This window comes from Alosa pseudoharengus, unplaced genomic scaffold (assembly GCF_046254945.1).
Source record: "Alosa pseudoharengus isolate Yale_2024_CS ecotype anadromous, Long Island Sound unplaced genomic scaffold, YU_APseudo_1.1 YU_APseudo_1.1_scf_3, whole genome shotgun sequence".
Lineage (NCBI taxonomy): Eukaryota > Metazoa > Chordata > Actinopteri > Clupeiformes > Clupeidae > Alosa > Alosa pseudoharengus.
Window position 1 is genome coordinate 28,086,017 of NW_027468718.1, and position 70,000 is coordinate 28,156,016.

General features: G+C 39.5%; 8 protein-coding genes across 10 annotated transcripts; 7 read left to right on the plus strand and 1 right to left on the minus strand.

The window, feature by feature from the left end:
* Positions 1-1,520: 1,520 nt before the first annotated feature.
* evx2 (even-skipped homeobox 2) lies at positions 1,521-3,725 on the minus strand. Its single transcript, XM_076262636.1, has 3 exons — positions 3,323-3,725; positions 2,645-2,886; positions 1,521-2,135 (listed from the first exon to the last, which is right to left on the minus strand). Exons 1-3 carry the CDS (start codon positions 3,723-3,725, stop codon positions 1,521-1,523), a joined length of 1,260 nt encoding a protein of 419 aa, XP_076118751.1.
* A 5,366-nt stretch (positions 3,726-9,091) lies between these two features.
* Positions 9,092-10,398, plus strand: hoxd13a (homeobox D13a). The gene is made up of 2 exons (XM_076262814.1): positions 9,092-9,686; positions 10,136-10,398. Exons 1-2 carry the CDS (start codon positions 9,092-9,094, stop codon positions 10,396-10,398), a joined length of 858 nt encoding a protein of 285 aa, XP_076118929.1.
* A 3,042-nt stretch (positions 10,399-13,440) lies between these two features.
* hoxd12a (homeobox D12a) lies at positions 13,441-14,440 on the plus strand. The gene is made up of 2 exons (XM_076262638.1): positions 13,441-14,002; positions 14,202-14,440. Exons 1-2 carry the CDS (start codon positions 13,441-13,443, stop codon positions 14,438-14,440), a joined length of 801 nt encoding a protein of 266 aa, XP_076118753.1.
* Positions 14,441-18,486: 4,046 nt separating this feature from the next.
* Positions 18,487-20,274, plus strand: hoxd11a (homeobox D11a). Its single transcript, XM_076262639.1, has 2 exons — positions 18,487-19,283; positions 20,042-20,274. Exons 1-2 carry the CDS (start codon positions 18,674-18,676, stop codon positions 20,272-20,274), a joined length of 843 nt encoding a protein of 280 aa, XP_076118754.1. The 5' UTR covers positions 18,487-18,673.
* A 5,397-nt stretch (positions 20,275-25,671) lies between these two features.
* hoxd10a (homeobox D10a) lies at positions 25,672-27,428 on the plus strand. The gene is made up of 2 exons (XM_076262640.1): positions 25,672-26,398; positions 27,154-27,428. The coding sequence occupies exons 1-2, from the start codon at positions 25,672-25,674 to the stop codon at positions 27,426-27,428; spliced, it is 1,002 nt and encodes a 333-aa protein (XP_076118755.1).
* Positions 27,429-30,077: 2,649 nt separating this feature from the next.
* hoxd9a (homeobox D9a) lies at positions 30,078-31,379 on the plus strand. Its single transcript, XM_076262641.1, has 2 exons — positions 30,078-30,689; positions 31,048-31,379. Exons 1-2 carry the CDS (start codon positions 30,140-30,142, stop codon positions 31,290-31,292), a joined length of 795 nt encoding a protein of 264 aa, XP_076118756.1. The 5' UTR covers positions 30,078-30,139; the 3' UTR covers positions 31,293-31,379.
* An 8,551-nt stretch (positions 31,380-39,930) lies between these two features.
* hoxd3a (homeobox D3a) lies at positions 39,931-58,048 on the plus strand. Of its 3 annotated transcripts, none has more exons than XM_076263812.1 (4): positions 39,931-40,018; positions 52,681-52,743; positions 55,389-55,930; positions 56,355-58,048. In XM_076263812.1, exons 3-4 carry the CDS (start codon positions 55,489-55,491, stop codon positions 57,101-57,103), a joined length of 1,191 nt encoding a protein of 396 aa, XP_076119927.1. In that variant the 5' UTR covers positions 39,931-40,018; positions 52,681-52,743; positions 55,389-55,488; the 3' UTR covers positions 57,104-58,048. The 3 variants fall into 3 exon arrangements, with proteins under 3 accessions (XP_076119927.1, XP_076119924.1, XP_076119926.1); XM_076263809.1 differs by lacking the exon at positions 39,931-40,018 and adding an exon at positions 47,977-48,308; XM_076263811.1 differs by lacking the exon at positions 39,931-40,018 and adding an exon at positions 50,263-50,569.
* hoxd4a (homeobox D4a) lies at positions 43,776-46,772 on the plus strand. Its single transcript, XM_076263813.1, has 2 exons — positions 43,776-44,267; positions 44,623-46,772. Exons 1-2 carry the CDS (start codon positions 43,799-43,801, stop codon positions 44,922-44,924), a joined length of 771 nt encoding a protein of 256 aa, XP_076119928.1. The 5' UTR covers positions 43,776-43,798; the 3' UTR covers positions 44,925-46,772.
* Positions 58,049-70,000: the final 11,952 nt, after the last annotated feature.

Sequence of the window (70,000 nt, forward strand, 5' to 3'; positions counted from 1 at the left end):
AATTTACAGAGTCATGTTATCACGGCGACCCCGGGGACTAAGGGCAAACACACAAGTTGGCTATGCCATTTTTCTTCAGTTGTCTTGATAATTTCAACCAGCCCTTCCAATCCTTCCTCCCCGACGTATAAAATCTTTAAACATTTAATAGACGTGGTGGCAACAACGTAATATGGATTATATACAATGTGCATTAACCATGTAATTTGTGAAGTGTACCATTATTGTTCTGTGTTTTAGACTTATCTATTATTAGCAGGTTACTCAGACGGTGTTATTAGACGTTAAAACCCGATCATAGAAAAATAAAATAAGGTAAATAAATATTAAATCTTAACAAATATTCAGACAAATAAATGGTGTAGAATGTAATTTGTTATTTTTGGGGTGTGTGTGTGGGGGGGGGGGGGTTGCATTGTGGTCAATATATTGGTTTATGCTTTCTCAACGAGATCATAGGCCTAACACAATATCGCCTATCGTTTATAATTACCACAGTACCGGCGACCGAGGAAACAGAGAGAAGTCCTGACAAAGATACATGTATGCAGACCTAAATGCATGAGCAATTTTTCTGAAGTTTGGTCTTGTTCAGATAATCCCATTAATGCTGAGTGAGGGGGCTCTGTTGGGAGTATTATGGAAATATCGGTTTTGATTTAATGAGGTTGCTCGCATCAGCGGAACGTTGCAGGACAAAAGTCTACATCCGAGTTTCAAAAACGAAAACTGGAAATAGCACTCCACGGCAGGAGTCCCTTCCCCTATACCCAGGAAACGAATACCACATGTAATACTGTACAATCTATGTGCCGAGAACAATGTTTTTATGTTCAAGGTCTTTTATCTGTCTCGTCTAATGACTTCCCACAGCGGGTTGTTAGTATTTGACAGCGGGTCTCAGGACGGGGAACTTTCATACAATTTCACATTCAAAGGAGGTCCATCAAGGTATATGATTGGCAATTTTCGTCATAATCTTCACATTATTAACAGCAGAATTGACACTGTGGAAGAAGTGCAAATGGTATGCGCCATCCTGGTGGATCAGGGCAGTCCCATGAGCTGCACCAAATTTAGAACAAGATCATTATTCTGAGGTGACATTTTTGATGTTGCTTAAATGGCATATGCACCATACTTTCACTGGGCTATAGCTTACAAAGAAATGGTGTATTGAAATTATAAGGGATGAAAAGAAGCATTTTCCCTGAACCTTCAATAGGCCTAGACTGAGAACTAAACGACCACCAAGTGAAGAAATGACTAAACAATTAAAATCAGTAATGAAACTTATTAACACCATATGTTTCCTGGTTGTATTTGTGTCAATTGTGCGCTGCCGACCTCTATCGCCATTTTACAAGATTTCGCCCTGACCCAAATTGAGTGGTTACGAGATAATAAATAAATAATTAAATAAATAATAGGCAAAACAAGTAAAACGTACAACATAAAGAAAAATGAAGTAATAGTTCAGAGTTTTGTTCTCCTTGGGTTTGTTTTTCTCCGGTGGCGAGTTATCTATTAAGAGAGCTCTCTTCTCTCTGATCTGGCGATGGAACTGAGGTTTTGCTCAGCACCGCAGCAGAGTATGGCAGAAATCCGCTCTCGGACCTCTGGCCGGCCGCAGTGCAGGTGAAGTCAGAGCTGGCGCTTCTTGAGCCCAGGGCACTGGCCGCTTGACTGCTGTGGCAACTGAGACATGAGCAGGGCCCGGTGGCCGAGGGCGCGCTGACTGCCGCGGCCGCCGCCGCTGCTGCTGCCGCTGCTGATGCTGCCGCTGAGCTATTGAGGCCTGCAGGTGACTGGTACAGTCCTGGATGCCGGAAGCTACACAGCAGCTCTGGGCGCGAGTAAGGATGAGAGAGCGCACGGAAAGTATCTAGAGGGCGGATGGAGGTAGCAAAAGGTGACGAGGCGGCCCCACTGGCAGCGGCAGCCGCGGCTGCTGCTGTGACGCCAACATGCGGATAGTAGTGTAGAGGCATGTGGGAATGGAAAGGGTATGGCAAACTTCCGGTGGCTGCCGCGTGCGTCATCATATAGGTGTAGAAACTGGGATCTGCTGGATGTGGCCACGACATTGCCAGACGCTGCCTTTTATCTTTCATCCGCCTGTTCTGGAACCATACCTGCACAGAAAACCAACGCTCAGCTCAGGAGAAATACTAGGGAACTGAAATACAACTGTCCACCTGTCTACATGGAAGTGTTTTGTTGTTTAGAGTCATTTATGACTTGTAGCCTAAACAGTTAAATTATAGGGTACAGCATTGCTGTAGAAATTGTTTGGAAATTCATTCACATTAGCCTTGTGTAAAACATGTAACACAATGGAATTACAAAGAATCAGACATGCAGATGGTGGTTCGTCTTATCGAAAATAAAATCTAGACTGGAATGCAAAACAAATATTCTGCATGTGACAGACAAAAACTCCGCAGCAAATCTTGATAGCGCCTTTCGTTTTCTCTTTCTCATCTTATCTCGGTGTGTGTGTTGGGGGGTGGGGGGGGGATCTGTGTGTGTGTGTTAGTGTTTGGATATTGGCTATAGGCCTATGTATAAAATGGCTAATGTAACGAAACAAAATGATGGTTATTTTTTAATCAAATATGCCAAGATCATCATCAGTTCTTACCTTAATTGTAGTTTCGGGTAAATTCAAAGCTGCAGCCAATTCACATCTTCTGGGTCTTGAGACATAATTTTCTCTGTAAAACTCCTTCTCGAGTCTGCCGATCTGTTCCCTTGTAAATGCTGTGCGGTACCTTCTCACTTGGTCCGAGTTGGAACTGTTGGAGCTTCCCATTGAATTACCGTTCATGTTGGACATAGAGGAGGAACTTGTGTTGGAGGTCCCAGAATTACTGTCTGAAAACCCTAAAAATGATGCACAGTAGAAGAACTAATTTAAGTAATTGTGTGTGTATAAACATTAGCCAATTTGAGCTTTGCCATAATTTACAGGATGCATGACAGTTAAATTATATGAACATGTCATACAATTGAGTTTGTAATTGCTGCTGTACAATGCATTTATTTGAAATAATATATATATATATATATATATATATATATATATATATATATAATATATTATAGATACAAGTCAGAATTTTACATTGTAAATTGCTCTTTAGATTTCAGAAAAGAAAATGCAATTGTTTCTTTCAATTTTGGTAAATGTGAAGAAAAAGTATTCCTATTTTCACACTGCTGCTGCTAATATTATTATTCCGAATATTTCATTTTTAAGTTCCTTAAATGTAGGCAATAATACATTTCTGTACTTGAAGAAAATGCGAGAAAAAGCTACCTTTATTGTTTTCCTTGTGTTGGCTGCTCGGGGAGCGATGCGATGGACATCCTACTTCAACATCACTGTTAATATCGGAGTCTGGAGAAACGTCTGGATATAGGCTCATTTTCTTCCTGTTTTCTGAGGAAGAGATCTCCGCTGATGAGGTGTTGTCGTTGTGGTGTGGAGCGAACAAACTGTCGATTTCAAATTTTCCTTTGGTAGGGATATCCCCGAGACTCCCGTGCAGTGAGGCGGAGGTTAGTCTCGGGCTCAGGCGACCACTGTGCTGGGAATTTTCCAGGGCCTCTAGTACCGTGTTTCCAGCCGACTCCGACAGATTTGAGAGCCTCTTCCCGGCAACAGGACTGTGTAGCCCCCGTTCCATCAGAATCATCTCTTTTCTTATCCTCTCCATCATGAAGATTCGTAGAAAAAAGCAAAAGTTCCAAGTCGAGTGCTCCGTTGAGTTGTGGCGGGGCTGATCCGCATTCAGCTCTGCAACTGTCTCTAAATAATATAACACCTTTTTATGAGCGAGGCGAAAAAAAAGGAGTACAGAATGGCAAAGCGTGCAACGAATGACTGCTCAAAATGACCCGTGCATCCTCTATCCAGTCCAAAATGTCATTCATCAAAAAAGAGGTTTGCAGGCTCGTGGAGAAGGTGCGCGTGCAACCCTTGGAATGATCATTTATTGTAACAGGTTTATAAGCAAATAAATACACGCGGGTTGTCAGCTGATGATGGAGGCGGCCTGCGGTCAGACGCGCAGATCCAGGTGGAGAGGGAGAAGAGAAGTGAAGAGTGGAGCTTCTGTCCCTCGCTTCATCAGAGGCTGCTTTAGATCGCTCCTGGGTTTGGCCTCTGGGGTGAAATTGACAGTCTGATTAATAAAATGAGCGCGGCAACATTTCCCTCTTCATTTAGGAATATCATTACGCTTTGATTCTCTATTGTTCCTCCCTTCTGTTGTCGCCACCTCCCTCTGTTTTTTTCTTCCTTTTTTTCCACTCTGTCGATAATTTAACTCTGACTGTCTCGAATCATACATTAGTTAATATCCCGAGAACTCACTTTTATGCTACATATAAAGCATTCAAATACAAAGGAAGTATTTTATAATGTAGTTACAACTTTAAAAAACGAAAGCCTATAGTTTGTAATAACAGTGATGAGAATGCACTCGTTTTATTTCGATATATATATATATTGCCTGAAATGTTTTGTATTTTCTTTCCCAATTGGCTTAATTGTAATGTATAGATTACAATTCTAATGAGATGGGATGCTTTATTTCATTCAACAGACGAACGAAATGCATCAGGAAATTAAATCTGTTTTATTGTGACGGTGTGTATTATTCCTCTGATAAAACTACATCGTTTCTTTTGCATGTAGTGAGTGATTAGGATGAACAAAAAGCCCATTTTATTATTAAAGAGTGGATCTTCCGTTGCTATTTTGAAACGTTGTGAATAGCTGGAAACTTTCTTAGATTCAGAAGACAAGTAGTTATTCTCCATTATAAATTTAACGTTTCAGTCATACATTTTTTGATTTCACAGCCATGCACTCTGATGAAAATGGGGGAAACGCTGAAGTAATAGAATCAGGTCTACCTCCAGTCACAATGCAGAAGTGTCATCATGAATCATAATTATGATAAATTACACCACACGGCTTTTATAATGGGCTCGGGGGGGAATACACTTGTAATGCTGATATGTTTTCGTGTGGAGTTGGGTATATTCTGTATGTTGTTTCGCAATTTCTTGACGATTAAACCCTCCTTATTCCAAATGTGAAATTAATCACGGTAGAGATATTAACTGCCATAATATCGAGATAACATTGACCGAGTGTGGAATGTGGTGAGGGACTAGCTCGTAATGGCGAGGTTAACAGGGAATGCGAGATGTGTCCCTGCTGCGTACGGCAGGGGAGCCAAACAGATACAAAAGGGAAGAAGCATTCCTGTCCTCTGTCGCCCCCAACAGCTTTTCTTTAGCAGTACAACAGTTTATGCCTCTCCCAGACGTGTTGTTGTTTTAACGGTTAGTTAATTGTGTCTGAAGACCTGACGTTGGATGATTGTTGTTTTCCCCTAACCGTAGTTTGAACGGAGATTCTGAACCACTGTTGCAAAATGGTGTCTTAAGGACATTAACCGGTCATCATAACATCAATTTCTTATCAACAATCCATGCAAAACCAGTCGGTGTAATAGTCTATGGTATGATTTGGGTTTCTTTCTCGTTAGTCAGGCTCGCTGCCTTGTAGGCCTACAAACATTAACTATTACTCCATTTAGATCTGGCCTAGGCCTACAGCCTACAAACATGCTTGAAAAGGCCCAGTTGCACCCACCAGCAATGTTGGAAGAGATCCACAACTGACCCAAGAGCAGGCCATTAGGCCCTTTTAATTTCCATAGGCCTGTTTATTTTTTTTGGAGATGATTCATGAGCAAACTTGAGGCGGCCCAATTTCCAGTAGCGTGACTGTCCACTGCACATGGCATGAACCACTGTCATATGTTGCATTATGTTGTAATAGGTTGGTTGTAATGGGTCATAAGAAGAGCTTCAAGTTGTGCCACAATTTGCAATTAGGTAATCAATATAATTCAAAACCACATACGTGAAGCTATTTTGAGTGCACATGGCTTTCATTTTAGTCTGATTGACCCCCCAAACATCTCACATTAACTTTAAAATCAGCAAAACTCACACTAGCCTCTTTAAAATTCTTACATCATGGAGGTAAACCATTTCAGTTGTTTCTTAGTTATAATTGTTTACATTCACTATATATCATATAGGCTACACGTCCATGTGCGGAACTTTTCCACAGATGCGTGTGATTTGTTGAAACTGTTAACGACATAATCCTTTGGAATGCTGTATTCTGACGTGTCTTTGCATATCTTTGTTTGTATGACATCGGGTGACCAGCTTATATTAAATTCAAAAGAAAAAAAAACTTATGACGCAAGCCTACTTTAAGTAGGCCTCGCTGATTTAATGTGGATTATCTGTTAAATTACGCAGCTCGCTGCCTTGTACAGGTCTAAATAAATCATTGGGTTGCTGCGGATATGATCCTATAACATTTGGTCTCATTTACGATGCAAGCCGTCTAAAGTGGGGAAAATTACCATAAACAGTTCCAACCACCTTTATGATAAGACTTGCAATTTATCGTTGGAGCTATGGTTTCAAAAAACACCACTCATTTGTGACTTAGGAGGATAGTCAGCAAACGATGCTTTCGAGAAACATCCCCTATAGCGTTGTGGTAATATGTATATCAAAATTTCAACGCCAGCATTTTAATTGTATTATTTGTTAGTAGTATTATGTAGTGTGGTCATCGGACACTGAATTGATAAACCTTGGCTGTAAGGAGTAGGCCTATAATGTAACCCGAACAATGCACAGCCTTTTTGGCGCTCCATTGTCTATTCTTAGTTAGTTAGGCTACTATCTGTCTGGATCGAAAACTAAACCCACATAGCCTAGACTGCCTAGCCTACACCAGTGATTTCCCTCGAAACATACCCAGGAGGACTATTCCACTCCCCTTCACTGCATGTTGGGGTCTGTCAACAATTCACAAAAAACAATGTTGGTGTGACTCGCGGTCCAGGAGAAAACAACAGGTTACCACCTTTTCTTTAAGACAGTTGTCTGGTTTCGTTTCCGATTCTTCAAATGAGTCTCTTTAGGAAGTCGTTTAACTACACAGATGTTGCGCTCCCCGGCCAACTCGTGGCCGGGGTTGGGATGGGGGGTATTTTTGGATCTACAACACATCCCTTTATGGATTTTCTGTATATAAACTAATAGAGCCATCTAGCGATAACACCATATCATTGCAGTGTGTCTATTGCAGTGTTAATCTTAAAAGTTTAATGGAGACCCTCCGGCCGAAATCTACTCAGACGTCGTAACCTATAGGCTACAACTGTCTGTCTGAGGTATAGCTTTTTTTTTTACTCCGCTTTCCCATTGGCGTGTAATATTAATGCAAAACTGGATTGCACATACACAAGTTGCTGACTCTTCATCTTGCATGTTCTAGTTGTATAAAAGAAACCCCTGGTTGTCTTCGAAGCCATTTGGAATAGGTTACATTTTGCCAACAAAATTCGTCGAGTTAACTTAAACTTTGGGTTGTATAACTATTCCATCCAGGGCATGTCTGTGGCCTGCAAGTAGGCTAGCCTATAAGGAGCGTCATTCAACTACACCCTTCTATGGAGAGCTGAATTGTGTGCGACTTTCATGCTGCGACAAAACTTAAATTGACCTATAAACTGTAATTTTTGTGATTAGTCATTAAAGGTCTAATGACCGTAGCAGACGTGATATACGTTTTAAAAAACATGGCCTTTCTTTAGAGCTCCACCTTTGTCTGGTGTTCATGTTCAAGGTCAAAATGTGTTCCCAAAACACCGCTGGCTAGAACTAGGCCTACTCAGAAGTAAGTAGGCGAGGATGTTTAATTACATCGACGTTGTGAACAGTGTGTATGTCCTGTAAACTCAAAATAACGAAGCTGCGTCTTGCAAACAATCGAGTTTAATACATGCCTGCCTGGTATGGTGGTTGACGCCCCTTATTATGCCACAAACATGGCACGCTGACGTAATTGTTTGGTTTTGTTGTTTCCTCAAATAGGCTGAGCTGTTAGATAGGCCTACCACAAAAAAAGTAGGATGCAAAAATTTCTCGAAATTTAATCAGGACAATGCAGTTGGGCATCTATGCTCCAAGACCCACTTCGTTGACAGTAGAGATAACGATTATGTCGACTTAAAATTGCTATCCTGACTGATCATTCCTATCAGTAGCTACAAGGGTATGTTTTAATGGTTAAATCTTTGCGCCAAACTGACTATACAAAACTGTGTTGACTAATATGAAACAGCATTATATTGTTCAAATTTTAAGTGTAAAACTTACTAATTATGTTGTTCACAGTTGTGTTGGATAGCCTTGACATATTTGAACAAACAGCTACGATCAAGTAGAAAACAGCTGACCACTTAATAAACCACAAAAATAATAAATTCCTTATTTAGTGTTTTTTTTTAAATGTCTTCTTGAATAGCCTCATCTGGCGTCAGACCACGAAAGTTCAGTCATGGATCTAAATGCCTTTTCAGCCTACAGAATGAACTCTCAGAACTGAGTGAAAAGCACCGGTGAATAAAATGGTGGTAGTTTAAATATACATTTAGTTAGCATTGTATGATCTCATTAAATAAAATGTTTGAAAAGGCCTTTAGTACATGGTCAGGTTGGCAATCTTACAGGTTGGCAGCTGGTACTGTAATTTTTTTTAATGAGCTTAAAATCAACATGGCTTATTGGTGGCATTGATTTAGATCACATTGACTAGAATTCAGGTAAAAAAGTTCGAGGAAGCGTTCCAAATATAGGAATCTGTTCAGGTTGGGTCGAAGGTTATAATTAAAGAATAATTCATTAGTTTTAACAAAAATAACTTTTCTTCAACACAAATTGCTACAAGCCGAAGCATAGTGTAGTTCATGCGTCTGTATTATTTGCATGTCACGTGAGCACAACTGGCCAACCGTTTGTCTTGTTGTAGCAGTTGTGTAATTAGTTTGGAGAAAATATAAAAGGTTATCTGTCATCTGCTAAGGCTTGGCCATATGACCCGTGAAGTACGCGTTTAAGACCAGATCGGACTATAATATCAACATAGGGCAGATGAGAGGTTTTACGGTAAGAAGCGTGGAGTATTCCGTAAGAAATGGAGGGTTTGGGAGGGGATATACCGCCGATGCACAACAGAAGTTTTTATCCATCTGCATTCGGGGCACACACCAGCAGAGCTGCAACAGGAGCGACGGTCTATTCGGTCGGGGACAGAACAAACTCATTCACTCATGACTCTTTCAAGACATACGGGTCTTTGCCTACCACAGCCGCCTCAAATACGTCTGTCGCCTTCGGCTGTCAATTCGGCAACAGTTGTTATAGTTGCAAAATACCGCACAATTCCTGTTTCCAGCACAGCGTGTTGAAACAAACCGCATCTCTCGGTGGTCATTCAGACAAATCGGTGGACATGACAGGCTTCACCACTAACGTGCACTGCAGTGAACTTCCAGGGAGGGCGAAAGATTTTGGGGTTTATCAGGGCTTTCAAACTCACTATCCACGGATTCCAGGATACATTGATGTACCTGTTGTGCCTCGAAGTAGCGCTGGTGATCCGCGACATGGGACTGCCCTTCCAATGGAAAACTATCAGCCTTGGAACTGGTCAAGTAGTTGGGGTAGCCAACTTTACTGTGCAAAAGAGCAGAACCAAAGCACGCACATTTGGAAATCTTCTCTTGCAGGTATGAACAACGTTTTTTCTGTCCACTAACAAAAAGTAACATTTACCAAATGTAAGAACATCTTTTGAACTAGATTCCATGCAGATAAATGGCTCAAGTGGCTAGGCTAAGATGTTGGGCAGAATATAACAGGACATAGGCCTATATGTCCAAAGTATGCCCAAAGTCTCTCACTATCATACAAACATTCTCGAGCTTACTATTTGACCAATATTATATTGTATAGGCTTATGTTTAAACGCGTTGTATTTGTAAATTACCCTGCGTGCTATAGTCCTTGACTGTCAGTTGTTCCTCGATTAAGCACATTAACTCACATATTTAGTTAGTATTAATGTTTATTTGTCTGTCTACGGTGTAGCCTACAGAGTCGTAGAAACAAAGCAGCTTTGCCCTTAAGCAAAGTACTAAACTCTCACATCACACTTTCCCTGTTATTTTCCTTATAGAGGATACAGCACTAAACCGGCCAGACGTCAGCACCTTTTACCGGCGTGGGAGGAAGAAAAGGGTGCCATACTCCAAGCTCCAGCTCAGAGAACTGGAACGAGAGTACACAATCAACAAATTTATCACTAAAGAGAAAAGACGACGAATAGCCTCCTGTACCAATTTAACTGAAAGACAAGTGACCATATGGTTTCAGAATCGACGCGTCAAAGACAAGAAAATCGTGTCAAAAACGGCAAAAGACTTTGCGCCTTTTTCATGAAATCCTCAAGTCCTCCATGGTAAATGCAGGGTGATCTCAGGGAGTGAACTAAAAGAATATACGCGCGTGTTGCAGTGAACCACAATTTCAGACGCACTATATCACACTGGTCTAATTCCTTATTTGTATAAGTGTACAGGTTTTTGAGCTTTTCTTGCCTGTTTATTTGTGAAGAAATAGTTACAACTGTCATTCTTTCTGTAACATGCATATAAAACCACATTAGGCTATTTCAATTGTAGGCCTATTGTCAACAATATCTGGTTTGTTTTGTTCTGTTAGGCTACCTACCCCACTCTATTCCTGTTGTTTCAAAAATGTAAACATTGAGATTTCGCCAAATACAGATTATCTCCACGTGTGAATTAAAGAGAAAATTAGTTTGACACAATTACTATTTTTTTATTTATTTTTTTATTTATTATTTTAATTTCAACATGACTATGTGGGTGCTGGCTTAAGCATACAGCGAGTTGAATCAAATAGTAAATAGTAAAGTATATAGTAAATAGTCCTAGGCATATACGCTTTTTTATTGTGTAAATTTAAACTTTAAACAGTAAGGAGTGAAATTATCATCCCAGTAGCCATTTTGGCAAGACATCTCAATTTATTTTTTGAAGGATTCTCTCAAATAAATCCCCTTTAATGCCCCACTTTTACTTTAATAATGATAGGCCTTTGCCATTTTATATAAATAAAAGGCTATGTTGTCCTATAGTTATATAAGCAAATCACGTAATTTTAATTTAGTCTAGTGGTTAACCAGAGAGCTTTAAGTCTAGACTACAAACGTGTCCAGTTAAGGCAAGGGGTGGATTTCGGGCCACCAACAAATAAGATTTCCCCAAATTGTAAATGAAGATTATGCATGCAAATGCAATAACTGTAAAGAGTTGCCGAATTTACTCCTTACCATTGACCTTGACATATTTCCATGGTCTCCGAACTTGACTGGAATGCCGCTCATGAATAATCAGACGCTCTCCATTTATGGGCCTCTTTCGCCACCTGCTGGATCAAATTGACAATTACATTGACTCGGACTGATGGAGAAGCATTCCCTATTCTCAACAAATACTCAAATAAGTAACATTGCAATCGGGAAATGTTCCGTTTAAATGAACTAATTATCCTATCTTTGAAGGGTATATTCTACACATGGCCATGCCATTTCTAAAACCTATCAAGAGTGTAGAATAGCCCTTGTACAAATTGAGCCTTCAAAGTCCAAGACGGTAGTGTTTAAAATGTTTTCCTACAGATTGCCTTTATGCATTAGCTAGCCTATTTATTCATGCCACTAATGCAGACATTTGACATGGTTTTATTCTGTTTACACACGGAATTAAATCCACGGTTTTGCAGACTTTTCCAGACTTTGACCTTGAACTAACCCGTATGTCAGTTTAACACACTGTATATTTCTAGACAGCCATAGCCTATAGAGAGGGCAATTTAAGCCTTTTGTTTGTGCATACCATGAGTCAGACAAAAGAATCTCACCTTGGTGGTTTTCCTGAATTTACTAGACTCATAAAAAACGCACAGAGCGATCTGTCGCTCTGTCGTCTTTTTCCGGAGACGCCGGTTAACAGTTGTCATTTTAGCAACGCTTGCAGAGGGAACTCTTGTTATCTTTACTAAGGGACTTTGGAAAAGCATACAGAAGGTAAGAGATCAATACGGCCTACCTATAGGTTGATATGGCATGTGCAAAGACAGGTTAAAATATTGGATATGGTTAAAATAGTTTTTTGCCTGATAGCATTTGCAAAATACCACATAAAGACTCTCAATGGTTTAACAGAAGATGTGTCGTCACTAATTGTCTTCAAAAATGTGTACATTTAAATGTTCTTAGATCTGTGTGGTCAACCAACAAAATTAGGCTACTTTTAAATTATATGTGGAATCGTTTAATTTGTTCATTGGGTTAATGGAGATCCGTTTCCTTTCCAGTTTTTTACAGAATAGGCCAAAATCAGCACATTTGTGTAATGTTTTGTCATTTATAAACGTTGCCTTTGGTAGGTTTAGCCTTAAACGGCGCCCAACTATCAGTTGTAAGGCATCATAAGAATATTAGGCCTGCGGAAATCTATTTTGTTTTACTCTAACAAGACTGGGAAGAACATAAACTTCAATTGAATGTGTCATTTCAAAATGGAACCGAAATTAATAGCCTACTACTCTCGATTCCTACTTTATTATTTAGCTTAGCCTACCTCTTGAAATTTCATACGTGTGCAGTTCAAATTGGCTATGTGTGTGGGCCTCTGAAAGTTTGCTTCAGTGTGGTAAACAGTCTTTTATCTGCAAATTTGAGCATAAAAAACTTGCAGTTAAATAAAATTAAAAAAAATCTACGTTAGCCTATGCTTGAGCCGCATATGTGCTATGAGTTTGAATGCCCATGGAAATTTATGCGGAATGACATAATTAGGTTACTTTAACTGTAGGCTACCTGATATCTATCTTGTTCTTTAGCCTACTTTATTTTTTTTCTTTGGCTTTCTATTCAGTGTGTCTGTGGAGAGACTAGACAATATAACAATGGTAACAGCGAAATAACCGGACGTGTGTGGGTCATATGATTTTGTCCCTCTTAAAATGTAAAACTTCCAGCTATTAGGATAGCCTATATCGAGTTTATATTTTAAAAAGGGATCTTACGTTTTCATTTTTTTTTCTAAATTAGGCCTACTATTTGCCTGCTCTTTTTCTAGAGGCCAAAATGTTTACTTCATATCAATGGCACACAGTGTAAAACATCATATATTTTTTTCCTGAATTCAACTCAACTTTTAAACTAAATTTAATATAGAGAATATTTAAAAATTGTATTTGTAAAGTATGGTGGGCCTATCTTAGACTTTGAATCAGTTGGTCACTACTTTGTGTCAATGCAATGGGCGGAGCTGGACAACATACTTAGCATATCACGTGATGTTGTGTGGCCAAATCAACAATTACCCTGCTTTTATTCTCAAAGTGTAACTATAAGGTCTTGCAAGAAGCTTTTTAACGAACTCTTCGGAGATGTGCGAACGCAATCTTCTCAGTTCTGGCTATGTTGGTCCTCTGCTAAATTGTCCTTCTTCGGAATCATTATATTTCCCAAATTTACGGAGCAATGGAGCCCATCTTTCCGGACTTCCTCAGATTTCCTACAGCAGAAGAGAGGTGTGCTCGTTCCCGTGGACTTCCCCAAGTTCGTGCACGGCCCCACCACAGAGCCGCGCCTTCACTGGCTATTCTCAGCCGTTTCTGACAGACTCAGTGCCTCAAAATGCAAACCCAAACTACAATAAAGGATCATCAGAGGACATTATTGGGTATAATTTTCAGAATGCACATCCAAAAAGCGGGGAACCACATAGAGACGAGGCATCGTTCGTGGGCGAACATGGAATTGCACACTCTGTTAGTTCTAGCAAGTACGAGTTATCTAACTTGGACAGACGGTCACAGAACTCTGCTGCACACACCGAACTGACAAGTATGCAAGTAGCTAGCGATGGTGTGAAGCAATCGGTCAACTCACTTGTCCAAATGCAACCATCCTCAAGTAACACAGCACCTAGAGCATCATTCTCTGATGGTATGCAATTGTTTCATTTACTTCTCCACTCCCAGATTTATAAAGGAATATAAGTGATGCTCACACGCAATGATAAAACATAGTTTAATAATATGTTTGTACACAAACGTGAACCTTAGCTGAAGTCTTTGTAAGATTTGTCAACAAAAAAATAAATATGCAGCCACTAGTTACTAATAGTTGCCTATTAATTTTCCAGGTGTGCCTTGGTGTCCATCACAAGTGAGACAGAGGAAAAAAAGGAAACCCTATACAAAACCGCAGCTGGCTGAACTTGAGAGTGAATTTTTGTTACATGAATTCATAAACCGACAGAAACGAAAGGAACTCTCGGATAGGTTGGATTTGAGTGACCAACAAGTTAAAATCTGGTTCCAAAATCGTAGAATGAAAAAGAAGAGACTTTTGATGCGTGATCATGCCTTTGCAATATACTGACGGCAGCGGCCTGTAGGTAGACTTCCGACTGACGCAAAGGTCACGGGCAAGCGGATCAGACATCAACCATGCATGGAAGAAACCAACATTCTGAGATTATTTAATTCATGTATGATATTGACAATGTTGTATTTATTTTCCAGGATTGCTGTTTCTCAAACTCTGTTTGCAAACGTAAAGAAACATCTAATCTGTGATGCCAGGGAGTACTAATGGCAGTTTCAGTGTGCAATCCAGTATGCTCTCATCAAGTTATTAATCAAGTTATTGGCTAAATTTACGGCGGCTTTGTGTAAAATGTCCGGATTTCTTTTTCAACACCAGGGTATATTCTACGAGCATTCAGAGTTTGGGAAGAGAGTATGACGTTTGTAGTTACGGGAGGTGAAATGAAGACTAGTTATTAAAACTCAAAACAGTCCAATCTTATGTAACTTTGTAACAGTTTTGGTCATTTAAAACCTTTTTGAAGACATAATTCAAACCACTACACATACATGTAGCAATATGACATTTAGGACAGTCTGCAAAACATAATGTGCGCTACAGCTTAATAAATGTTCCTTTATCTTCCATTCAAAAACGTAACATGTTTTGGCACAGCATGCTATTTAATTACAATAGTTTGGCTATTTTGATTAAATGTGTTAATTTATGTTTACAAACGACCTGCTGGTGAAAATGAAATGTAACCACCTGAAGAAAGATACAAACACTGAATATATGGATTTTAGCCTGGGGTCTTTAGTCTAAATCGTGGAAAGTAGCTTAATTGTCCATTATCTGGTGTATACATGTAATTGAAGATTTTAATTCTGTATTAAATCATTGCCTTTAGTAGCCTATTAAGTGATCATGCTATGCTGCATGTGTGTAGTTGATTTGTTGTGCGTTTGTTGTTGTTTTTGTCTTTGTTTAATCAAGTCCAACTGGAGCTGTTGTGCGTAACGCGCGTCCAAGCTCAAGTTCGTTGGTCAAGTGAAATCAAACATTTGTCAGACTGAGAACGGAATGCAGATTTCAGATTTTTGCAAATAAGAAACTGCCTGTCTGATTTAATTTAAATAACTTCCCGACACAGGCTTCTTTTGAATGTGAATTGTTTGCGTTTTTCGAACCTTCATAGGCCATATCGGATTCACGACAAGATACCCAAGATACGTTCGATGTATTTGCATGGCTGTACCACCTCTCCACATTTTACATATTAATTACTCATGTAACACTATTTTATCACATCAAGGAATGGGTCCACGTGCAATTAAAAAGCAAACCAAGAAAACATTTTGGTGACATGTTATGGTAGCCAAAATATAAAGTGCCTTCTCCCATCACTGTATTAAACAATGGTGCGAGGCACAGATATTACTATAGTCAATAGTAAAGAGCTTTACCTGCTTGTAAACAGTCTTATAGCCTAAACATTGTAATGTAAAATAGCCTTGGCGTGAAAGCTAATAATTGTTTTGTATGGTTTGCCCTCTACGTTTGTCCATGCAACATAAACATTAGCCATAAACGTTTTAAAACCGGTAGCTCCGTGGACAACGTAGGCTACATCTAGTGTGTTGTTCTTAGAAAAAAAAGAGTAAAGAATAATTCCAACATCAGAAAAAAGCAATCCAAGCATTCCAAGAAGGGGGAAGACGAGAAAGGATGCATTTAATAGCCTTTATTGTAATGGGCAAAAAAGCCAACATATTTCGACCACGAGTAGGCCTAAATGTCTTCAAATTAAGCAAATGAGGACAGCGAGTAAAACGTTTGGCCAAAAACGTATGCATTCACTCCATGTGTTTCAAGCAACAGTACGCTACATTTGTTGTCATATTCAAATTTGTTTTCCATGAAACAGATGTATTATTATAGGCCAAGCCATGTGCCCATTTCGTTGACATGGATAGATACAACATATTTTGCATTTGTAACAGCTATTTGCCTACACGTATGCTGCTTTATTTGGAAATTACACAACAATTTAAAAGAAACTATGATGACCTACTTCCTTGCTTTTGGGATAACTAAGATATTAATCAAGTTAACATTACCATTGGAAACTATTTGCAACTCTAAAAACGGTGCATCCATGGAATAATTCTAACAATGTTCCCGAGACGCCCCTCTTCAGATCTGACCAGTCGAAAAGCCTGTGGATCGCCAAATGGGGTTGAGGTTGTTTTTCCATCTTTCAAGCTCCTTTAAGAAAACGCCGCCAGACACTGCCTGTTCATGCGCTCCAGATACTGGGGGCGCCAAAACAAAGTTAAGGTCAAGTTAGTGTATAATTTTGCATTTAGATTAAGCGCATACACTTTAACTTGAATTCAGTTAAATATCTAAAACTTTGAAATGTATGAGATGGGTAGCTTTATGGCAACCTATAGTGTGTTCCACCTTACATGGTTAAACCGCAGACAATTAGAGAAGGCCTCACTGTTTCCACTGACAAAAGAAACAGTGTTACAATGCGGCTATACGTAGGCTAGGCAACTAATTGCAACAATATTTTAAAACCATGTGTGAAGTGGAATTATCACATTAAATTACATTATCTGCCACTGAAATAACACTAACTGAATTTAAACTTTGCGTTCCTTGTATGAGTTTTCAAACAACATGCCAGTGAATAAATTCCTACAATATTTTAGTCTGCTGTTAAAAAGCGCCAGACGCATTATGTAAAGACAGAAAATGAAAGAAATACTTACAGGTGCAAATGTGGATTCAAATGTCTACATCGTTCCCAAATGTAGGCTAAACAAAATCAATTTAGCAGTTAATACCTTACATTTATTGATAAACACGTATTACGCACATGGCGTTTTAGCCTTGAATGCGTGTACAAATGCAATTTACATGTATACATATATTATTTATCATCAGAACAGAATATCGTAAGATTCCGCTGGATAATGCAATGGCAACAATGTGGCTCTGTGCGCGTTTCATGGTAAAGTGTCTTGGATACACTTAAACTAGAACGCATCCTTTTGTCTGTGCAATAAAATGATTTGACTGCTGACGGGTATTGGTGATGTCTGGGTGCACATCGTCTCAGACGGCAGACGTTCAAAGCCAGAAGAGTTGTTTTGGACTTGGCAGTGTGAATATCTAAATGTCTCCATCAATGCCGGCCTTCAACATTTTAATTGACCTGTTATTCCTGGGATAAAGTTTGAATATTAATCTTTGGATTTGGACAAAACAAACGTGCACTAAAGTAGCACATGGGTAAAGTAGTAAATCTATTATTTTGCTCAATTCTTTGCATGGTGTGTGTGTATGTGTGTGTATGTGTAGAATTCCTCAGCTAAAACCCTAATATGCACAGAAAGTTCCACATTTCAAAAATGACTTTCCCCTGATGTTCTATCCAATCCAAAAAGTCTTTAAATTCTTGAGAGAGGTTTTGACTTCCTCTTGGCTACTTTATTCCTCTTGGCTACTTTATTCTTCCTCAATTTTGTTGATCCTTTTCTCGGCTCTTTCTTTCATGCGTTATGTCGCCCTGATACCAAAGAAACATTAAAATATACTTGAAAAACCGGGCCTATATGTCAGGAATATAGTTCTTGAAATGCCTTGGCGTTTTCGAAAGTTGACTTCAGCTTTTCTTGTGCAATTGAATACAATATATTAGTATGCAACTTAAAATTGCGAATAATAATGGTGAAAACAATGCACTGGCTTAGTCTAGGGTATGATCTACAATGCTTCTCTGTAGTCAAAGACATTTCTGGCAGAAAAAAATGTTTGTTTAAAATTAAGTGACATGCTTGTTTTAAATACGAAATATTCAGACAAATGTACTGCATGAAACACATCGACACTGTTACACAACTGTTACTTCAATCTGCAATGTGTATAGGTAGACATATGCCTTGGATGGGATATGCAGTGATTGTTTACCAACCCCCTATTATTCATACGGGAGAAGCCAAAGATTAACAGGGGGGTTTCAGCAAAATGCCGGTAACCAATGACCTGCTGTGTGCGTTCACCTATGAGTTGCTTAAGACAGTTCTTAATGACTGATATTGATATATGGTAATTTCTTTACCGGATCACATGACACAATTACCTCAAGAATCGATCAAGATGAATTGCACGTCAGCCTACGTTTCCGATTTTTTCTCCCTCACGGATCCTGTCCACACGCCTATGGTGCAATAGATGGACAAAGTTTAACTCACTCAAGCTGCCTATTCCTTTTCTCTACCGCAAAAGGGAGATATGACGGAGTACGATGATCGCAGCAGCTGCGCGTCAAATATGTATTTGCCGAGTTGCACGTATTATGTATCAGCGCCCGATTTTTCGTCGGTCTCGTCGTTTTTACCGCAGACTACGTCGTGTCAAGTTAATTTTCCTTATTCTTCCAACATAGCTCAAGTCCAACCTGTTCGGGAAGTGTCTTTCAGGGACTATGGACTGGATCACCCGAGCAAATGGCATTACAGGAACAATTATGCTTCCTACTACTCGTCGGACGAGATAATGCACCGAGATCTAATCCAGTCATCAAACAGAGCGGAAATGCTATTTAAAAACGATTCGTTGTACAGCCACCACAGCGGCACCAACTCGTCCTGCAGTTTCTTCACGAATGTCGGCAGGAACGGTGTACTTCCTCAAGGATTTGACCAGTTTTTTGAGTCTGTTAACTCTGAGAAGCCCAGCCCTGAACACTCTAAACAAAAGACAGAGTCCAGTGTCCCCGGAGATGCCGCATGTAATAAACAGTCTTCAGATACCTCAGAGCAGTCGAAACAAGACCTAACCGAAAACACAGAGGAGGAATCTTCAATATCAAACTGTGGGGATGACAAGAACAACGGCTCAAGTAGGTACACGCATTATAGGGCATAGAGCTGGTCCACTACTTTGTCAGACCGGTTTTATGTGCCGATTTATAAGCATGCAAAGGTTTTTATATACCCAATAAGATTTACTTTGCTGTTGTAAAAACATTTACGATGGGAAAGCGCTTTAAGTGGGTGACTGCTATGGTAGCGATGTATACTATATATAGAAAATGCTTTGTGGCATGAATCGAATCAGTCGAGTTCAACTAAATTCTTCCGATGTGGGATAGCCTAAAATACGCTTTTATGTATATTTAGCCTACACGTAGATCATTGGCATAGACATGTTTTTGGACAAGAAAGGGTTTCTGTTTTAGAAAGTGCGTTTTTCACGAAACAATGTCACTTATATTGAACGCAAAGTCAGTCGCTGGTTGAATCATAGTATTGTTCTTGTGCGCGTGCGTGTGTGCGTGTGCGTGTGTGTGTGTGTGTGAGAGAGAGAGACTGAGTGTGTGTATATGTGTGTGTGCGCGTATTCCTGTGTGTGTGTTAATGAGCTAGTATTCCTTGTATACTTTATGTATTTAAAGTTTAGATTCTAAGTGTATGTTGCTCTGTGTGTGTGTGTGTGTGGGGTGGGGGGGCATATTTGTCATAGCCTAGGCTACATGTTTTTAAAGTAAACCTATATATTTAGAGACAGCGACCCAAATACACTCAAATTGTTGTCCTTCTTTCAGAAAGACTTTTGAGACACGAAGGTGTTATTAAAAAACGTTACATCTCTTTACAGGTGCATCTAAATCCAGGAAAAAGAGATGTCCCTATTCCAAGTACCAGATCCGAGAACTTGAACGAGAATTCTTTTTCAATGTGTACATCAACAAGGAGAAACGCCTGCAACTGTCGAGAATGCTTAACCTTACAGACCGGCAAGTGAAGATTTGGTTCCAGAATCGACGAATGAAGGAGAAAAAGCTCAACCGAGATCGGCTTCAGTATTTTACTGGAAACCCCTTGTTCTGAGTTAAAACTACTTCAGATGCAACAGCAGACTCGTGCTCATGACCTCCATTATAATACCACCAATATAGGTGTTGTTGGGAGGCTTCAGTCGTTTGAAAGGAAAGATAGCCTTTTGCAACCTTAAACCCAATGCTGTCAACAGGCCGGACTGATGTGTTTCTTGAAACTATGCAACGCCTTTGGTATCACAGTCGTGAATACAATACCTCAAACAAGGGAAATTATTTAAGACATTTGTAAAGTCGACGTATGCATTATCCAGTTGAGTGAAAGCATCCAGGGCATCTCGACAATCTTTTTTCGTACTTTCTCATTTAATGGTGAATGCCACTGAAATGTAACCCTCTTGTATCAATCGTATTTATTTATTTCATTTTAAATGGCTGTTTCATTGTGATACCAACCTCATGAGTATTGCAGTACGCAACAGATACTTTGATTACAGTAATCAACACGTAATTTCATAATAGTGGAATTATGTATGCATTAGTTAGACGCATGTGATGTATTAATGTATTAATAAACCAAAAACACTGCAAACAATTAGTTCGTTCTGTGCGTCCGTGTACCCCTCCAACTCATGGTTTTCCATCAAGACGGTTATCCTTTATTTATATTTAGATGGACACAAAATACCTTTCAGAGCTCTTATAGACTTTGGTCAGTGTGTGATGACCAATGGAAATGAGTCAGAACGAACATTTATAGACCTGCTTAGCAAAAATAACCGCTGGCTGATGCTAGGCCGTAGCTAAAAGGTATGCATTTCGGAGGGCTATACGCCAAACCATGAAGCTCTTCATCAGCTGTAGGCTGGCCAATAATAACTACACGAGTACTATAGTTCCTTTATTCCTTTTATGTTGTTTTACACTAAGGGTGTTTACTAAACCTTGAACCGTCTAGACAGACTAATAAAACCCCAGCTGTAAATGTCTAAATTGGGGGCTATTGGACCCTCTGGTGACTTCAAATGCGACTCTGTCCAGAAACGCCACAAAGCGATGTAGCTAGTTAATTTTATGAAACACACACACACACACTGCAAAATCTCAGAGGAAAAATAACGAAAAACTTATATTCAAATCAACTTTTTTTTACCGAGGGAGAGCGATTCCTGCGCCATTGAGCTGGAAGTTCAGTGTGGACTCCTCTTTATCTAAATTACAGGCCCAAATTTGGACATGGATAATTGAGTCTATTTTTAGAAATTATATCATTATTATTACCCATTGGCAATTCTAATGTATATGTATACATTAATGTAAAATCAAAATATTGCATTTGAACTTCCTTAATGTCAAGGTCGTCACCCTTAACCTTTTTGAATAAGTATAGCCGCTGCTTTGGGAAAGACGCCCTCTGATTATCTGCACTGCAGCAGGATCTCAACATGGCTGCCATTACTCCTTGCCTTAAAACTGCGTGTTCTTTTTTCATAGAAACAACTCCGCGTTAAGCTTCAAGACCTGCAATGACCCATTCTTATTGGAATAATGGCATTTGAGTGTACATGGTATTCGGAAGACTGTCCTAAAGTGTATAAGGACGAATAAGTAGCCATTTTACGCAGTTTGGTTTTGAAAAAATCAGAGGAATATCGTGATAATCAAGAAAGTAAGAGAAGTAAATACTGTTGAAATAGGCCTATTGATAGCAAATTAGACGACATTTTGGCAGAAAGGAATTATTTCGATATAGCATTGTGGCAACATGCAATCATGGTGTTTTTGTCCATCTGAAATCCAATGTTCACAATTAGGTTGAGGAAAAACAGCATAGGCCTCATTTTAATAGTTAGAAACTATAAACTCAAACATTTTTATGTTCTTGTATACACTTTGCTCGAAGCATTTGTCAGTCATTACTTAGTCGTGATGAATTACCAAACTAGGTTAACCCTACGTCTTAATTACCGGTCATGAACGGAATTGCACAATCTTAGCGCATCTTAATAAATGCATGCATGCGTTTGTGATTATAATAGCTGTAAAATGAAACAATTTCCAAATAGCCTAGATGTGATATTTAATTTTCAAGATACTTGTATAGCTATGAAATTATGCGGGTAAGCTATATTGGTCGGACCGCCTTTCCACAATTTTCAACATTTCTATTTCAGCATTGTTTTATAACCAGTCAGGGGTAATACCTGTTTTATCCTTATCTGAAAATGTTTTTGTATTTTTTATTTGAATAAGCATGCCCATTGTTATCCATGCACAACTGTCTCCTTTCTCCGTTTTGGCTATTTAAATATCAAACCTCTCTTAAGGTGCAAAGACAGTCGTGTTTAACACATAATGTTGATAATGTTGATTTTAAAACGGTACGTCCTTGGCCTCAACAAGTTGCAGCGGGTTATTTGCTATTTAAAAAACATGCATTGAACTTAAGCTTGGCCTATTGTGTTAATCTGCTGTTACATACTTTATCCACATGAGGGCAGGCGCACAGCAAGTTTTTAGGCTGAATATGAATCTCGGTTGTTGTCACACTGCACTTAACGCTGTTGTTGGTTTCAAAAAGGGAAGAAAAATAATTATACGAAAACTCCCACTGAACTGTTTACAAACGTTGCAGTGGATTCCTTTTCTAGTGTTTGTGTTTCTCTGTCTTCATTATTCAAAATAAAATGCAAGCAGGATATTATTGCGTCTGTGGCATTATTAGACTATGTTTGCTTATTTTGATAATCCCATTTTAAATGTGTTTAATTTGTTCTTGACATATATGACGTTTTCTTGAAAGCAGTATCATCTTGCGAAACTGTGTTGTAGGTTTGGATTGTAAATTATGTGGGCCCATGGTGTTGTAGACGGTGCACCTATGTGATAGAGGTACATTTAAATGGCCTATTTCTCTCAGATCAGATCAGGATACAATACAATTCATCTTTAGCCTGCATCTATGTTACAGTAAAATTTACATTTATACATAATATAGGCTTTAGCCTTTTTTTGAAAGGGTACTTGTTTTGTATCCTCTAAGATAAAGGAGCGCAAGCAGCATTTTCAAAATCGAAGTTTGCAACAAGCTACAAATCGTTCTGATACAACCTATAAAAATAATTTATCCTTTTTCCTAACTGTCGTTCGTCTATAATTATAAGGGCGGTATACTCAAATATATAACAGTATTTAGTTTAAGATGCTCTGTGGATTTTTTAAACGTTCAATATGACAAACAATTGTAAACAATTGAGAGGAATAAGCAAATAAATACAGATAGGCAAATATGAATCATGGGGTGCTTTTTATAAGAATAATGTTTTAGAACAGGACCTCTCCAAATAGCCGAAAAGGCTATTGCAGTATTTGGTGCTATTTATGTCATGTTTATTGCAATAATAGCTACTATTAGTGAATGTAGGCCATGCTAAATATAATTTGGGCAACACTGGTATACAGTATAGTCGTATCATGTGTCTTTGCATGGCATTAGTATCTTTTTCCTCTTGGGTAAGCCTAGTTTGTGAGCTTTTGTGGGAGTAGCGCATAACATAATAAACACGTGTTACTACAACCACGCCATATATTACAAGAGAAAGTGAGAGAGAATAGATCTGCACATCGTATAACTATGAAATATGTTGATAAGTAATTATGTTTGCGATTAGCGATGTAACATTCAGAGAAAACGCGCGCGCGCCACACGCACACGCACACGCACACACACACACACACACACACACACACACGAAGAGAATCGTAGACAGAGTGAGAGAGAGACTGTAAAAAAAATCTTTAATTGCAATAGTATCTATTTAAACCAGAATATTCGTGCACACAGAGGTAAGGGGTTGACTAGGAGCCAGAAGTTGAAATGTCCATTTGGTATTAAGAGGCATTGATGGGAAAAAAGCAAGATAAAACAGCCGTGTAATAGTTCAGATGCTTTTATTTAGAACATTAAGAGTATTTTCAAAAGTAGACTTCACTGTTTTTCCACAAACCAGCAACAGTTTTCTTTTACAGCAGAAAACTGTTTTTAAAAAACATGCATTTCTGTTATTATAGTGCAAACAATATGCTGGTCACCTAAGATGCATAATGGCTATGCAAAGTCAATCAAAATAATAAAAAAAGTGCATTTAAACTTGAACATGCTTTGGACCATACCCACAACATATCACACATGTTGTATGACCCTGTATACTTTCTGCTCATGTGTATTCTCTTGTCGTCTGCATAGACAGTGTACATTTTAAATTCACATTCAATGTTCCTATGCTGCAATCCTGCAGGCAATGCAGTATAATGTTTGTTGATCTGTTACAGTCACCTGACCTGCATGCAATGGGCCTGGTAAAAAGCAGTGTTTCAATGTTTATATACTGCATGTCAAACAATTTCCTCGTTTTTATTTAACTTCTCTTGGTAGCCCTCTAAATGGGCCTAATTGAAAATGTGTTATGTCGGTCAATTTCAACAGACAAGCTAAATGTTCAAGAGGAGCTGAAACTTACCTGCACTAGAAGCTGTCGAGTCAATAGTACACATCAACATTGTTTTTTTGTTTGTTTGTTTTATTTTGTGAGTGTTACATAGGCCTACTCAATTCTTCTTAAAGTATTTATTTTCTGAATCTTATTAATAGGCTACGCCCGGCTGTCGATAAATACAGTGACTAGACAAATGGCTTTCAATATCTTTAAAATATTTATTAAATTAAACTAGGCCTATCTATAATTCAAAGATGAAGGTAAAAACGCAGTTGCTCTCTATTGTAGAGTGTTAATTTTGTGCAAAATGAATCGATATGGAGAAATTAAAGCAAAATGTAATGAATGAATCCTATCACCCTTTCCACAATAGGGGCCTACTTCTTTAAATAAACATTTTCCACTGCAATTACGAATTCCCACACTGCCCTCTCTTTCAGCGAAAGCGATTCTAAGACACGTTATATTGATCTAAAGCTCAAGTCTGCATTTGGATACAGTACACAAATAGCTTAATACCAATCATTTCTTTCCATCTTGAACTTGGAATGGCCAAACATGCTTGAAAATATGGGCAGTTTCTACCGAAAATGTGTATATCCACTTGTTTTCGTGTATTTCAGGTTGTTGTGAGTCCCATAAGGATTTCCTTTTTATCTTGGTTTACGCGATAAACAGAACGAGAGTTAAATGCTGTCTTTTGTCCTGGCTTAGAATCAATTTCAAGTCCGTGTTCTAGATGTCGCTGTTGACCACGTCTGCAGATCTGAATCATGTGTCAAGGAGTCCACGTGATGGGAAAGGAGGCTGCGTCTCAAGGCCATTTTCAAATTTCATTGGTGAGATTGTCATGTGGTGGTGGAGAGGCACCCAGAGTTACGCGGGGGATTGTTTTGCTAGATATGTCAGCTTACAAAGGACACATCTCTGCTCTTTAAAAAATCCTCTCCAAAATGTCATTTCCCAATAGCTCTCCCGTTGCCAATACGTTTTTGGTTGATTCGTTGATCGGGGCTTGCAGAACAGACAGTTTTTATTCTAGCAGCAACATGTACATGCCATCCAGTGCTGAGATGGGAACTTACGGAATGCAAACCTGTGGACTCATGCCGTCTCTCGGCAAAAGAGGGGAAGTTAACCACCAAAATATGGGCATGAATGTCCATTCCTACATACCTCAAATTGATAACTGGGCAGATCCGAATAGGTCTTGCAGAATAGAGCAACCATCCAGCCAGATTCCCACTTGCACATTTTCACAAAATATAAAAGAAGAAAGCAACTGCTGTATGTACGACAAAAGAGCAAAGGACAGTTCGTCTGAGATTCCCGGGTATTCGAATATGATTCCAGAATCCTGCTCCGTTGAAGGTCCAGAAATCCCTGTCCCTGGCTATTTTAGACTGAGCCAAACTTACGCGACTGGAAAAAGACCGGAATACTGCCATGAGTCAACGAGTCCGAACGCTACACTGGTGCAATTAAACAGAGTGATTCCAAAATCGCAAGCAACGTCTTTTGTAGACATCGAGAAGAAAATCCCTGAAACTCCACATAACCGGGAGACGAGACGGACACCTACCCCAGTGGAGAGCCCCGATCCAAAGTCACAGGAGGAGAAGAATTGTTCTACTGAAACGTCTGCCTCCAGCCCAGAATTGCCACAGAAGGAAACGAAAGGTGGGTACAATAAAAGGATTAATCGCGTCGCGCTGTAATACGAACGCTCCAGCATCATAAAACCCAATATAAAACACAAACAACCCGAAAGTCGTAATGTTTAATGAGAGCCTTACTCAGGTTGCAGTAAAACGCTTTACAGGAAACAGTTTTCCACCGGACCGTGTTAGCATAAATATATTTTGTTGCCACTATCTTTCAGATATGTTTCTTCTTCTTTTATTTACAGTATACAAATACTAATAATACGAGATTTTCCTGAAGCAAACCTTTTCTTTGCTAGGTTTTATAGTATATGTAGGACCACTGAAGCTAATTAAAAATGTAGGCTATATATTGTCTTGATTCGTGGTTTTGTTGTAGGCTAGTGAGACCCTTCTAATGAACAAAATTCCACAACATTTTGCAGCTCATGTGCGGTTCTACATTGGGAGCCTTAAAATACTACGTTAGGTAATAATCATGCAATGCAATTGTGATGTTCCCTACAGTGGTGTCATAGGCAAAGACGATCTAATGATTTTCGTGTTGGTGTAGACACCAGTAAACAGTGATTACATGCATTGTTTTTATTTTCGAACTTAACTCATAAATATCAAATAAGTCAGGAAACTGCACGGGTCTGCTTTTAGGAACATACATGCACAGTAGTGCAGCAATATGGGACATTTCCATTGCAGCAGTGTTTATTGTTTGCTATGCTCATCCGACTGCCCCTCGTTTGAATTTAATATATTCTGTTTTTACCATTTCAGACTGCAAAACTGACACACCAACGAGCAATTGGCTGACAGCAAAAAGTGGACGGAAAAAGAGATGTCCTTACACGAAGCATCAAACCCTGGAATTAGAAAAGGAGTTTTTATTCAACATGTACCTGACTCGGGAGCGCCGCCTAGAGATCAGTAAAAGTGTCAACCTTACTGATAGACAAGTCAAGATTTGGTTCCAGAACCGCAGGATGAAGCTGAAGAAGATGAGCAGGGAAAACCGAATTCGAGAACTTACCTCAAACCTAACTTTCTCTTGAGCATGTAAACGAATGTATATTTCAGAAACCTCTTGGTCCTTTCAAAAAAAGGATTATCTGGAGACCATTGGACATTGTTTCTAGTTTTATTTTCCACTTTGCGATACTGTGATTGTTGCTACTTCATTTTAATTGTATTTTGGTGGTATTTTAAACGTAAAGCATTGTGTAATTTAAAATATATTTCACAGGGTAACATTAATGTGGTTTAGGTCTTAAATTATAGAAAATGACAGAAATTCATCTGCGGAGTGTATGTTTTGATATGGTCACATCGCCGCATGTAACCTTTGCTTTTGAACCCCATCTACATTGGTTTTGAACATGAAAGCACATCTACTGTTTGTAGCCTATATAGTAACTAAGTCATTACGTCTTAATAAAGTAAGTCATTTCTCGACAAATTGAATATATATAGGCCTACATTTCTTTTTACCACAACACTGTAAAAGTTCCTGTATAAAATGTGGTAGCCTATCCAATGTTAAAATGTGCGTGTAACTCCCAATGCATGTTTGTGGCATGTTTCTAGTAATAAATTGATTCTGTCAAAATAGGCTATTTCTCATTTGTTGTAGTTTCAAATATGTAGGCTAGCTGTTCTTATCAGCACTATAGGCTACACATTGTCATCACTAGTATCCCTAAAGAGCTCAGAGCCCTTGTAGCCTACACAAAATATATCCAGTAACTAGCCTCGGCCAAATCAATTCTTTCAAAAACACATGCGCTCAAATATTCAGCTGACACACATGAATCACAATAAACACCGGGGCCCGTATTAGGCCTACTGTATTATTAAAGACAATTGCGAAAAGTTTGTCTACAGGTGACCGTTAAGGTTATCATGTTAGGATCGTATGCTATCAACAGTCTAACCTCCTTGGCTCTGTAGGCGAAATGTACCATTCAGGTAATTCGGTATGTAAGATACTGTCAGCTCGTTGTTTTTTGCGGTTAGCTGGCCCATGTAGGCCTGTGATCAGGCTACAGGAGTATTTTCAAAACATCTCAAACCCATATGTAGCCTTTACGTCTGCATCTCTTTATCTTCTTTTTTTGCTAAGTCTGACATTTCTGATTATTAGTAGGCTAATGCTGAAGATAACCTAACTGCATATCAAACATGTTAATTAGACCTTAGCCTGTGTGCGCACAACAATGTGGTTATAGAAAACTAATGCTATTATTGAGATATTTCGACATGGACAGATACGAATGATTTAAATGGACTATAGCCTATGTTTATGTTTACTTATAAACATACAAAAGTCTAAAAAAAGTGAATCTTTGTGAAGTTTCATATATGTACATTTCTTCCACTTCTCTTCAATACATCTAATTGACCTGGCGTGGGTAGACACACAACTCTGTCTTTCCTTCAGACACACACACACACACACACACACACACACACACACACACACACACACACACACACACACACACAAAGAGGTGTTAGGCTTTGTAATGAATTTGAAGTTGGTTACAACGACGGACAATGGAACGTTTGAAGAGAGCATAATAATAATAATAATAATAATAATAATAATAAAGAAAATCAAATATAGTACTTAAAGTGCCATACTTTCATTATAGGGCTATATTTCTTTCACGGTATTTCAGTTTTATTCAGTTTTATTTCTTCTGTCTTCTAAGAGAAAAATATTGTTCGACAATTAGCTACTAATTGTCAACCAGCCCATTTGCCTATAGCTTATTTAATATTGACATCTATGGAGTAGCTTTGGCCTACCAAGGGTGACATGTACCGAATGCGCAATTTGACTTCCGTCAATTAAAATTGGGATATATCCAATTTAGACATCGAATATAAAAGGGCCTGCGTGTCATAAGAGCTGTCTATGAGACCATATCGCACGCCAGGTCAAAACAAGAAAAAAGAAGTGTGTGTGTGTGTGTGTGTCGTGATCTATCCCGGCACACATATTCACTTTTTTACGCTAGGAGTCCGTTTTATTAAGGACACATTAATGTATAATCAAATGCACCTCATAAAAGTTTTATTGATGGACATAAAAAACATTATGACCAGCTTCTTAATAAATACAATCAGTACACAAATAGTACATCCTGTGTCAAACTTACAAGACCATGTTCACAAATGAACGTTCCTTCTCATTGAAGGATTGTTCGAGGAATGTATAATGTAAGATTCGGCATTGAAACGTTGGTGGGTTCGTTATTTTACAGCATGTTATTAGATTTATTTTACGAGGACTTACAAGTCAGTAGTCTATAAAATACTTTACAAGGGTCGAGTATATGACATAGCCTACCTCCTGACGATATCTTGTAAGATTTTACACTTGGTTGGAATTATTTGCAGAGACATCAACGATGAGTGTCAGTTATGAAATAAAAGGGTGTATTAATCTATGTGGGGAAAAAATAGTCCGTCACACTCTAAAAGCACCAACACATTTTAAACATCAAATTCCACTGAATAGCTTTGTAATTAAAGTTTAACAACCATTATAATTTAAGCACTCATCATATGTTTACTAAAACTACGAAATCGAACAGATCTGCAGGTCAGCGGATTGATTTACTCACTGTATTGGTAAATATGATCACGTGATTCATGTAACCAATCGCTGAAGATGAAGCCAGCAAAAATACTATGATTGTTGAGAGAGAAGGTTTCCGTAACAGTGTAACCTTTTATATGACTGCGAAGGGATCCAAATATGTCGTCGAGCACAGCTCTTAGTAACTATTATGTGGACTCTATTATGGGACATGAAGCTGAGGATGTTTACGGCGCGCGATATGTCCAGAGCTCCCACAGTAGCTCCTCCAGGCCGTCAGGTGTCGGCGGAGAAAACGCTGAATTTTCCTCCTGCAGCTTTGCACCCAAGTCAGCCGTGTTCTCTGCGTCCTGGTCCTCGGTTCACCCCCAGTCGACCGCTGCAGTGTCTGGGATTTACCACCCTTACGTTCACCAGCCTCATATCACAGGCACAGACAACAGATATGTGCGCTCCTGGATAGACCCAATCTCAAACCATGTCTCTTTTTCCGGTTTCCATGCGAGCAGTCGACAGTATGGTGCTAAGCCTGAAACTGCATCGAAAAGGACCGAGTGCTCCACGTTTGAAGCCGAGAGCCCGGACGCTCCTGAATTCACATGTGGAACAGTGTCAGAATGCGCGGATAAAGCCACCAAAGATCCCGCTGGCAGTGATGTTTCCAGTCCTAGCGAGCCCAAAGACGAGAAGCAACAACAACTTGACCCAAGTAAGTAAAAGAAATTGCCCAGTGATTTACAGCCCTCAGAACTGTACGAGCAGGGTGTGTAAAACTGGAGTTTTACTAACCTATAAAAGTGTCTGGGCTCTTTCCATGGGCTGAGAAAGTGTCCCCGGCTGTAAATTGGTATTTACTATGAAACTGATAATAGGCTAACTGTATACACTCTATGAAGCAACTGCGCATATGCTCATCATTTATCCTGGTTGTTTTGTAAACAGCAGTGATCGCTATAGTTTGGTCTTTTAATAGAAGCCTAGGCCTACAGCTTAAAGTAGGACTAATTAGCTTGTTGATCTTATTTAGCCAACATTCATCCTTTTCTTTCTATATATCTCCCTTATAGGTAACCCAGCAGCTAACTGGATTCACGCACGTTCAACAAGGAAAAAACGCTGTCCTTACACAAAATACCAGACTCTAGAATTGGAGAAGGAATTCCTCTATAATATGTATTTGACAAGGGATCGCCGCTATGAAGTGGCTCGAATTCTGAATTTAACTGAAAGACAGGTCAAAATCTGGTTCCAGAACAGAAGAATGAAAATGAAAAAGATGAACAGAGAAAGGGGCAGCAAAGATCAACACTGACATATCCCAGGCGGCCAGAAAAAATGTTTCGTCCTTTTATGTGTGTTATCAGTTGTGTTTAGAATTAAACGCTGTTAGGGACCTAAACTGTTGTTTATGTTCTTTGTTCTGACACTTATAGTCCATGGGGTCGGCGAGGAACTTCTCTGCAACATTAACAACCCCAATCATTTCATATTGGAATCACATGGATTCTTATTCTGTATATCTGAACAAGGATGTTTTCTCAAGGAGCCTGGCGCATAACAAGGTGTTGGGTGATGATTCATTTTAAATAGCTTACAATCTTTGCCGGCCTTGTAAGCATTAAAAGCTGTTAAAAATGTACATTTCGTGTAATTTAAACTATTTTCACAGTGCGAGGTGAAGACGCATGTGGCAACTATTCAGTATAGGCAAAATCAAAAGCATGCTTTGCAGATTGAGCCAATTAAGAGGTTCTTGAACTATCGAATGGGATCTCCGTAAGAATTTCTAAATATATTTATCAATAACTGCTCTTGTAAATAACATTACGAACCAGTACGCACGACAAATGAAAACCACAGGCCTATCACTTCAAAAATTCTGTATTTCCTCGGTGAATTCTGATTCTGATATCCTAATCCTGATCCCGATACCTCTTGGCCGGAATGTTAGAGGATCTTTATGCACACGCACAGTGAATGATAATGGCGGCCACATAGTTTACCAGCAAATTGCAAAATGTTCACTGTGCAGGCCACTGTGAGTTGTCTTGGTATTTGAAGCAGTCACCGAAAGTCTTTTTTTTATTAATATAGTGCTGTTTTACTAAGACAAAATGTTTTTTTTTTTATTCTGGTAATGTTGATAATTGGTTTTGTAACTGTTATTGCCTTTCTGAGACTCAGTTGGCAAATAAAGACTTGTTTTCAATGCTAGCGTTGTTTGGAAGGAAAATTGTTATGAAATTCTAATTAGGGGTCAACTTAAAGGAAAAGAAGGATGTTGGACGAGGTTGCATTGTTGATGGGTATCGGCAATAAAGTGTTTGTGATTGGGAAAGGTGTTGCACAGTTCCCCCAATTTATTGTCAGACCTGTACCTATAATTGCTTTAAAGCAGGAAGAAACGTGGTCCAATAAAGTCATAGAGATGGCTAGACGTCTGGTCTAAATGAGTTTATGGGCCAGGGCTGTAATTGCACCCCTCTTTGAAACCGTCTTTCTTGGGTGTTTGTGTCTGTTGCTGACAAACAAAAATGCAGACACGCTGCTGCGGCGTGTAAATTGTCTGTCAGCAAGACTGAAAAGAAATCATCCCCCAATGCAGAGAAAGTCACGTTTATTCACCAACTACATTTCCTTTGGAGAGGGGCAAAACTTCACATTGACTCTCCTTCAAAATACCTTTTTTATTTTCCAAAATTGACAAATGGACAAAAATGCAAAAAGCACATGCAAAGTGCATGCATTAGAAGGGAGACTTTTACTCTTGTAGTCTTCCAAAATTAAATGACATGTTAATAATGTAATATGTGGATGCATCCCACGAGCTTCACGCTATAGCCTACAACTGACCTAAACATATACGGTTCTACTTGATAAAATAAAAGTCTCTGTCTAGGGTAATTAGTCTACGTCTTGTGGGTTAGCCAGACGCATAGATGAGTCCTAAAAACAATGCCTGTTTTTACTCCTGTTCTTGAGTGTAGTGCTGCGACTCATTTATTAATGTTCAGGGAATCAATTCCACTAGAGGGCAATGTGACTCTATACTACTGCATTGAAGACCCCTGTGGAGCTCAAGCCAAACTACCAACGACCATTCTACAAATGGCCTTTTGATTCATTTTGGGTGAAATCATGCAATGTGTTTTTTTTTTTGCCTTAAGCTGAGTATAATTTTAGTAAGTAGCTATTCTTTTATTCTTTTATAGTTGCAAGCAAATGACCAATTACATTGTCAAAATAATCGCTCAATAAAAATACAGTGTTCGAAGGTTGCGACACATGGGTCTAATATATTTCATTGCAATATAATTTCCAAAGACAATGAATAATCTATTCATCAATCGAAATATTATTATTAGTCCAAACTATACCATGTATTACTTCACTGGTCTATCAACATTAAATTAGGTTGGTGGTCTGGGCTCTAGCTGAACTATTCCATTAAGGGAGACGATGTAGCATATGCGAAATGTTATGTTATTGCAGTGGAGCCATAGTAAAGTCCAAACTTAAAACTGAATTTAGTTTGGTTGTTGTAGACCTATTCTGTAAGACTATACGCAGTAACTAGGTTTGCATACTTTCACTCTCCAAATCAGGTTTCCTCTTAGAATAACTTACTTGTGCCCCTGACTCTTGTGTTTTTGATATGCTGTGTCAATTCAATACAACACAGCTGGGCAATTTGCCTTAGCTCACATGTGTTGAAAATATTGTCAGCACTGGACACAATTGGGAAGTAGGAAATATAACATGGCCGTGGTGTTTCGAGAACGTTTTGTGAATCCTGTAATCCGAAGCCCCTAAAATAGGTCACAGAAAATATGAGGTTCGGTGTTTTGTAGTTGCAAGATCAAATGTACTTAATTATTTTACGATAAAACCATAACAGCACCACAACAAAGGCGTCGAAGATAACTGTGCTTTTCAAATCGCACATAACGAGCGACGATAAATTGGTGTGTGTGTGTGTGTGTGTGTGTGTGTGTGTGTGTGTGTGTGTGTTAGTTATACAGGCCTATGATGATATTCAAAATAAAGGCTGATATACTAGACCTAGTTAGTAATGCAGAGGAAAAACAAAAAGCAAAAATATTGTATATATATTGTGAGGAGTAAAGGCAAGTAAGACAAGTAAAAATAAATAATATGTAAAAGTTGCCAACAAATACCAATGATCCCTCTTTAGGAAGAGTACCTGGTGACCCCATAAGTGGGAATTGCCCAAACGATCAGCTAACACAAAATTGAACAAAGCAGTGCCTCACCATCTGACTGATTAGGAAAATGGCAAATGTGTCCTGAGGTGTGTGTGAGGCATGAAGCGTCGCTCACATTATTCACCGGCACCTGGCTTTGGGAAATCACACACACGAGAAGGCCTCACAAGCAGACTAATCGATAACAGGCACGTTCAGTCAAATTCGCTACTGTGACATTGAAAAGCTTTTTTGGCTTGCCAACCTGGTGGCTTTTCACACCGCGATGGCGAGGCTTTTCCTCCCTACATTTAGCCTAGTCGTCAGTACGGGATGTGGGGTCGGAACATGTGTGCCATGTATGACAACAGCATCGGTTTCCGGTAGGCTGCCCAGGTCCAGGGATTTTATCACCATGGGAACGTAGCAATACCGCGCGCATGTTATCAACCGAACCCTTGTGGAATTACGTGTCACAGCGAGCGCTCTAAATTTTACGGATCCGATAACTTACAAAGACAGCAGCTCTTTACGACACCGCAAGAGGCCGAGCTGCTACAATCCCACCGACTGTAAATCGTGCGGTAGTAATACTGGCGAAACACCAGAACGCCTGAATCAGGGCGCGTCTCCTTCTCAGATGTTCTCCCGGATGAGACCTCAAGGTTGGCTGTCGTAAAATTTGCTTTCACATCACGTACAGGCTTCTTGCAGCCCTCCTTTTTCTTTCAAGAATGCAGGCTTTCCAATGCTTTGCCTGTGTACCTTTTTAGTTTCTTTATTTTGTCTGGGAAATTAACAAAGCCCAATAAGCACCAAAGATGGGAAGAATACGATCATTTACATTTTTTGGTAAAGAACTGCTCATAATACACCCATATATCAAATGCATAATATATTATGGGCATTCATCAACTCCAATTCCATCAATGGAAATGGAAAGTCGGGGTTCAAGGACGTAGGCCTACCATCTTCAAATGAATTTGCTATGATAGAAATAGGAGTGGACATCATCACGAGCAGTATGTCCGATCATATAGCCCAAGCTTAACTGAAAGAAATCTGCGTAGAAAATGGCATTCCCTAGCCAAACATTTAGGACATCAAATACACACATGTATTCACTTATATTGAGACCTTATTTGGTTAGCCATCGAAATAAATCTACTAATCGAAACCTATAGGTTCTGCAAAATATAACCCCATTGATGCATTGGTCAAGAAAAAAAATCATGATTCGCTGATTTATTACATATGTGTAACAAATAATTGTATAAATCAATGTGGGCGTAGAAATATAGGGGGTGTGGGGATACAAATATGTTTACATGCGCGCAAGTACTTTCAATGTGAGCAGCCTCATTTCAAATTAAATCTACAAAACGTACACTACAAAATACTGATGCAACTTGATTGGGGTGGGGGTAGGCTACGTTCACAACGTTGCATACAAGGCATACATCTAGGCATACATTATGATTGCTTACATTCTATTTAGTTTGCATATTTATTTTACTTTCGCTATTCACAATGTGTAGAATGGTATTAACATATCGTCTCCACTCATAGACGAATAAACATTCCGTGGTCATATTCATAGTCTGTCTTGTAAGATGTACTTTGTTCATTAATTGAAACCGTATTCTCCAAGCTATTTCAGATCCAAACGTGGCATTTTCTTTTGTGGTCTCACTTTCACTGACAACACCAGTGAGAAAAACACACACGCTTAATGTTTGGCCTAGAGGGTGAAGTCTGGTACAGGGTTGAGTGAGGGGACATTTACCATTCTTTACTATTACTATTGATAATATTCTCTATGTAAATATGTTTGCAAGAGCAAGGAGATCAAATATCGTTTCGTTTCGCTCGCGCGCGCGCACACACACACACACACACACACACACACACAGAGAGAGAGAGAGAGAGAGAGAGAGAGAGAGAGCTAGATGGATTGATATGTAGATAGACAAAATAATGATGGGAAGATGGAGTATGAGAAGGGGGGGCACTACTATTTGCTACAAACCATAATATTGGCCTGTTTTGTGTAGTATTTCAATTATTAATTCTTGGGTATAATACCACATTATTTTCCAACACATTAATCTGTAATTTCAACCCAAAGTAAAATGAAAGATACTGTCCAACGTTAAATAAGGGTCCTGTTATTCCCCTATCTAGTGAAAGATGGTCAAAAACTCCCTTTCACTGGGCAAAAATGGAGGAATGGCTTCAGCCATTATGCGCAAAAAACCGAGAGGAACTGCAGCAGCCCGAAATTCCTTTTTGTTAGGAGACAATTTACAACTTGGTAATAGACCTTTTTATGAGCCTATATCGCCTGTCATTGGATGCCACTGGTCATGTGCATGAGGCAAACGTCTTCATGGCCCTTTTCCTGATTTCCCAAGCGGTTTTTTCATAGCATTCTGCAGCCAAAGCGCCCCAAACTAAACGCTCTGTATGTACCTTTCAAAAAGCAGCATTTTGTTATTAGTGTCGTTGACCAGTCATATCTGTTAAACGCTCCAGAACTTTGTAACTGTAAACATCTGTTCTACTTGACCGTGTAGGGCGCCGCTAAGGTAGGCTATTTGTAATCTGTGCAAGAAAAGGCGACAAGCAGAAATGCTTCCTGACAGTTCTGTAAAGCGAGACATAGAAGACATGGATTATCCACCAACAACTGGTGAGTGGATATCAAAAAGTCATTTTTAATTTTGTTTTTTTCCTGTTTCATTTACGAAATACTTTATAACTGAGTATGAATGCACCAGTAAGCTTATATGGAGAGATAGCAGTTCATGCTAATATCTGGAGAAATGTCTTCTGTGGCAAAGTGCATACAATCCTTTTCGATATCTCCTCTAATGTACTGGGTAGTGTGTTAGTCTACAACAAGCGTATAACTTTTTTTACTAAAAAATCAACATAGCTTAACTGTTATTAAAGAATATACATAACTATAGTGGCTACATTAATGTACTGAATGCCAACTCTACTCAAGATTTGCTTTTCTAATTTTCGCAAATTGTATGTGCTTAATCTAGTACATTTATATGGTTCTGATTGTAGCCCGTAGTTATTTAGATAGACTATCAGATCGACTATTACCTTAGAAGAAGTTTGCATTATCTGTATTTCTAATAGATGTATTCCTGTTATAAGTAGGCCTTAATGCTATAGTGCAGACGAATGATATCAATGTTAGGAAATAAAAAGGTGTGTATTTACAGTATATGGAATATTTCACAAAATGTATTTAATACGTAGGCTATACATATGTTCCATATTTTGCATATGATCACTGAGATGTAAATGTGCAAGACAGAATACCTTCAAGAGTTTATATACATTATATAGCAGTGGGAGCGGGCGGTGAGGTGGGATCAACCTTTCCTGGACAGATTATAATTTGGGTTTAGATGTTTCTGTGTTGTGATGTTTGGACTTATATGAAAGACAAAAGTAAAGAAGGGATCTTGTCAGCTTTCATGTTCACGTCTGCACCTTGAATACATTTGGACAGCAGTAATAGCGTGAATAGGTTTGAGGAAGTTGTTGTCATAAAAGAAGATATCATTGTCCCCCCTCCTTTACATTTACAATTTGAAAGTGTGAGGACGCTCTAGCTTTTTTTTGTGGTAAAGCTCTTCTCACAGCCTGGACTGGAGATGAGGGCTGCAGAACAAAGACAGTATTTCACTGGTGCCTGACAGGCAGCTGCAAAAGTATTTACAGCCTTACTGCAATGCGGCAAAGAGAGGGACGGGCAACAACCCAGTAACTGAATGTGGGGCCTAGCCTACATACACGAGCAGGAACACAGCAGTGCGGAGAACGCCATTAGCCTAAATATTTATACGCACATTTCTTTCAGTATGAAGTATTGCATAGCCCGTTAATGTACAGTTGCCCAAATCAAAATGTTGCAAAAACGATTTCATGAAGGTCATTGGTTGTTAACATAGCCTAATCCATTGCCATTAATAAACATGTTGAGGCATTTGGATACATGCACTATTTTACTGCTAAGGATACAAGAATACAACATTTATTTTACATGTTTTGGTCAATATTAGGATAGTGGGATGGAAACGTATTATTCAGTTGAATATGTGTTGAGAATGCTCTGTGCCTTTATTTTTCAAGAAAGTAACCTTTACAAAAATGTCCTACCCATTGGGCTACCCAACACACAAGTGGTTGCTTTATGAGTGTTCTAGAAGGCTAGTATTTCATCACAGTTATCCATAAAAGTATTCTGTTGTTGGATCTAATAACTAATTCAGCAAACAAAATACCTCTCGGTATTTTAGCATTCCTTCACATAATGATGCTTTCATCGTTCTCATTCGTTTTGCTTTTTGTCCACAATAATAAATGAACTATGATAATTCCCAGTGACATGTAATGGTGGAAACATGACGTCACGAGAGCAGTGGCGAGATGCGTCAACATAAGACTTGTGCCATGCGCTACTCCAAGCTCAACGGTGAGCCTATCGCCCGGCAGAAGGCGCTGTTGCCCAACACACAGGACTTCCCATTTAATCGTTCCGCATCGTTTCTCTGGGAGGTCACTGCTAAAGGCAGTGATTGGTTCAGTAAAACACGTGAGCCCCCTTTCGCTTTCCTCATTTGCCATGAACTCTATCTGTAATCTTTGTGAAACGAATGAAAGCAACTTTAGATAATTTTATTTTCTTGGTGACTGGTGAGTAATCAAAGTCTCTGAAGGTGCTAAAACGATTGATTGAGACGCAATTTATATTCCCCAGGGAAAAGGCAACAACTCGCAGGGTAGTAGGCTACAAGAATTTTAAAGGTTAAAGTTTTTTTTCCACGAATTACAAGCTTTTATGTTGTAGCTTAGTAGGACACTGTGGTCTGTCAGTCACTGCGCCAGTGACGTTTCTCATCGTCCAGCGATAACGCAGCGTAAAGCCTTGTTCATGTGATGAAGAAACTGCTTTAATGGTCACGATGATTAACTTTACCTCTCATGAAGTAAATATAATGTACTATAAACCTAAACTTTGATACAAACATTTGGTTGCCAACTGCACAACAAACGTTCCTCTGTTTTGAAGAGGCTGCCATATGGTGGTATTTTTTGCTGTTAAGGTTCACACGTACATTCTGCTACCCTCTCCCCAGGAATCCTGTTTTATGGTTTTATTAGCCTATACCTCAGATTTTACTAGATTTGGTCAGGGAAAACTTGCAGAAGTTTACGAGAAGGGGCCACGAAAGGTCATAATTTGTTTCCAAACAGAATAACGCTTGTGCTTAAATAATAGTGTAATCTGATTTTGATTATTACTAAATGGGGATGTGGGTATTTTATATGAAGTGTGTGTTACATGCTGCACATGCGTAAAGAAAGCACAGGCCTACAGTTATATTTTTTAGGTTTACATTTTGAAGTATTACCATCACCCAACACTGTTTGAAAACTGTAATATATATATAATGTTGTGTAATATAAACCTTTAAGGCATAGAAGGCAAATGCGTTTGGCTTGCCTCTTTTTTTCTGGCGACACCGGTGTAATCGCCCTTATTGAATAAGTGCAACTTTGAGGGTTATTTATGGCACCAGTGCGGTGTCTTGAATGGCTGTGGGGAAGCACGTGATACCATTAAACTTTGTTTTATGGCCAGGGAGTTGACAAGCCAAAATATAATTCACATTGTATATTAGAAAGGACTTGCAGATGGTTTAGAATAGAACCCTGAATTGGTGGAGGCGAGTATTAGACTCGCGTTGCCTTTGGATCATGGATATACTTATCTATCAGTATTTTTCTCATCGCGGTGGTGTTCGAGGTAAGACTCTATTACAATACTCGTCACTGAACTTGTCGGAGGTGAAGGAGTTGCCTTTGTGAGGCATCAGGTAGTTTAAAGGCTGCTGTTGTTTCGGTGTGTTGAAATAGTCGGAGGGCATTGCTGTATACAAAGGCGATAATATTCTGAAAGCATCGGTACATCGTTGCATAGGCTACTGTAGCGATGAGCTAAAATGACACAAAATAATGAAGATGACGTAAATGGTATGCGGTACTTAGGGGTTTCAGGCCAAGTGGCGCCACGTACAAATGCAACGGATTCATCGTGTGGACTAGACGTCCGCCTTTTGTCACCGTCTCATGCTTTTGTATAACAAAAATGTTATTATTTTGTATTTCGATTTATAAACGGATGAAGATATTGCTTTGTGCTTTTCATTCGAAAAAAAACATCTATTGGCATAACGTGTGTCTGGTAGCCTAGCAGCATTGATGGATGATTTTTACCAGTACCATGAAGGAACATTTATGTATGATGTTTTATGAGACAAAATAAGACAAGGGCCTATCACATCCAACCTTTCATAGCCACAGAGAGTCGATGGAAGGCAAATAAACCCGTCAACTGTTAATCTCCACTTACTCATAATGCTAACAATAGTGTACATCTAATTATTCAACCATGTAAAGTGTCTTGGAATGATGCCACGAACGAATTCAAACATTTTAATAAGTAGCCAACTATCAGGTCAATGTAGGCCTAATGTAAATGGAATTCACTCTATAGCGCCCCCAAAGCTTTTCCATAAAATGTTATGCATGAAATATGTCCATAACAGGTTTCGAAACTATGAGGAAAAGTTTTATTTATTTGAAAAGCATAATAATGCACAAATTAATATTGCAGCACGACCTTTCCTTTCATAGGCTTATTGTCCACGTGTTAATTCATGTAGCCATTAAAATTTAAATTCCATTTAAATTATATATTATTGATGGCTGTGTAGTTTGTGTCTTATGTGCTGAGGTGATGAATCATTAAATTATATTTATATGGCTGCCTATTTGAGATTAGATGATTACAGAATTACAGATGATGACAGATACCCCACGTAGTCTACATGCTGAATAAAGAGTAGCCTAGTTTTACCGTGTGAATTTATTCAGTTCCAAAATAAGTAACTTTTGTCCTCTATCCCCCAAATACGTATTCAATGGTTGATATAAATAAAATACTTGCCTCTATATATCGCATGTAGCCTATACCACTAACCTTTTTAGCCTAATACTGAAATATAGCCTAATCAATGATCGCACAAACTATTTTTTATTCCACTTCTGTAATGTAAAAGACGTTGCAATAACTTGATATGTTCTACATTTGTTAAAGTTTAAGCCAAGGGTCAGGACAAGTGACTTTTTAATTCTTTTGTTCATGAGTAACTCGGCTTTGACCCGTCTGAACAAGTCGCGAGGAAAGGTGAAACTCAGGTCAAGCTGTCTAACAGAAATGAAAATCCAAACTAAGTAATATTTCTATGAATTAACCTTATCGTGTTTTGTAACTATTGACCGCCTCGTAAATAAAGTATCAAGACCTGAGCCTATAACTTGAATACTAGCCTATAGGCAATTCTGGAACTTTTTCTGTCAAAATCTTGGCTTAACATCGTTTCACAATAATTTATGTTATTGCATTAAAATAACATATGTTGTAAAATTCAGTTCTGAAATGTAGAATAATGCGAGAACATTTGAGCACTAAAATAAGAAATGACAAATAAGGATGTCTGTCTTGAAGAGACGTCATGGGTCTATTACTAAAATATTCATAATGACCACCCGAATATCAGAAACCACATAGGCCTACACACCAAATCATCCACAAAACGAACGTTCTTTAATAATATCAAGTCAGATCGTTTTTGTTTTTCATATGTTAAACATTTCGTCTCCAGAGGTTACTTCTCTGTTAAGATATCCAAACTTTACGCGCTGAACGGAAAAGAGGTGACCACCGGATGGGTCGAATATAACTGATGAACTTTCGTGCTCCTTCAGAACTGCTGTCTCCCCGAACAAAAATTAATGAAACTTTGGGATGTTTGTAAATGATTTAGTTGACCCCTTGGCCTGCAGCTTAGTCTGTGCCTTCTGTGCTTCTGGTACACATGGACTATGGAAGACTAGAGTGCTCTTGCTTCCATTGCATGATTGCATTATGAACCCTTATGCATAATTTGATAGGTGATGTGCTTTTATTTGGTTGTCACAAGGATATTACGGATTTTTTTTTGCATTTTCAAAGAAAATGTCAAGTTTGACATTGCAGGCCTTTTAACGGCGCCTGAGAAGGGATTTAACGGAATCCAGTGAATTTATGGTGTCCGTAAGGTGTGGAGTTTTTAATGACTGTGTTGATCATTCTTCAAGGACTCTGGTAGGCTACATAATTTAGTTATAGGCTTATGACTTACGAAAATAGGTTTGATATCGAATTCGAAGTCAGATTTAGTGGTTTGACATTTGCTCTTCCTTTGCCTTACCTTGGCTAAATATATTTGAATGACCTGAAGGACAGTGTGTCGCACAACGCAGCAATCAGACGCATATATTCCGTTGTCTATATATACCCTGTAGAACCGAATTTGTGTGATTATATCACGGTCACAGATTCGATTCTAGGGGAGTATATGGATGATGCAAAAACCTCGATAGAACTCATCAGTTGCTTTTACTTGTAATAACATAACAAAATATTCGTATTTGTTGCCCACCAAGGTTAGAATAGCATGTAGTTGATGCACTGGAGTTTTATGGCCATTGCCATAGCAGAGTTTTCATATTGCGTAACAAGACAGTTCTAGAGCAAAGTCCAATAGTGCTGATATTGCCCACATCATGTCTTTGAAATTGAGTCAACAAATTCAAGACTCATTCAACTCAACAAATTAAAAACTCAAGCACTCATCATCAATTGGCGTCCGCAACTTATGACACCACGGTCTCATTTCTACATTTATTGCTACCATGTGGCCTCTCAGGAGCTAGACAGACAACGGTTACCACTTCGATATGGTCACACAATTTTAGTCCAAATCACAAACGTAGTGGACTCTTTATCATGATTTCAGTTTACTAAAATGGGTAGCTGATTCTTTTTATGGGACTTGTTTTCTTATTTTGATCCCTTTTGTTTCACTATGTTTAATTATTGATTGTCAAAGCGTATTGATGGTTTGCGGGGAGCCCCTTACACGGCTCTGAAAGGACGAGAGCACATGAAATGATGGGACTCCTGTAACTTTTGGATGACCCCTTCATGACAAAGACGGTCTCCATCAATTGTCCACTGGTCTTTATTCCCACTTTTTGTGCCTGGGGTCGTTTTTGTGTCTTTTGTTTGTTTATATGTCAAAATCCTTGCCTCGAGTTTGATTAATTCAGTCTGAACTAAGCCAAAGCCCAAAACACACCAGCTGTAACATAATTTCATCGTGAAATGTCATATAGGAGGTTTGTTATATTATGATCATTTTGGTAAGGATGGGAAGGCACAGAAGCGAACATAACAGATTTTAGAGATGTTTTACACTGTAATATATATGGACTTTCGAAATAATGTTGGAGCCAGCAAATTCAAAGGTGCAATGAAATGCCCTTTTGTTTGTCCCAATTAAAATATTTTGTGAAGTTTGGGTTAGATTGCTGCTAGGTGTGTATACTTATCCGATAATAGACTCCCTTCTTCTCCATTGGCTAATCTGGTCACATGGTCGCCTAACTTTATTCTGTTGACAGCAAGTAGGAGGGCTTTATGGAGGGAGGAAAAAAAGACAACTCGAGAAAAATTAGTATTTTCTACCTTCAGAAATTAATGGCCATGAGTTCGTACATGGTGAACTCCAAGTATGTGGATCCTAAATTTCCTCCTTGTGAGGAATATTCGCAAAACAGCTATATACCTGACCAGGGCACAGGGTACTACAGTCCATCGCAGGACACTGATTTCCAGCATCCAGGAATCTATTCACGGTCAAACTACCCCGAGCAGCCCTTCAGTTGTAACACTGTGCAGGGCTCCACAGTGCAACCGCGGGGTCATGTGCAGGAGCAAGCTAGCCATCCGAGCCCTTTCACCGCCCAGACCGAGCAGTGTCCCTCGGTCCCAATACCTGGCCCGAGGACTTGTGGGCAGCAACAAAACACAAAGAACCAAAACGGGATACAAGCCAAGCAGCCAGCAATAGTTTACCCCTGGATGAAGAAAGTGCACGTTACCACGGGTAAGATTCACTTTCTGAGATATCTCTGTCGGACCAGTCCGCGCTGCTATTTAAGCCACACTAAAATCACTCAGTGAAATATTTATGGGTTCTTTTGAAGGGGCCGCCAATTACACCAGCCATAAATTTTTATTGCTTGGGAAATAGGCCGCTCGCTACTTTTGCCTGCTCTTCGGTGTATTAAAAACTCAGTGTGATTATTAGTTTAACAGAATTTTAATGAACAGAACGGTTGGTGTTTTTATTTTCTGACATTAGATTCAATATATTAGCCATGCTTGTACAATTGAGGGAAAGTTCAGCTGTTTTGTTGACTGGAATGATGTTACCTAATTTATACTTTTCTTCTTACTAGTGAATCCGGATTACACAGGACCAGAACCTAAACGGTCACGGACAGCCTACACAAGACAGCAGGTTTTAGAACTGGAAAAGGAATTCCATTTTAACAGGTATCTGACCAGGCGGCGTCGCATTGAGATTGCCCATACCCTCTGTCTTTCCGAGCGTCAGATCAAAATCTGGTTTCAGAACAGAAGAATGAAATGGAAAAAGGATCACAAACTGCCCAACACAAAGGGAAGATCTGCGTCGGCCTCAAACCAGCATGTACAGCACGTTCAGAAGGACAACCAGACAGATATCACAACTTTATAACTGAAACTGGAATCCGTTTCTCCTTCCTTTGAAGTATAAAGTGAACTATGTATTGTAGACAATGCTGCGTTTGACTTTGCATGGTCTCAACATGACATTTTTGGGTCATTATCATTTGTGAATGTGAACCAGAGGCACACATTACAAAATGCTTTGAGAGAGAGCTACGAAGTGTGGACTATGTACTGATATATCATCCTTCCCCACCAAATGTAAATCTTAATTAAGATACGAGTGCATCACCACATTCTTTACATGCTCTGAGGTACAGTAGATTTCTAGAAGCCGAAACCTTGTTTTCACAACAAACGCCTCCTGAACTGTAACACTTTAATGGTTGCAAGTGTTTGTATTTGCAGTATCATATTCCATATCTGTTTTAGCTGCACCTTTATGTCTCAATCAAGGGTCGAATGAATTGAAATTGGTACTGCTTAAAGGATAAAAACGATATTCATTTGAAAAAGGCAATAGCTTTCTGGACATCTAAAGGTCGATTTGGTGCATCTCCTTAAAGATTATAGAACATATTTACGAAAAGGTGGATCAATTGGATAAAAAGGTGGATCAATTGGATATTATTTCTATTTCTAAACATGGACTGGTCACTGAAATGCAGGCAAATGGTAAGTGAGGTTATGAGTGTAATTACTGATAGAAAGTTTATCTAAAAAAAAATCTTCATTGAAGTCTCTGACTGCACTAACTCTACACAAAAAACTTTCTACAAGTGCGTTTGAATTTATTTTTGGAGTAAGAAATGCCTATGTGTTGATTTGAATATTTCTTAGCTAGGCTATAAATCTCCCGTGACACCTTTGTAAACAGTGTACAATTAAAGAAGCTGTATATCTGTCTTCCAGATGTCATTCGAACTTTCTTTAATTACACCTTCTTTTATTATTTCTTTATCTACTTTTACCATTGTAATATACATTTTAGAAGTCATTGAAATCTTTTATTTATTGAATATCAAAATGGAGAATGCTAAAAGTTTGAGTTGCGTTTACAATGCTTATGGACCCAAATTATGTCCAAAACATTCCATGAACCTGACATTGTGTTAATCGAATAAAAGTGCAACATTTTATCTATATTATGTAATATATCTGTATTTTGTTCATATTTTCTACAAACGCGTTTTGTAGCAAAATGGTCATTAAAAATCCTGAATACAGGATAGTAGCAACATCACCTAGTACTCTCTTGAAAAAAAAACAAGTATATTTTGTTGCAACTGGTCTAGGTTTATAATGCTGAAATGGGGAGTATTTTTTACGCTAAAAGAATAGTTGAATGCTGGAATTCTAAAGCGATGCATTCACGTGGTGATTAAATATTCCGGTAGCTTCTCTTCTGCAGTCATTGTCTCCTGCACAAAAAGCTGGGAGCTCACACATTGCGAAGATGTCTTCTCTGAAGCCCTCTCGTTGAGAGGGTTGAAAAGGTATTTTTACAGAAGCCAGTCAAAGCTCCAGAGGCAGGTTCAACCAGAGGACACATTTTCTATTGCATTAGACGGATTTCAGCCGCGAGGACTGACCCCGAAACCCCTTGACCCGCTGGACCCGCGGCCTTTTCTTACGCAGACGGTATTCGCATTCTGTGTTAGTAAATGGACAACTTTTTACGTTTAAGGCATCATACATCTTTGTCCTATGCAGTTCTCTATCTAGAAAAAAATGTTGTCGTACTCTTATATCTTGTTTTAAATGCACTAAATGTTATGGGCTGTGATAAGCAATTATTCATTATTGCCCTTTTTGTATTTCTTTTGAGAATGTTGTGACGTGAACATCAGGATATCCTCGAAATACCGAATGATCCAATAAAGACTGATATTGATGATCTCTTGTAAATAGCGTGCTTATTTACACACCAACACAGTTTTCCAAGCTTTCATAGTCTAGTGGTTTAAGAGCGCAGAGTAATATTTAGTCCTGCTGTAAGATCGTAAACAGTCACTCACTCACTTTGAGCGCCATGAGAAATATTGAAAGTAATAAGTCTAATCGTGTGGGCGAGAGTGTTAATACAACTAGTTAATACAAAGATAAGTTTTGGGTTGGTGAAAAATATATCAGCTTCTATGTTTGTCCTTATAGTAAGGCCTACCACGATTGGTCGACATTTATTTGGTGAAACAAAGAAATTTCATTTTCTTTGTCGTTCAGATGAAAGGCTAATAGAAAGTGAAAAAGGAATAAACCCGCGGTGCCCACCTTTCATGTTAGTGCAAGTATTATGATTTGTGATACGTGTGACTTCATATCCTCTCCTATTTTTAACAGTGTGTGTGTGTGTGTGTGTGTGTGTGTGTGTGTGTGTGTGTGCGAGCGCGCGCGTGCGTGCTCGCACTTGTGCGGATTCATGTGTTTATCTGTGTGCGTCTCGCAGTGTGGTGGCGCGCGCAGGGGTGCGCGCGCGTGCATAGGCCTCTATTCGTGTGTGTGTGTGTGTGTGTGTGCGTGTGTGTGTGTGTGTAGCGAAGCCTATATGTTGGTGAACCATGATTCAGAGCGAGTGCATGAAAACACATGCTTTGCAACTAATTACCATATTTGTGTGTAGCTTGATGACCATTCAGGCAAAGTGCGCGTTTTTATTATTAATTTGGTATTCGAAATAACAGACTGGCAACACATGTAGTGGCATCTTTTCCCACTTTATAGAAAAGGATGAAAAACAAATTATTAATGCTGTTTTAAAAGGCACACATGGTCGGTGTGAAATGAATGTAATCTTCAGTATTGAAAAACGGTTAAACCTCCTCTGGCAGTTAGGCTACAGTATCCTTGACCATGTCTCCACAATTTCTGTTTTTTTTTTAGCTACAAAACGTTTTGTTTACTTGAAATAATCCTCTAAATTAACATCAAATATTGTTTCCTACAACCACGTTAGGAGGAAAGCTATTGTCTTCACTGAGTCTATAATGCGTTCTGGGTATTGACCTACATGTCTGAATACAATAAATGGGAGCCATAGGCAGTACCATTTGCAATGACACTGCACCGACGACCATCGCCGGGCTCACAATGGCTCTCAAACGGCCATATTTGATTTCCAGCTGTTCGCAGAAAATGTCCTCGCTCTGCAAGACAGCCCCATAAGATATATTAAACTGCGCTGTCGACCTCCGAAGATAGAATTCTGGGACTATATGCTTCCTTTCTATATCCCTTTTTCTATTTGACCACGTGATTGTCTAAATAATTAATGCAGCACGTCCCCTAGAAACACGGCGTCGTCATTAATCGCGAGGAGTCTATCAGACTTGAAAACTGAAGAGATCCCAAGAAAATAATATCCAAACGTTCCGTCTGGTACCCTACGCTACTATAATCTGCGTCTTTATACAGCATTTGATCCAATGGAAGCTTGGTACGTAAACATTTAAGTTTTTGTTTTGAGTGAGATGCTAAATGAACATAACTGTCAGATTTTTGATAAATAGTGCCCTTTGATGAGTGCGCCGGGGCTTCTTTTCAGACAGCCTGGACTAGTAATGGGCAGTAGTGGTTCCTCCTGTTCAGTGGAGTAGACAAGCAATAATTCCGCATGAAATGTTCAAGAAGATGGGAATTTTGTCACTACTGTACATGACTGTACTGTTTTACTAGGATACTGCGCTGTCAGAAACTTCAGTTTCTGCCTCAATCCATAATTGACAATATACATGCGATCTTTCTCATTGTGGATTTTCAGAATCAGTGAAGCTTTGTTGCTTTTGCTGATGTTCATCACAAAGGGCTTCTTGCAAGGGCCTGTTTGTGATTTAATTCTTCAAAGGTGCAATTCATCCATTATCTTACCATTAGTCGTTTATTTGTATGTCTTGCTTGTTAGGAGGGAATGAGTAGGAAAAAATTTCAGGATAGAAGAGGTCATTTTAATAGCTGCAATATTCCACTTAAGTGGAGCCTATTTAATTTGAATTCACTTTGTTTCTCAAAAGAAAATAGGCTAGACCGATATATTTAGTTAGGCATCGCAGCGGTTATATGATCGAGCTAAAATAATAATGCTAATTCCTTAGAATATTGAAGAATATGGTCACTATCGGCTTTTCCGATTCGTATTGCCGTTTCTTTTTAAATCTGTGATGTATAATGATTTGAAATGTATTTCATAAAATGTATACAGTTCTTGGAGGTTGGGTTGACAGTTATCTGCGCCGTGGTAAATCATTCCAGGTAATTCCTGAATGGGTGCGAGGCTGTTTGGGGGCCGGGCGCAGGCTGTAAATCTTTCACTTTTATTGCCCCGTGAACATATGCTGCGATGCGAGGTTCTTGCATCCCTCTCCATAGAACAAGCTCTCTGTCCGGCAGGTTCTTCTGTTTAGCAGGACTAGTTTGCTCCTTTTGAGATATCTGGGCATTATCTTCCCCAAAATGCACAGAAAATAAGGGCACAGGACTAAGTTAAGAATAAATAGACACCAGAAAGTTGCAAAATTACTTTTAATTATATTGTATTTCAGTAGTGATCCATGACAAGAATAGCTGTTAAAAAATCAAATACATTAGCACAGTCATACACATTCAAATATATATTACTTTTGTAAAGTCTGTTTGGAAGGAACAATGTAACATTAGAGATGATTTTGATGAATCTCTCTAGCTGACGGGGTCATACATTCCTGTCATTGCCAAAGCCATAATCATCAAACAATATTCCAATGACTTCCTGTAACATAGACGTTTCCTGACAAATCAAAATACCTAAAATAGGACCGTGGGCATGCATTTCTGTATGTTTTTATTACCTGATGTCAGAAATCCATATAGGCGGAAAGAAATATATTTAATGTTGGTCCTATGTGCTTGTAGACTCAAGTGTATTGAAGTGTAGTCTATATAGAGGTTTTTCTTAGAATTTCTTTGGAAAATGAAACCGGTTTGGTTTGAATATGGAACAATAACCTATTCTAACAGAAAATATAGCTTGGTGCTAAAATAAAACACCTCTTCAAATACATACAGAATGAAAAAACATCGAGGATCATGTCTGATATAAATGGAAAGAAAGTCATAATACGGATATAAAAGCTATACAGCATTGTCAATTAAAGGCCATCTCTCACCCCAATCAAGACAGAAAAGAGAGAAAGAATGAAAAATAGTCTAACAATTGGACTTTTTTGTTGTATAAAGCCCTAGACATAGGCACGTGTAAAAGCTCTTTCTCCCTTTGAAAATGTATTTGTGAGGGAGGCTCAGTTGAAGTTGCTACCTCAATCAGGACAATCTGCCATCCAGATCACGTGAACAAATATGCTTGTATTTTAAGGCTGCGCCTTTATTTGTCATCATAAAGCTTTCCGAAACACCAATATCCCAATGTTAACTGTAACGCAGGTGGCTGCCTAATCCTCGCTTTTTTCCAATGCTGGTTGATTGCCAGCAACATTTCCTTTTTGGAATAAGGATACCTGCTTCGCTTTTTATTGGTAGCTGAGAGTGTGTCTTCCATTCTATCGGGAATACTGTCCTCATTGGTATATGGAAATGTCTGAAAAAGCGCAAGATCAGGTTTAGGACAGTATTGTCTACAGACAAAGGGTGAAGGATATATTCTAGAGACTGCAGGGAAAGAAATTGAGACTGAGAAGCGCTCCTATATGATAAATTGATTCACAGGTAAGCCATTGCATGGCAAAACGCAACCTTTAACCATAGGTTTACATAATGCCAGCGTGAAAAAATATGATTTATTCCATTCAGAGAGGTGATCTTTATTAATGTCGCTCACGTCTATAACTATGCAAGTGCGGTTTCGCGAGAAGAAATGCAATTTAGAAGACAAGTTTATAGTTTTTGAGCAACCATGAGCAATTTCGAAAGGTTAGCTTGGACGTTGGTCAGATTCATACACTAAGACGGTGGTTTTAGCTGATTTTGCGATTTGACGAAAACTAACTACAAAGGGGGAGAGAACTGTGAGAACTTTCTGTATAGTGACTCATAGATTGTGAGATCGTAAATCACATTAATTTGTTGTCTTATCGTCACAGTAATGCTAGACATGATGCATGTGGTTTCAAATAGGGTATACTGCTTTGTTAAGAAGTAATATTGCCACTTATTTAAATGGATCCTATTGCTTTAATTTGAATATTTCAGATATTGTAGTAGTTTTGCAGGAAGTTATTTCAAAGCTTATCATTTTCAAAGCTTATCATTTTCCTTCTCAATATTTCAGGTGGGTTATTTGGCACTTGAGTGGGCTATACTATTTTGAGTAACGTTGTCTCATAACGTAGGCTAACTTATGTAATTATTTGATTTTGCCATGTTTATATGGAACAAATAGCCTACTGTGTTTTTAGCATTTGCATTTGTAATACAATTTAGATCAATTCAGATCTGGCGTGTTATTATGCTACATTTCTAACAAATAATAGTAACATTTGCTCTCGTATAGTCTAAGGATTAGACTAGCCTTTAGGACTTATTAGCCTAGGTAGTCGTTTCTTGTTATTTATTGAATGAGTCCATAGTACACAGCGAAGAAATCACAGAGGTTTTATTTATCAATTTAGCTTTGTCACAAACAGAAAATAAATCCGTCATCGTTTGACCTGTTTTTATGGAAACATAGGCTACATCTAAGGGATCTATTGCCCATTAATCCTTGCAGAAAGAATTCATTTATATTGCTAATCAGGAAACTAACGCATTCGTTAGAAAAAAGACTAATTATAGGGATATTTTAAAACATTTAATTATATATGAAAACGTGTTTCGGTATTTAGCCTACGAGCGGTTCCGATGTGCGAGCATTGGCCTAACTGGATAAGGAATTACCTAAAATCTCTTGGTGTTTCTACTAAAAATAGACGAGAATTATGTACATATAAAATGGAAAATGGAAATTAAACACGGAAACGCAGTTAAGGTCCCACTAACTCACGAGTGGTTCAATATGTCGAGACTATTATTTTAACTAGCCATTGTCCTATTGTGCACATCAAACTTACCGTAAAAATGCGTAGGCGAAGAACATCGCTTCAACCAAAAGAGCATGTCATGATTAACAAACGAACTGGTGAGATTTATTCCACTTAGGACATTTACAACACGATGAACAACTCTATATTTCCACGAGCTTCCTTCATTTTACCATTTACCAAATCGTCTTAAATCTTACCACAAATCCAGCCCGCGCGATAGATGTCTATTGTGACAGCTGTGCCATAGTTTTATCCAGGAAGACTACGAACTACCCTTTTAAATAAGGTAGCGTCTTAGAGGAGATGTTAGTCGTTCTATCTCCTACGAATGTTTGGTCTTTTAAACCAAGTGAAAACTTCAGTGGCTCAGTGGCTTGTGACTTACTTGAAGCCCTTCCGCTCGTTGTTCATTAATCTTTGAGTTATTGCTGAGCGAGCCAAAGGTCACCCAAAAGGCTTATGACTGCTAAATATTTTGGCCAGCTTCTCTTTGTGTAGAATCGCTTGTGTCAGTTTTCTCTTATAAAGTTTCAAACAGTCTGAAGTGAAATGCATGCCAAGAGTTTGTGGTCCGATATTTACTGACCACCCATACTTTAATATTATGTAATAGCCGACTCAACAGTGAATCTGGATTGTGTGTCAAAAGTTTTTATTTTGCAAACTGTGACTGAAGATAATCTATGTTCACTCAACCATGCACGCAAAAATATATGATGGAAAATAAAATCTAAAATCTGATGCGAGATGGTGGGGCGTCAAGAGGCACTTAATAAGCGACATGTTTTCTTCTTCTAGGTGGTGGTACGTATGATGCGGTGCGTCTGAGGGAAAACAATACAGAGATCAACACAGTCCACGGTAAGCAGTTTTTCCTTTAATTCACCCTGAAACTCTGAAAACGAAGATAATAAAAGTTACATGCGTGGTGCACAATATAAATAACTACTACTACTACCACTGCTAGGCTACTACTACTACTACTACTACTACTAATAATAATAATAATAATAATAACAACAACAATATGAAGCTGCCTTTCTAGATGTAATAATCAATTTTGTGTGAAAGAAAGGGCTACTGCTTCAGCAAATGCACAATGATGGCAAACTGAATGATGTCAACTATGTAAAAATTAAGTTGTATACGGTTTAAAGTATTTAAAGTATGCTGTCTTGTTCACCACGTTATACGCGCCTGCAGGATGCATTTTAGGCTTATGCATTTTCCAATTCCACGAGCTTGACGAAAGTCCTTTATGTGTTTTACCCTTTCCTCGACTGATCTCCAAGTATTTTTTGTCCATGATTAACAGTTAGTATGCCTATATCCATATTCATTGTTTGAATGGCCGCTTCCTCGTCTCTCAAAATATGTCCATAATTCCCGCATTTGTATAATTTGTTTCCGCATATTAAAGTCCTCCGAATATGAACATCTTGCTGATATGCTTCAAACAACGTTCTAACAAGACATGGGAGCTTTTATAAGGGTCCTATTGCCCTGCTACAGGGGGACATGCGGAGTAGGACATTCTTTTTGCTAGCCTTCCTCCCACGCAAAGGTTTCAAGTCTTCTAAGGGTAGCACTACTGGAGAAGTGTTTTCTTTGCAGCGCTCTGCTAGGCCCATACGACCATGGCATCGACAGTCATAAATTTTGTGGCGGTCCTCAATGACAGGTGCATTGATATGCACTGCGCAGAGCATCAGGCCTGTTAATAACCCTTGCATGCATTTTGGGCCCATAGCATTTGGTCAGCTATGGGTCCTTTATAAATCTATATCTTTGTGGTGGTCGAACAGTTACATGCCTTGGTGTGTGTTACGGGAGGATCTAGCCTATAGAACTTTAAGGAGTAGGTGTAAAATTCCCGGGCTAGTTTTTGCACCCACGCATTTGCTGTGTACGCACATTTGTTAGCCAATTAGCATAACCTACTTGGTGACCCACCCATCCTGAACAACGTAATGGTACAAAGGCGAAGAGCCGAGAGGCTACAATTCATATAGCCACATCGAACTGAAAAATTGATAGACAATGCATTGTAGTATGATATAACACTAAAATATAATCATTATACGATGAAGTTTTGCTGTAGATTCTAAATAAGGGAACGCACCAGGAGGGTTGCATGACTGCTGTCTTTATGATTTACAGCCATTTGTGAGGTTCAGACAAAGTTCACATACTCTCACACACAGACGCGGACTTTTTCTCTCTCTCTCTATCTGCAACACACACACACACACACACACACACACACACACACACACACACACACACACTTCTTGCTGTATTTACTAAATAATACATAAGACATAATAATTATTTATACATGAATGAAATAGGAATGGGGAAATGTTGCCTTATTGGTCATTTTAATCCCAATAACACGATTCTGTCAAGCTTTCCTTTCGATCACTCATAGACTACAGCAATTTATCAAAATCACACAGCGGATATTAACAATATAATAACTTCAAGGACGGGTAATTATGCCTAAATTTGATCACCAAAGAACTATATTTCTATCAATATTTCACAATTTTATTCTGCTGCTACAAAGTTACAAAGGCGTCTCTGTAACAATGGTCTTATATGCTCATTGAGCTGGAAAAGAAAAGGACATTGTGTCGGCCAAAACTGCTGATTTGCTTGCCGGCCTTAGATTTTTGCTCAAAGGGGATCCAGGGTGCAGGTTAAATTTTAACTCTCTTTGTTGCGCTTTTGCCTGTTGGGCTCTGAAAGCGAAAGGTTTAGATGGTGAAGAAAGGCAACCATGTGATTAGACTTGTCGAGAATTGACAGATTTCAAAATGAAGAGGTTCTCAGGTGAAGGGGGTGGGCCCATTTATGAGATTACATCAATATTTTTTTCGCCACACAAATGTAAACACCTGGATCTCTCTGTGATCCACATGGCAAATACAGCCCTTACAGCCCAGTTATATTTAAGTGTTTAGCCTATATGTATATTGTAGATGTAAAGATAAGAGATGATAGGCTGTCCCTAACCAAATGTATAGGCTACATTATTTTGGTTTACAACCGAGAGATGGAGTTTTGTGTGTGTGTCAGCATTTTCCGGAAATAATGCAACGGGCATGGAACCAAAGAAATGTACGGTGTATGAAACATCGTCAAACGCGTTAATTTTGTATTACTGTTGCAATTACAAAGCTAATTAAACCGTTAATTTTTCACTCTTAATTCATATGAAATTAAACACATCTAAGTGAAGCAGACGTAAATTATTACTATGCATAAAGAAATGTGCCATTATAAGAAGATCAAAACGAAGTTGGCCGGCTCAGTCTGCTTTAAATGATGGGTCACCTGAGACAATAACTAAGTGTTGAAGTCTAGGTGCATTAGTGAAATGAAATAGTCGAGTCATGAAAACCAAACCTATAGTATTGTTGTGATGTGCCTTCATTTAGTGCATCATAATATTGATGTAACTCTAGCTACCTAAAATCTAACACACTCTAATGTTTTCACAGATCAGAGGATAAAGAACCTGTGGGAAACTCCAATCACGTGACCCAGGAGCCCATGCTATTGGACAAAAGTACGCAGGCCCCTTCAGTTTGAATCTTCACCATGCAGAAAGCCACGTACTATGACAACACTGGGCTGTTTGGAGGCTATTCATACCCCAAGTCTGATTCCTACAACTATGGCACATCCCACCAGCCTTACTCAACGTCCAATATAGAAAGTGAATATCAGGGTCCAATTTGTCCCATGCAAACCGCATCTGTCCGGCCACCTGCCCATAAAAACAGTGACCTAAATGGCAGCTGTATGAGACCAAGTGGCAGTCAAGGCAACAGCCAACCAGAAAGTATTGGTGAACAGCCCCAAGCACCACCTTTGGCTGCCTCCTCGCCCAACTCCAACAGCACTTCATCTCAGAAAAAGAAATCCCCCACCAACAATACTTCGAATACTGCCAACCCTGTCATTACTAAGCAGATCTTTCCATGGATGAAGGAGACCAGGCAGAACTCAAAGCAGAAAGCCAACACTGTTGCAACAGCAGGTATAAAGGACATTGTGTGTAGTTTGCATGTTTCATGGTATTTGTATGTTGGTTGGAGGGGTGTTTGATGGTTATTTTAAATAATGTTACAGAACTGCCTTCAGACAAGTAAGGACTTTCTCATTTATTCAAATACTAATAAAATTAAACAGTGAACATTTCTCTCAGTGGTGTAATTCCATTTAAACTCTTTGATACTTAAGATAAGATGGTAATTTGATCATTTTGGGGGAATATTCTGTGTGAAATATGTGTCCATTGACAGGAACTGAACTGTGATTAGAGTGGTTACATGTGATTTATATGAGTTGAGTGGCGTTGAGGTTGTGCGTTTTGTTTGATGTCAAGTCCCCATGTCATGATAGTGTGAGCGGAATTTACATCAGTAGGGCGCCAGCACTCATGCTCAAAATCTATTTTGCAGGTGAAACCTGTGATGATAAGAGTCCACCCGGACCAGCCTCCAAACGGGTGCGCACGGCCTACACAAGTGCCCAACTGGTCGAGCTTGAGAAGGAGTTCCATTTCAACCGGTATCTTTGTCGTCCCCGAAGAGTGGAGATGGCTAATTTATTGAATCTAACGGAGCGCCAAATAAAGATCTGGTTTCAAAACAGGAGGATGAAGTACAAAAAGGATCAAAAAGCCAAGGGGATAATGCACTCTCCTCTGGGACATTCTCCGGACAGAAGCCCACCGTTAAGTGGCCCGAATCATATTGGATATTCTGGTCAACTCCCAAATGTAAACAGTCTCACCTATGATGCGCCTTCGCCTCCGTCATTCGCTAAGCCACAACAAAACATGTACGGCTTGGCTGCGTACACAGCACCATTGGGTGGTTGCATACCGCAACAGAAAAGGTATCCTAGCACAGATTATGAACACCACAGCATGCAAGGCAACGGAAGCTTTGCCAACGCTAATTTACAAGGCAGTCCAGTGTACGTTGGGGGGAATTTCGTTGATTCCATGCCAGCTTCGGGCCCCATGTTCAACCTCGGCCATCTCCCCCATCCCTCATCCGCCAGTGTGGACTACAGCTGTGCCGCTCAGATTCCAGGCAACCACCACCATGGACCCTGTGACCCCCATCCTACATACACAGACCTCACCTCTCACCATGCGTCTCAGGGAAGGATTCAGGAAGCGCCTAAACTAACGCATTTGTAAGGATTCCATTGGTGTGCCCAAGCGCTCTTTTATTACCTCACTAGTTTAAAAGTAATTTATATAACTGCGCTCCCAGAGAGTCATACATATTACCCCGTATTGCTATTGATATTACTATTACTGCTATGATTGTAATTATTTTTTAAAAATAGCTGTGGTCCATTTCTATTGACTGTTGATGGTGCGCGCAAAGGAGTGTTTATTGTCAGTTGTTCCATTTTCTAAGAGCAATGCGCAATATAAGGGACATTTCATAAGGTATTAGCTTACTTGAAGGTAAGTCCTGTAGATCTGACAGTATTAGACAGCCATCTTTAGAGGATGAAATTTGTAGAAATATAATAAAAAAAAATATGGACTCATTGTTAAGTCGTCTGGTTAGGCATCTGTACTCTGAATCTGTTCCTGGTTCAATACACTTTTATTTATTTTATTTTCCCGAGACTGTATGGCAAACATGTATTGCGACTGATTGTAATATTTATTATTTAATGTTTTATTTTGTATCGCGGATTATTTATCATATCATGTAGGCTATTTATATGAACACATGTAGAATGTATGCACCGTTTATTGGACAAATTCATTAGATGTCAAAACCATCAAACTGGTCCCAAATAAGTTGGATATTCTGAACAATGTGTTGGTGTGTTTTGTTGTAAAGAGTTCCCCATTGTAAATCTGGTAAAACTGGGCGAGGAGTCATTGCAATCATTAGTTCAAAAGCTGATTCTGTTGGTAATGCACCAGCATGTCATTATCATGTCTTTGCCCAAATCATCCAAGATGAATCTTATTTTGCAGGGTGGATGGTCCATACATAAAAAATGACAAAACGGTAATGATATGGAAATGTTATATTTTATTGTGTTACACATTTTGTAAATAAAGTGCTTAAATTAAAGTATATGGTTAGATGACTCTTTGTTTCCCATTACAATAAAAACATGTGGATTTAAGCATTAATATAGGCATTTTTGTTACTCTGTTCTGTGACATTATGAAATATCAAAGACGGCGACGCCATTTTGAAAGCAAAATTGATGGTAAACAATGGAGATGGTCTTCGGCTCTCACAACCAATTGCGCGCGAGCACATGGCCGCGCTTTCATTCAGTGGGCTCAATTATAGACAGATAAATTCAATTCATGGTAAAAGAAGTATTTACATGAGAAAATCGTGATAAAAGGTATCAATCACTTAGCCTAATTAAGGTGTTTCTGACTCAATTGGGATGGTGTTTATTCCTTTTGTTGTCCTAAAATAGCTAGATTATATGATAGTTAACAAAAATGCACAGCAATGTTTAAGATGCCTACTTTGCAATGACCAATTCATTCATCATTCATTTAGAGTTACTCAGACTGCCAACTGGCCTTATTAGACTACTCAGGTATTAGTGCTTGGATTTGGTACAGAGTAAAGAATTATCCTCGTCTTTAGTCACTCGTGATCCTGGATATGCTTAAAACCTACAATCTCATGTCACAATCATAAAAAATGCGATGACTTTTAGTCTTAACGTGTTTAATAGACAAAAATGTCCACAATATGACTGTGCACTGTGCAAGATGAAAGCTCTATTTCAAGAGATTCTAGCAGCAAGCAGGGAGAACCATATTGAAAAGTGCGCCGTGCACCCCCTCTTCCCCCTAGCGAGACATTTCAAAGCTCATTAATCAAAAACTCGTCGCTTTCAAACTCGCCACTGATTCCAGCTCCTTATGAACAAAGCTTTTGCATTCTGAACTCTGGAAACACATTTCAAACTGAGAGAGGGCAAACTTTGCCCAGGGAGCAATGATGACAGCATGCCCAGCCTTTTGGTCGCTTACAACCAGGAAAGCTGAGAGATCGTGAAGCCGGTGAACCAACAAAACCTCTCGCATGATATGGATGGAACAGACGGTGGGTTCCCTTTAAATAACCATACCGTAGACTATGTATTAGGCTATATTTAACCGAAAACCGCTTGCAAGTTAAGTTGTCTGTTCGAATATATTTGTGTCGGTGACAAATATAAACCATAATAATGTAGTGACTGATGTTTTTTGTTGGGGATGCTGTTATTTACAGAGGGCTTTCCCTTGTTTTGTTTCCCACAGCAATGCCGTTTTATGGCAGCCATTTTAACAGTCGGTTATTATGTAGTGGCTATGTGAGCTATGCCAAAAAGCTCCACGCTATGTAAGGAAGATATGGTAAATTGCCTTAGTAGTCTTTTGTTGTCAAGGGGCAAACGTGTTGTAATAAATGTTAATATTGAACATCCATAGAAAAATCCAAACATCTCTGACATCTAACTCTAAGTAGCATTACCATTATGCCGTTAAAATGTCTCAGCGTTCATGTTTCTGATCGATTTATTCAAAGGTGTTCGGCACCAGCTATGCCGCGTCACACATTTAGAGAGACGTAAGCAATACCCTACTTTTTCCCATTGATGCTTAACACTGAATGATACCTCACCTTGCATTTCAGGACTGTTACATCTACGTGGCTGCAGTTGACATCAGAGAAATCAAAAGCTTGACCGTGCATGATTTGATTTCTCATGCAAAGCTTGTAGAAACGCCTTGACCATGGTATACCATTTGCTTTGGTTTCTTATTCTCATGGATCACTATTACATTCACTCAATTGTTTGCTTGACCTTCCTAAAGAAAAAAATGACATTGGTTCAAGATTTTATGATGTGTGATTGACATTTAGTATTAAATTAAATTTGTATTACTCAAAAATCCATGTGTCATTCGTTAATTATTTAATTCCAGTAGGCCTAGTCCCGTAGAGTTCTTTAAAGAGGCCCGCGAAATTGCATCGTGTTTTGGGGGGAAACTGGCCGACGTTGAGGTAGCTAAATGCCTAATTGCCGAGTGGTTAAGGAAAAAGGTTCCATATATGATGAGTGAAGTCTATACATTCAATATGTGGGCTCCATCTTTTAGTAAATTGGATGAAAAACGGGGTTGCCAGCACTATATGTAATCATCAGTAAGTAAATAGGCCTACTAAATTATTGCCATAGGCTATTAGACAAACACAGGTAAACATTTTATGAGTGTCATAATAAGCTCTTTGGTAGCCTATTTAGTCATTTAGATTACATTTTTCAAGTGAACTGAAAGTGTGTTCGTTTTGTGGGTACAGTTGGCATTAGGGTGGCTTATGCGTGGCTTGGGTGTCATCAATCACTGATTGGACACAATTTTCCTAAACAGCAGTTACTTCTCTTCAGAGAGGGTGTAGCCAGATGGGATGCGTCCATCTTTCTCTCAAAAGAAGCCTGGCTCCGCTGAAAATTGAAAGACACAGTTCAAACTGCAATTGACTATTAATCAACAGCCTGTTTCGTGTTTTGGAAAGCGAAAGTCAGATGACTGGAGATAGGGATGCTGGTCGGAATGCAGACTTAGTGAAATCTAATCAGTGTACCTTAATCTTACTAAAACAATCTGAGGATTCTGGTCATTCACAAAAGTTAACTAGACAAAGATTTGTGGTGAATAGGATTGTAACATTCATCATGCAATAGTCTATATCTGGTAATGTAGCCTATTTAAGTGTTTTATTGTTTCAGAAAGTTTAAATGTAACTTGTTAATAATAGCTTAATGTAGGCTAAGACTTGTTAAGGTCAGATGCTAATTTTGAGGGGAATTTGTTTAAGGACCGATCACATGATCCAAACAAACCAAAACAAACAACGAATGGGCTGTTCTATGAAGTAAGATTGCATGAAAATATTTGTCGACACATGGTGGGTAGCAATGGTAGCAAAGGGTTCAAGAAAAAGTAACACTTACTCAGCAATTAGGTTTGGCTTACCAAAGCACAGCTTTTGTGGAGGGTGAGTTACATCGCACCAGGAGGCAAGTGCACGGTACGCAAAAACAGGATATTCATCTGTTGCCTCTGATTGGGCAGAGTTGGAGAAGACCACGCCTGCAGAATAGTGGGAAATATTTACATGTTGAGCTTAGTAAGTACAGTAAGTAATGAAGACCAGGAACGTCCGCAATCATTCACCTTTTGACCAACCATTAAAGGAACACGATGAATTCATTTCTAGATTACTTCTCTGGCAACGACATGAAGGCATTTACAACAAAATTATGTCACGAGGAGCGCAGGTCTGTGGCATCGTACTATACAGACACTCCTGAGAATTACGCGACAGGTATTTTGGATAATCTGAACAGCCGCCGGTTGTTATCTGAAGTGAATGAAGACGTACGTGTGGCTTCATATGATACCAACGCTACTCCATGTGAAACTGATAACTTCGGCTTCGGATTGGTCCATGCTGTAGCTTATGGATGCAGTGGTGACTCAGGAAACGTGAGGAAAAGTGTCCAATACATTAACCACGCACCCTCATGGAATGGGTCGTATCCCAGTCATCAAACGGAGAACTTCCACAACGACTCAAATGAATACGAGCAGCAAAACTGCACGTTTTTTCGTCGGGAACCCTCTCTCAGTTGTCAGAGTTTATCGCTATCTCAAGAGGCTGTTCCTAAGCAAGGAAGTAGACCAGTGACAGCAAGTGCATTTGAGTGGATGAAGATAAAGAGGAATATCCAGAAAACCAGTAAGTAGCCTACTTGAAGCTGAAGTCTGAAGTGCCTTGATTGGTTGACTAATTAGATGGTAGTTGTTTTAATATTGTCCACGTGTATTTCCAGGCAAATCACCCGAGTATGGGCAGGGAAACACCGTAGCAACTGCACGAACCAATTTCACAACTAAACAGCTTACAGAACTGGAGAAGGAATTCCATTTCAACAAGTATCTCACCAGGTCAAGACGGCTGGAGATAGCGCATAGCCTGCAGCTAAATGAAACCCAAGTTAAAATCTGGTTTCAGAACAGAAGAATGAAACAGAAGAAAAGAGATAAGGAGGGCCTGGCTCTGATCACCTCATGCCCAAATGCGAAATATTCAGACTCGTCGTCCTCATCTGAGCTAAACTCTCCCATATCCACACCACCTACCTCTCCAGTTATCGCCCATTTAAGTTAAATGCACAGCTGAGAAACTGGACTCCTTTAGTTGTCACTTTTGTTGTAACAATTTATGATATGTACATTTAGCAATTACCCGCTGAACTAATGTTTAAGTTTATTAATTAAGTTATACATGTATCCAATGTGTGCCTTATAAGACTATGCTGTCTAAGTAACAGGATATAGCATGATTGTGCCTTTGCCAGTGTGGGGGCATTGTAAGGCCTCACGTACTCTTGATGCCTCGATTAACTTAATTTGCCTTTGTACTAAGAAATCCAAAGATTTGAGATAAAGGATCTGAAATAAGCATCTACTGATTCGTATCATATCCTCAGGAAAGTTCCTCAGCTTGCTGAAGCATGCACTAAAAGACTCAGGTTCAGAGGTTAACTTAAAGATTTTAAAATGATAACTACTTAACCCAAGTGATATGACATGTCCATTTTAATATTTAATGTAAAAAACAATGTAGATTGTTTAGTAACAGATACAAGAGATACTTACATTGTCACTGTACTAAATGCATCCACATTTACATCGTACCTGGCCCGTTTAATATCAGTACACTGTCTGATTTGTATACATCCAATGAAATGTACTTGTAGAAACAATGAGATTAAGATTGTTTTTGATGGGCACAAAATTAAACTCAGTGGCAATGTTGCTGCTGGTGGATGTTGATTGAATATGAGTATTGTTGCCTTTATAAAATGTCTTGTGCATTTGCTGACTACAATATTATCACTGTTTCTAGAAATTTCAGTTTCACTGGTTAAGTACATTCTGCCTCTTTTCTGAGATACATTGACGGGATCAAGACAGCATAAAGACACATTCTACACATATGCTGACAATGTAACCATATCTACATGTGAACAGCATATGCCATACCAAAACAATGTGAGGTACAAATAAGAACATCTATTCTATGTAATGAAGTTAACATCTTTAAACTGGACATCATCAAAGTGTCAGAAACCGTTGTTCTTTCCCTGCAAGTTTATTATGTTTGAAAACTTTGTGTGAATATTTACTGTAATGGCCATTACAACTTGGAAATACTAAATAAACTCAAACAAATGAAGAAAACTGACCACAGACTACTCTGAACCATATAAATCTCTGTGTAATACTCATAAGATTCAGTCAACACTAAATATGACAAAGTGAAATTAGTTTCACATTTTTAATTGCCCCTCATTACAGAGGGATTCACATAGATCATTAAAAAACCTTTGTTGCACAACAATCACATCTTGCATGAATTAGATGATCTAATAGGAACTGTTATTCACTGCACAAAATCTCAATCTTTGATGTTGAACAGTTCCCTTATTAGGTGACATGGTAGTACAATAATAGGAGGGTCCCTTCTCTGTCCCAGCACATGTGAAGCAAGCAAGCTAGGTCACAAATGTAGATCATTCTGAAAATATAGCCTCCCTCCATCACACGTGAGTAAACACTGATCTAATTGCGAGCTGGTGATTTGTGGGGTCCACGGGGTGCCCTCCATGAGGCGGAAGGCTGGCCTGGTGCTCTGTTTCATTATTGACCTGTTGTGGTGGGCAGAATGGAATGACATCGTGGAGGGGAGGCCTGCTAGATTTACTGCACAGAGGGCTGAGGCAGCAAAACTCCTGACGGTTTGCGGTAATGCACACACTGCCCTTCCCTGTACCTTACCAGAGAGCGAACACACCGTTAAAACACACCGCTGTGATTTTGGCCGGTGTTAGTGACTCTTCATATATCATAACATCACATTATGGCCCCCATTTGGGGCTCAGTAGCATGCTACACTTGTCAAAAGACTGCAAATAATGAAGACTAATAGGTAGACACCCAAACAGCCTTTGCCAGATTTTTTTCTCTCTCCATTTCTCCCCCTATAGCTCTGCAAACTTATCATCTTTCTCCCGCATGTCAGGCTGAAACAAGGTTTACACCATTCCACCACACCGCTTATGGAAATTTGGTACACATCGGTGTTAGCAGGTGAAATCAGTGGAGGTGTTTGTGCAGGGAGGGCATTTCGGGGCTCGACTAATTCATCGCAGCGTGATGGCTTAACCCTTCTTCTCTTTCTCCTCGGCCGGCAGCTGGTCCCGGGATTGCACAGCATGACGGCAGGGCCAGGGGTAGTGCCTTACACACACGCTTTTCCAGATGACCACTCTGGAACAGCCCTCACATCTGTTTAAAAGGAAGCTCTGCTGGAGCGCTGGCTAGCATTAGCCTGGACAGGAGAACAGGCTTGGTGCTGCTGCTCTTTACCAAGGCTACTGTCAATGAAAGAGGGAAATGCCTCAGCCATTGGTTCTGTATTGTGATGATCAAAAATGGGCTGTATTAAATTCACTCCTATCCACACACACACACACACACACACACACACACACACACACACACACACACGTGCATGCACGCATGCAGGTCTCTCTCTCTCTCTCTCTCTCTCTCTCTCTCTCTCTCACACACATACACACACACTACACACAGACACACACATTCACAAACACACACACACACACACTACACACAGACATCGTCTATGAGGTCAAAAAGATATTTGGTGATTTATACCCGTCATTAAGAAATTTAACCCAGCAACCACAATTTCCAAGTGCTCATTCTCAGGGGCACTTCTCTCTCTCACCAACCTGGCAGACAAACTGATCACAGCGGAAAGAGCCCATAAATAATGCCAGGCCTGTCTATAACACTTTGGATGGAATTATGTTACAAATACCTGTCCCCTTTACTGATACCCATATAGACATCCTTTATAACATTTTCCACATAAAATTATGACGGAATAAATTGCATCTTCATTTGTCTTCCCCAGCTCCAGTGATGACTGCGATTCCAGGCTCTCAGCACTTTACAGCACATCATTATATTAGCCTGCTACTACACAGAGAAATTGATTGTTCTAGAAAACGAACTAGGCTTTGCTATAAATTACACCTATGGATTCTGAGAAATGTGTTATTTTGTTTAAAATAGTCCCTAATATAATTAGAGTTCTAATTTATGTAAAGCTACAAGTGTGCCTATTACGGTAACAGGCTTTGGAATTTAATCTGTCTGCAGGATAAAGAATGATCCGGTGTGCTTTTCATTTGTAATCTCAGACACATTATTTCAGTAAAATAGTCTGTGACCATTAGATATGAAAAATGGATTACGGACAGCTTTATTCATGAGTTTTGCTTTTTAAAGTTAACAGGCCTTTCATGAAAGCAAGTTTAAGGATGGGTAATTAAACAACTTATCATATGCCAGCGACACTCTGTGCATATCAGCGTTAGCCTGGTCCACTGGATAGAGACCTTACCTGTGTGCAGAAAGTAGATCTCTATCATGCTGATTTATCTACCCAGGTGGGCCAGCTGTGCAACCTCCTCCCACGAGAAATAATCACATATATCTTTATGGGACCTGACGGCCAACCGGGATGCTTAATTTATCTCAGCCATGGCTTTTCTGGGCTCTTTATGTTACACCATTTCACGCAATAAGTAGGAAATGTTGGGCCAAAAAGAACAAATGGGATGTGTTGAATATTAAGTTGTATCTTGAAATGCAATTCCAAGCCTCTCAGTGGAAAATTACAATTGGGGTGAAATAAGCTCTCAGGCTTGGAGCAGTGATTCATTACAAAGATGCTGTAGAATGTTGTATTATCAAATCTTATACTACTGGGGCGCATAGATCCACTTCACGGTGGTGAAAACACTTTAAAATGTTTTCATTGAATACCTGTATTCCCTGTGAATTTCTTTAGTGAATGTACCAGTGGGACTGTTTTTGATATATTCCACAACTGCACACACTGCGAGTGCTCATGTAACCTGCAGTACATGACCCTACTACACATGAAAGTGCTCTCTCCATCTCCTTGGTCAGTCACTGTTTGCCGATCCTCTGACCATGTGTGGCAGCCTCAGATGTCGAGCGCCGACTCATGGGGCTGATGATCTGCTGGTAATTAGTGGCATTGGGGTGGACCATGTCCATTATCATCCCCATGTTGCAATACACCCCTCGCTCCACTCCCTTCCTCTGAAGGGGATCCCCAGAGTGGGCTCTGATTGCCTTCATTAAGGAACTCACTGTGGACCATTTTTTTTTCTGTTGTTGTGGCATGAGGACTGAGCGCTGGAGACATGTCATCATGTCGGAAGCCTCACTGTTTATCCTCATTAAGTGCACAGCATTCACCAGAAGGGTCTCTGAATAGGAAGTCTGAGGCACAGACAACCACAAAGCTTGGAGGAGTACTGTGAACACTAAGGATTGTTGATCTACACTTTCCATCATCCTTTGTTGTTGCAATATGACTTTTAAAAATATTTGTAAACATGTCGGGGGAAAGTAATTGGCTGTAGTAGTCTAAAGAAATGCCAACACTGTTCCGTTTTCCTCTGCTTCACATTAATGATGGAGTGGTGGTTTCCTTTGTGTCCTCTCTGTGTGCTATGTTTTCATCAGAAAACAGACGCGTGGCAGTGTGGGGGTTAAAATATTCCACTCTGCCCCAGAAGCCATTTGATTTCATTTGTAGTTTGTCTGCTGGCCCGTGGAGGTGAGTCCACCTTTGGCTGCCAGGAGACCCGCGTGGCGCACATATCTAGTGCACGGAGACACGGAATTGACAATGCATTTATCTTTGAATAATGCAAATGTCCCGAGACCGCGGTGGCAGTGGTGCTCGGCGTGGCCGCCTAGGGGCCCAGGGGCCTGTCAGGCGGCACGCTGGCTGGCCTCTCGCTCCGAGCAGCGCCCCCGCCAACCCCCCCAGCAGGCCACTCCAGCACCCGCCTCTGGCCCCGCCGCTGAAGCCCACTCCATTTCCACACCGGCCCCACGAGGAGATGGGCCCAAGCAGCACACACTGCCAGGCCCAGGACCCACGCTCTCTATTAAAGGACAAACGCAGAAAGGGGACAATATGCCCTTTGTAAACCATTGTATTTAAACAGAGTGAGGGATAGTATGCGAAAATATCATATAACCACATTACGTGTTTCAAAGAGGGAATAATGTTACAGATACCATAGAAAAAAAGTTTTCCAAATGTCCCATTAAGTAAATTAAGGATCTATCTATCTATCTATCTATCTATCTATCTATCTATCTATCTATATCTTCTATTAAATGACAGCAACATGGAAAATAACACATACAATATGTCCTGTTTGGCTTAGGGTTTTGTATTATGTCTAGTCTTCTTCCTTTTCATTTTATGCAACAAAAGCAGCACAAAACATATGTTACCAGTGAGAATAAAGCAATGTTGCTCATTAATGAAAAGCATTTAGTATTTGTGATGTATTGCAATTTGAAATTAATTTGCCCATGTGCATGCCTGTTGGTTAGTGTGTGCTTTGTGAAGCGTTTGTCAACCTAAAGTGCACACAAAGCATATTCAGGAAGGCAGTAAGATGTATATGTTTTGGATACGACTGATATTGTTCAACTTTTTTTTCCTGTGTATTATTGTTTTCATTGTGTTGTGGATTGATTCCTCCACAAATATGTTGGTTGAGGCTGAGTGAGCCCAACATGTATGGCTTCAAATGAATGGCTCTTGGCAGCCTGACAGTGCTGTTCAGTGAGCCAGAGTGCCAGTAAATTGTTTGTCTTCTGCTGTGCAATCCTATAATTCTTCTGGGAGCCAATGACATTGTGCTTGCCAAAGAGAATAATGATAGATGGGCTAAAATCAAACAGGAAGACTTTAGGATGCATCCTGGCCACCAGGCATAATGTGAACATATTCGGTCTCCCTAGACACTCCCCTCTGCGTCGTTCTATCTCTGTTTTTTCTGTCTCGAGGAATAAATGTGTCTCTGACCTGCATATATCAACAAAAGACTCTTTTGTCTTTTTCTGCAAGATTATACAAATCTCACATTAAGATAATAATAGCCATATATTAGCATCATGTTCTGCCTTCTGCAAACTGCTGTCGTCGCACTGCTGGTCCCGGCAGCTCATTTCCTCTGTCTTGCGTGAAATGTGTGGACGTGCAGCAATCTGCCCGGTTGACCATCCTGCTGGCCAACCGGCGAGAGCATGTTCCCATCTGTTCCGTCCCCAGAGTGTCATGGCAACATGACTCCACCTTGATACCATGCGATGGTCCCACTCGCCAGAGCAGCACGAGGTCCTCTCTGGGGCCTCACCAGGGTCTTCCTAGGGTTACAGGCATGCTAACGGACACCCGACATGTGCAGTGCTTCCGGTCCGAAGCCGTTAGTCATTGTTTGCAGACGTAGATGTGCAACAAAAAGAAATGGCGAGAGCCTGATTAATATTTAAATGGTATCTGTCTTCTGCTGTTGTGTTGTGGGGTAGCAGGGTGGTCTAGGGAGTATGCCATTAACAGCCACATCTAGCAGTGTGTGTGTGTGTGTGTGTGTGTGTGTGTGTGTGTGTGTGTATGTGAGTGTGTGTGTATCTGTGTTTGTATCTGTGTGTGTGTGTATGTATGTGTGTGTGTGTGTGTGTGTGTGTGTGTGTGTGTGTGTGTGTGTGTGTGTGTGTGTGTGTGTGTGTGTGTGAGAGAGAGTGTGTGTGTGAGTGTGTGTGTATCTGTATTTGTATCTGTGTGTGTGTGTGTGTGTGTGTGTGTGTAAACTATGAGGCACTGAGCTGAGACCACAGAGGCTGCCTGCAGCTGGAAAGACCTCGGGGGTTTCTGAGTAAATGAGAAGGCGACTCTCCAAATTCTTGCTCAAAACGACCAAATCAAAGACTAACGCTGCAGTGGGCAACACTGTCTTTGCACATTGTTTTGTCATAAACTGTTTACCACAACAAATAACACATCACAACACAGTATTTAGCTGAAATACCACCAGTTTGATGCAATATTTAGGTATTTGGTGTTGGTGGGCCTCATACATTGCTTACTTGCGTAATTGGTTAATTTAGCAATACAACAACAGTGAGCAGCACATTGGGTCAGTAGTTTTACAACATGAGTAAAACCACTTCTTAGAGATTCTTGCCCTCTACTCTTGAAGAGGAAATACTCCGTGGCAACGTCCAGCCCTACTCGAGCGCAGGCGGCTGCATGTGAGTTTATCACAAACCTTGGCCTGTTTATTTGGACCATGTGTGGGGAGGTCCAGGAGAGGCCTGCATCAAAGCAGAGCAGCCCCCTTTTGTAATACGCTTTATCGTGAGGATGCAGATGAGCCCTTTGTTGGAGCCCTGCACCTCATCCATTACCCTGGGGCTGCCAAGGAGATAGTGGAGAGTGAATCCATTCAAAGGGGCCATGACAGAACCTGCTGTTCCAGTGAACCCTCAGTGAACTAGGCTCAGCAGCAGGGTCTGTGCAGGAAGAAGAAACGTATGGAAACAAAACAAAAAAACGTATAAAAACTCACAAACTCAGATTCGTGCAGAGCCGCTGATGTGAATATGCCTGGGTTGGGTATCAACCTGTCAATCTTTGCTGGTCTGAGCACTGTGTCTGTCCTCACTGATTCCATCAAACAATGGCAGTGAGTAAGTGTGGGATGTCACTGTGATCATTGGGTTTTGCACGGCTCAGACTGAATTTATATAGTAGATTTGTAGAGAGAGAGAGAGAGAGAGAGAAACAGCAACACATTCCAACTGTAATGCCTTCTTCTGTTTTCTATGTGCAGTGTGTGTGTGTGTGTGTGTGTGTCTTTCACAGGTGTCTGTGTGTGTGTGTGTGTGTGTGTCTATGAGTGGGTTGGAGAGAATGATAATGAGAATGTGTTATGCGTGTGTGTGTGTTTTGTAAATTCTCCCATCCACTGGGCGCTGCAGTTGGCATAATCTTGCAGAGGTAATGTTTTTAATGGCGCAGTCAAAATCCAATTACACTGCGATTTA

Coding starts and splice junctions, on each gene's coding strand:
- evx2 (XM_076262636.1), bottom strand. CDS start 3,725: ATGATGGAGAGGATAAGAAAAGAGATGATTCTGATGGAACGGGGGCTA. Junction 2,887..3,322: donor ACACAAGGAAAACAATAAAG/GTAGCTTTTTCT, acceptor CATCATTTTTAG/GGTTTTCAGACAGTAATTCT. Junction 2,136..2,644: donor TACCCGAAACTACAATTAAG/GTAAGAACTGAT, acceptor TTTTCTGTGCAG/GTATGGTTCCAGAACAGGCG.
- hoxd12a (XM_076262638.1), top strand. CDS start 13,441: ATGTGCGAACGCAATCTTCTCAGTTCTGGCTATGTTGGTCCTCTGCTA. Junction 14,003..14,201: donor TAGAGCATCATTCTCTGATG/GTATGCAATTGT, acceptor TTAATTTTCCAG/GTGTGCCTTGGTGTCCATCA.
- hoxd11a (XM_076262639.1), top strand. CDS start 18,674: ATGACGGAGTACGATGATCGCAGCAGCTGCGCGTCAAATATGTATTTG. Junction 19,284..20,041: donor TGACAAGAACAACGGCTCAA/GTAGGTACACGC, acceptor ATCTCTTTACAG/GTGCATCTAAATCCAGGAAA.
- hoxd3a (XM_076263812.1), top strand. CDS start 55,489: ATGCAGAAAGCCACGTACTATGACAACACTGGGCTGTTTGGAGGCTAT. Junction 55,931..56,354: donor CAACACTGTTGCAACAGCAG/GTATAAAGGACA, acceptor TCTATTTTGCAG/GTGAAACCTGTGATGATAAG.
- hoxd13a (XM_076262814.1), top strand. CDS start 9,092: ATGGAGGGTTTGGGAGGGGATATACCGCCGATGCACAACAGAAGTTTT. Junction 9,687..10,135: donor TTGGAAATCTTCTCTTGCAG/GTATGAACAACG, acceptor TTTTCCTTATAG/AGGATACAGCACTAAACCGG.
- hoxd9a (XM_076262641.1), top strand. CDS start 30,140: ATGTCGTCGAGCACAGCTCTTAGTAACTATTATGTGGACTCTATTATG. Junction 30,690..31,047: donor GCAACAACAACTTGACCCAA/GTAAGTAAAAGA, acceptor TCTCCCTTATAG/GTAACCCAGCAGCTAACTGG.
- hoxd10a (XM_076262640.1), top strand. CDS start 25,672: ATGTCATTTCCCAATAGCTCTCCCGTTGCCAATACGTTTTTGGTTGAT. Junction 26,399..27,153: donor GCCACAGAAGGAAACGAAAG/GTGGGTACAATA, acceptor TTACCATTTCAG/ACTGCAAAACTGACACACCA.
- hoxd4a (XM_076263813.1), top strand. CDS start 43,799: ATGGAGGGAGGAAAAAAAGACAACTCGAGAAAAATTAGTATTTTCTAC. Junction 44,268..44,622: donor GAAAGTGCACGTTACCACGG/GTAAGATTCACT, acceptor TCTTCTTACTAG/TGAATCCGGATTACACAGGA.